This window comes from Amphiprion ocellaris, chromosome 21, assembly GCF_022539595.1.
Source record: "Amphiprion ocellaris isolate individual 3 ecotype Okinawa chromosome 21, ASM2253959v1, whole genome shotgun sequence".
Lineage (NCBI taxonomy): Eukaryota > Metazoa > Chordata > Actinopteri > Pomacentridae > Amphiprion > Amphiprion ocellaris.
Window position 1 is genome coordinate 16,000,718 of NC_072786.1, and position 60,948 is coordinate 16,061,665.

Here is a 60,948-nt window from a genome sequence, read left to right on the forward strand (position 1 = left end):
AGTGAAGTTTCAGCAGCGATTGAGTTTTGGGTTAATGCATGGTGCTCCAGTGCCCCCTGCAGACTGTGGAAAATATTTCAAGATCTCAGCAGCTCCTAGAAAGTTGCACAAGTAAGAGAAGATAATCTACTGGCACTTGATAATGTGGAGAATTTGCTCCATTAATATTTTCTGCGTTCTGTATGTTGAAAGGCTCACACAAGACTGGTTTAAGGGAAATGCAAATTACAAAAGGGATGTTGAGAATGCAAGTCACTATTAACATCTGCACAATGCCTTGACTTTAAAATGTTTCCCCTAGTGGCTATATATTTGAACAGTTGCCTGATTTAATACTGCCTTGCAGAAAAATTTTGGATAAAAAAACACCACACACGCTTTACTGTTGAGACACCCAAAAGGAAACATCCAACACCTGTTTCAGTGCATCTGTGCAACTCCCAGCAGCACAATAACATCTAAGAAATCACAAGAAAGAAAAACAGCATGCTCAAATGAAATGGCCACAGGACTTCCTATAGGTCAAAAACTGTTAAATGTGATGAGGAAAATAGTAAACAGTTGCAACTGGACTGAAAATTAACCCAAGACACTTAATGCCAGTGGAACTTTAAGTTAAATATTGAAATTAATGCAGAATGAGGCAACATCTGCAGCTCCACATGGTGGCAACCAGTTATTAAAGCTTTAAAAATAGAAATCATATAATGCAACATCTGTAAAAATGTTCACAATATGCTTGTTTGCCAGTGCAGTTGGTCCATGGAGGTGTACACCAAAATCACTGGTGGAACAAAAGATTCTCCATCACTTGATCTAAACAAATGTATTAACTTCATGGTGTCTATGGGAAGATAACCACTTTGTTGTTGGAGCTGTTGATAAATCTGTGTATTTTTGCTTAAAATATTCAAGCCTTAAAAGTATCAAGCCAACAAAATTCAGAGGTTGCTGCGATGTAATCCTGTATACAGTAGACAGAAAAACTAGGGTACAATGGGAGTCATTTCCCATCCCCACCACCTTGACCTCTCTTCACGGCTTGTGACAGTCCACACAATTACCTTCAATTATCCTCACTTCCAGCTCACCAATTACATCCATTATTGATTCCAGACCCCCAGGCGGCAAGCCTTATCTATACCCAACCACAGCCCATGGAAGAAAAAGCAGAATAGGACCAAATAATAGGACACTGGTTCATTAACACTCTCCAACTTTTCACTCCATCTATGTCACACCATCACGTGGCTAACAGAATCTGTTTTACACTGCAGTGCCCTTGAGAAACAAATTAAATGTAGAACACACAGTACCCTCTAACAAGTTATAATTCAGATAAGATAATCTGTAAGTCTGAATACAAGTTAATCAAAAAATGCAATACTTAAATGTTTCCAAAACTGAATAAAGAGCAGAACTAACGATACATCCAAAAGCTGGATTGTTGCAAACAACTCATCAATTTCACCTTAAACTCTCAAAACAGCTCTGTCAGCAACAGTGTAAAGTATAGCCATCTGTTTCTATAGTTTGTCTACTGTGTTGCATTAAGAGACAATGATAGCATACTGTCTGCGCAAGTTCAAAGCAAAGGCAGACAGACAGAGGGATGACAGTGAGACGGAGTGGATTGAAGGTCACTTCCACAGTATGGAAGCTGTAAAATGCAGAATCACACTCTATAGCTCTCCTGCCAGATTTTTGAATATGATACTTGCTGACATTTAGTGAGACACAAACATAAGCTGCTGTCATCACACACTAATGTAAAACATCCATCATCTTGAATAGAAGCCAGGGCACCTGCAGAGAGCCGCATCAATGATGCCCTACTGCCATCTCCTGTTACAACAAACTTGAGACCTGGAGCTTCAAGTGTGATTCGTAATGCAACGCTGCCCCCCTGAGGACTCATTGTGAAGCTTAGAAAGTGGGAGAAATGCATTACACAGACAGGTGACAAATTAAAGGAAAAGCCTGAACCCTTGACCCCTACAATGAAGGTATCTAGAGGCTGTGTTGTGCTGTTGAAGGCATTTTGCTGGCGTGGTTTAGGTCCACTTGTCCCTTTACAAGGAAGGAAGGAAGTCACTGCAAATCAATATGCTGCGTGATCACCTTTATCCTGTGATTGGGCTCTCAAAAGATGATAATGCTCCCATCTACAGGGCACAAGGCTCAGTGAATGGATCAGTGATAATAATGTGAAACATCTATGGCCTTCCCACTCACCAGATCTCCACACAATTGAACACCTGGGAGATTTCGGGCCAACATGTCAGACAGCACTCCCCGTGTTGATCATTAAAACACCAAATAAAGGAATATCCTTCAGAAGAATTGTGCTCATCTGTCCGGTTCAGCTCCAGGGAGTTGGGGAATCAATGTCAAGGTGCACTGAAGATGTGCTGGCCCAACACCTTACTAAGACACTTTATATTGGTTTCTTCTTTAATCTATCACCTGTTTGTATGTCTTCCTTACAACTGTATAGGAAAGAATCGTCAGAAGTTTACCTCATTACCTCTTCAGTCACGTGACCATGGAGTCTGTGCCATATCAGATCACCAGACGTGGCACACCAAATCTTGTCTTTCAAACCTGTTTGGAGTATCAGATTTGCGTCATCAGGAGGGCTCAGTTAATTTAAAATTAATACGACTACTGTCACTAATTTAATTTAGGCAAAAGTGGCCATAATCTGGTGGCATCTAACAAGTTGTAAGAGGCAGAGCAGCACTTCCTTTTAATTCATTACAGTAAATGCTGACTTTTAACTTTACTTCCTTTCCTGGCATGGTTTACTTACACTTTGGTCTAAAAATCTGCTGTATCCGTGAAGAAACTCAGGGCAGTTGGAAAATGCAGCTAAATATTCGACATGTTGGTTGTCGAAAAAAAAGTTTGTCGCATAAAACGACTAATTACCTTTACAAGTCCAGCTTTGCCTCGTGAATGCAGAATACCATCAATAAAAAATAAATCCAAGTGCTAGTATGTAATTAAAAGTTGGTAAAAACAGAACTTGTTTGAGGAATCAACACGTTCACGTGGTAAGCAGCCAAATATAAATGAGACACAGGTGTTGCTAAGTGGAGGACCTTAGAAAGCATGTTTTGGTCTGAAGTAACTTGTTTATTCTTGGCAGTAATAAAATTATTTTCTTAAAACTATATAATTACCTTTTTGGCCTTTTTTGGCTTCGTATTTTGTTTTTAAATTTGTAAATAATATTAAAACCACAGTCACTGAGGGTCTGGAAGCGTTTGCAAGTAGAAGGGGGCGTGGTTTGTCAGGTCGTATGTAGCGTTCACAGACTATAGGAAATGTTGCTACGATTATAAGCGATTGATAGCCACTCTGAATTCCATGAAGAAAGAACAATCTGACATTTAGTGTAAAAGTCAGTAGATTTTGTTTGTGTATAAAATACAAGCTATGCAAATAAGCTTCCTTTGCAAGTTATGCATATTCTTTTGATTTAGTAACAACCGCAAGCTTGATAGTTAGTGTTTTAGTGATTGCTGTGTCGTTGTCATATATTCTGTTGTTTTCTTTTGAGGAAAGCAATGATAAACAATACCCATATTAGCATTTTTGTGTCAGTTTCTTCTTGTAGTTTCGGCTAATAGCGCTTGTGACGTTGAGATTTCGCAGCTCAGGAGGGGCCCCTGAAGGCAGCAATAGTGCAGCTCAGTGTTGTGTGCGGTCTGTTAGTTGTGTTTGCTGTTGGCTCCCCTCTGTCCTCCATTAAAGCTCGGCTCCATCCCTGCTGTACGGCGCAGGCCCGAAGTAGCGCAGCCGCTCTGAGGTTAGTGCCCTACCGCGCAATCTCCATCTATTTCAGCCCCGGCGCAGCCGCATCATCGAACCCGGCAGCGTTAGGGTGAAAGATGCAGATTGTTTATATGTTGACTGCAGCGGGATTATTCTCCATGTTTGGCTATTTTGGGGGGAATCGTGTTGTAGGCGCGTTTCGAAAACAAGCAGGGAGAGAGTAGAATAGCCAGGGATGAGCCGCAGGCCGCTGGGCCTGTCGTAGCGCTCTGTTTTGTTTCATATTGCGCGGGTTTCATGCTAGCTGCTGAGATACCACGATTTGCGTTTCACTGCACACCGAAATCATATTTCTTCACTATCCGAACACGGAAAGCTTCTGCTTTCTTCGAGCAGAGTCAATTTTCATTTATTTGATCGACCATACACCGCCAAATGGTTAGCTAGGCAGCTAATTAGCCGAATGTAGGACATAGCTAGCTTAGCTCAGACGTTGACAAGCAGCCGGTAGATCGGCTAACATTGCACCGCTGTAACATCTGAGAAATAACACAGCCTGATAAACACGGGCTGTTATTACTACTTAGCTGGTTTTGGGAATAAATATTGCAGATGGTGGAAATGTGCACAACAGTGTTCATAGAATCAATGGGAAGTGCATCTTCTCATTGATCCTAGCAGCCGGTAGACTTCATCTGCTGTAGTTTTACTGTGGATAATATATGCAAATAAACATGTCTGGCTGCAGTAAATGACAGAATTTCGCCTCTCTTGGTTTTTTGTTTATTTGTCAATTCTGCCGTGTTAAAAAAAAATTGAATAGAAATAATGTAAAATAATACACATGAACATAATAGCAAAGCTTGCTCATAAGGGAATCCCTCTGATTTGTTGCATTTACATAAATATTACTGCAATATTTATAACTACTTCTAAATTATTTTAATCTTCATAAATAATAAACTGTAAAGTATGCCTTCATATTTAAACTAGTTAATGTAATCTGAAATAACACTGTAGAGCCTTTAATATTTATTGTCAGGCAGATTTGTATTCAATAGATTTTTTTAAAGGTTGTTAATTGTTAATATTTAAATAGCATTGATGAATTCACATCATAATTAACACTGTACTGGCTTAACCTCAATATTTAAGCTTGTTAGGTTAATTCGAGAAGCTTATTTTTCATGTGGAATGCAATTTTGCAGTGTTGCCTTAAATGGAGTTTCTAAATAATGTCAACTTGACTGGGTCTGTTTCAAAAGAAAAAACACATGTACTGGACTGACCTTCTCCACCATATATGTAATGTCAAATGTCAAGTCAAACAGGTTAGGATCTCTAAACCGTTCCCCCTTCAGTTTCACAAAATGCCACAGTCACTGTATATTGATTAAGCCATGGGATTGTAAGTTAATAAAATTAATATGTGTATAAGTATTGTTTGAGGGATTTTCATCCACTAACCACACTATAATATCAGTTCTCTCCACATACACATGTAATTCAATGATGAATGTGCACACACTGCATATCCCCAAGTAGGACCTCTTTAGTTAGTTCCTTTAATTATTGTCAGTTGTAGTTGAAACTTTGGTATTTATGTCAAAAAAGTTGCCAGGCAGTACCAATGAATGTGTTACAAATACATCACTTATAATTTAACACATAACAAACGCCCTAGAGGGCCAGTGGTGCAATAAGTGCACTAAAACAGGGGGCATAATGCTAAATGGCAAAATAAAACACTGCTTTGAGACAATAATGTTTTTCCAAATAAAACTTCCCACCAAAGCATTATGAGGCCCCCTAGAGGCCGAACAGGAATATTGCAACTGGAAGTAACTACAGTATCTTTACACTGTTATACACAAGATTTTTTGCATTATTCTGCGCTAATGTTTTAGAACCTGTACCTGGTTAAAGTTATGTTTCTTGAGGACTTCAGGGTCATAAATATATAAAAAGCATGCATTGTCTTGCAGGTACCGATAATAGTAGATTCTGAGGTCGGCTGGTACCACGTTACATCATTATTTGTATGCAATAATAAGGTTAGGTGTAAAATCTTGTCATTATCTTAGGCCACATCTTCTTTTTCTTTCCTCAGTAACTGTAGCTGTGTAGACCAGGTGGCTGACAATGGAGGAGCACGGCGTTCACCAGACAGAACACATGACCACCATCGAGGCCAGCGCCGTCAGCCAACAGGTCCAGCAGGTTCACTTATGTATATAACGAGGAGGGACTTTTTTGAATTCATAGCACAAGTCTCATTATTTGCATGTGCCTTTAATTAATTTGCCATTTACTTATGTTGTTAGAGCAGAAGCCTTAAGTCACATACAAGTACCACAAGATTTTACTCAAAATTTTATACCCATTTTACTTTTACTGTGTGCAGGTACATGTGGCCACCTTTACTGAAGCGTCCATGATGAGCGCCGAGGAAGACTCGACGTCCTCGCCAGACGATGATCCTTATGATGACACAGACATCCTCAACTCAGCTGGCACTGATGAGGTCACCGCTCACTTGGCTGCTGCAGGTAAGGAGGAGATTTTGTGTGGTTTCTCTGCAGGTGATAGTATTTGTTATCCTTTACACTGAGCTAGTGAAGTTGATTTGTCATCTCAGAACAAACCAGACCTCCTGTTTTTTTGTTTTGTGTTTTAGCCACTACTCCTGGTTTGCATCTGTGATAAATTGTACTTGTCCAGTAAACCACCCACATTTGAATTTCCCTTGGGATTAATAAAGTATCTATCTATCTATCTGTTTGTCTGTCTGTCTGTCTGTCTGTCTGTCTATCTATCTATCTATCTATCTATCTATCTATCTATCTATCTATCTATCTATCTATCTATCCATCCATCCATCCATCCATCCATCCATCCATCCATCATCTATCTATCCAGAGCCATCTGATTTTGGTGTAATGCTTTTTACTGAACAGCAGGTGGTGCTAGTAGACTGTTTGTGGAGAGAATGCCTTGCCTTTGCATTCTTTTTTGCAAATTGAAAAAGAAAACTACATAAGTTGTAAATTGAAGATAATAGTTAAAAGCTCAAATCAGGGAGGAAAAAACAGCACTTAAATACATTTTACAGATTTTGTCTGCTTTGATTACTAGCCTGTACTTTTACTAACAGTCAGACATGCTCTCTCTGTGTCTCTTTGTCTCTCAGGGCCAGTAGGCATGGCAGCTGCAGCTGCCGTGGCAACTGGTAAGAAAAGAAAAAGGCCTCATATCTTTGAATCCAACCCTTCCATCCGCAAGAGGCAGCAGACCCGCCTGCTCAGGTGAGCTTTAAGCATCAATAAGCACATTTTCCCCATACCACCACCCTCATCAGTTCCCATTACCAAAATGCATCACAGTATGTTCTTAGACAGGATTGTGGTTGAACTGATAAAAAATGGGATTTCATTCCAGGAAACTGCGAGCCACACTGGATGAATACACCACCAGAGTGGGCCAACAGGCCATAGTGCTGTGCATCTCCCCCTCCAAACCCAACCCCGTGTTCAAGGTTTTCGGTGCTGCGCCTCTGGAGAATGTGGTGAGTGTTTATAGTTATAGCAGAGTGAACACATTTGTCTGCCAAATAGGTTCCTGCTTTGAGACGATCCTCTTAATCATTACATGAATGAAAGTAAATGGATTAAACCCCATTATTTAAACCAAAAAAAAAAAACAACAGCTGACCATCCGTTAAATCATGTGTGCCAAAACCATGTTTCTATTCTATTTCCATTTATAATGTGTTGTTCAGCTGGAAACTTAACCAGTTCCAAGCTGAAAATCATATTTCATTAAAATCAATTTGTTCTATTAGACTAGAATAAATTGAAACTGTAAACTGCAGGCTGTGTTTACTAATAGCAGATAAGAGACAAGAATGGAGACACATTAAACTGTTAGTAGTAGAATATCTGTAGTGTGCAGAATCAACTTATTTTGCGGTATTGGTAACACCTGTAAACATATACATATATTAGTCAAAGAAATTCAATTTTCAGTTTTATAATTTATGGCATTATAACTGTGCAAACCGATAAACTGCAATTTATCAACTAATTCGATGAAATGTTCAGACTAAAAGACTGATGTGTTTGTCCTGGTTGCTAGGTAAGGAAGTATAAGAGTATGATGCTGGAGGACCTGGAGAACGCCCTGGCTGAGCACGCCCCTGCCGGTGGAGAGCTGGCCTCAGAACTGCCCCCTCTCACCATCGATGGCATCCCTGTCTCTGTGGATAAGATGACCCAGGTTAGCCTTGTCCGTATTGGTTTCCACTGCTCTTCTATTGAGAACCAAACTTTAAGAGTAATTAATAGCGTGTATCTAGAATTATGCAGGTGTTCTTTTGTAGAAATGGGCATATTCAAAACATGTTCCCAGCAGAGGGCACCAGCTGCCAACAAACCACAATAATGAAAATTGTGTCTTACATCTAGGATGAACAAGAGCTTAGTTAACTATATGTATCAAGGTCAAATGCTCATTTGTAGCAGCTTTGGTATGTCCACTAGGATCCCTCTGTGATTCATCCATATGCAATCAGCAATTGTTCCTCTAAAATTCAGTTTGTTCTTGTGCTGAACACCAGCATCAACATTAGAAGCGGTTGTTACATCAGGCATAACCCTGATGTAGAGGTGGTGTCTGCATTCGACAACAAGCTGAGCCTCCCGTCTTTGCTACACAGCAAGAGGAAGTTCAGAGTATGCTGCTCTTGGTAGGTCTTTGACTGCAGCATGAGCACCACCAGCAGGCTGAGTCCTCTGTTCACCCAGGGGAACCCGGCTTGTTTACTCTGCCATCCCAGTGCTGCTGATGCATACTCTGGATCATCGTCAGTGTAGGCAGCATGTCAGCGGCCCGCAGAGATGGTCCGCAGCCCTGGGACAACGGCAGCCACTCTCAGCACCAGATGAATCCTTGGGGGACAGGTGTTAGTTGGTGCTTGTTTTTCTGGAGGTAGTAGGATGAGATTATCAGGAGTAACCTGTTGCCTCACTCAGCTTGGCTAAACCAAGTGGAAAGGTGTTGGGGGTTAGTGTTTTTTAGATGTATGTGTTGGAAACGGGATGTTGTTGAGGCCCTGTGGGAAGGACTGATGAACCTGTAAAATGTCACGCATGAAAGTAAGAAAAGTAGAGGCCTATTCAAACTAAGTTCTCCTGATCCATGTCAGAAGCAACTTGACATTTTATTTGAATACATCTACAGTAGGTTTTTCACAGCTGAAGAAATCCCAAGTGAGGTTTGGAGATACAGACAGAAGGTCTCGGCCATCAGATATATGAAGCATCTGTAGCAGGTGATCCTGGGTCTAGCCTGAGCCCATAATTACCCCCGCGCCTTGTTAGGTTCAGAGACCGGCAACATGGCAGCTTTTCTAAATTCTGATTGGACCACTGCTTGGAGGATTAGGACTGGGGGTGGGGTGGTGGGTGTGAGGGCAATATGCCACTTAGCTCACTAGCCACTGTAATTAGGCCATCTGGCCTTGCACACATACATTCACATCATCTACAGGTGGAAATGCAAGAATCTATTTGTCCTTTTCCTGGTCTAGTCCAAATTTTCATCCTAGTGTTGGCTGAGCCCAGTTCTGGCTACCACCAGATGTACTGTCTGTTTTTTCAAAGCTGTTGTGATAAAACTTTGACCCTCCATTTTCTAATAAGATTCATTTCATCATAAATCTTTGTGTGGTGCAGTGAGTAACTGTGTATCGGATGTTTTGTGATTGTGAGTTGGAAAAGGGGGTCTAATGGAGAGGAGGGAGGGATTTATTTCTCCTGGAACCAAATTTAGCCTGTGATGTCAGGGCAGGCAGACGCTGCAGTGCCTCATTGTGCAATATAATCCCCCCGTGATGCTTGCATATTACCAGGACACTAAGGACATTTGCACTAAACCCCACCACTGCATGTCAGTGAATGTGAGTGTGCGCCTGTTCTGGAAGTGTTGATGTGATGGTGAGTGACTGTGCATGCCATTCACTGTGTACAGATGATCGATAGCAAGCAAGTCAGATTGGATTAGAAGCATCAACCGTTTCCTCTCCCTTCTTGGGGATACGACGCAAAGTCTGGCAGGCATCTCACGCAGCATGTTGGGCAAAGAAATAAGCGTAGGTAAAGGAAACATGCAGCAATCAAAGATAGATTTGGCTTACGATCAGCTTGCTTGAGGGTTATCTGGTTTAATTAAACCTCAACTCGGGTTTAATCAAGCAAGGTACACCTAGCTAATCTAGTTTGCTCCCATTTATTTCCATAAAACCTAAACCAAATTCAGCATCACCGCAACATGCTCTAAAATGTTCATAAAAATATTTCAACACCTTGCAAATACAGTTTCAACAACAACCAAACAGTTTGATCTTCATGAAGGCAAGCAGATTGCTTTACTTTTATGTAGGTTTAGCTACATAAATTGGCAATGCAGTGTAGCTAATATTCAGTCAGTGATCTTAAATTATGCTGTATCTACTAGTTATTAGCACAATGACATAAAAGGTTCAGATACATTTTAATCAGATGATGCAGTTCATTTTGAAATTCATTTTGTAATTCCATATAGGCAAAAATTCATTTCTGGTTTTAGAGCAAAATTTATGATTCTCATCAGTGCTGCAGTACAGAGACTTGGTTACTTCATTATTTGTAAATGGTTTGCTCATTGATACAGTCCGTCCACAATAATGAAATAATGACTTGAGTCTCTGTACAAGTTCATATAATAGCACGCAGCATGGGTGATCAAAGTTAATCTAATGTTTTCGTTTGACATTGATCTTCTTTTTAACAATATTGACCTACTTGTCCTTATTAATACCTTTGCTGAGTGTACTGGAGCCTTTGCTGGGACAGACTGACTGCTGGATCACCCCTGATGTTCTCTTGGTGTCAGTCTGACACATCAAGCTGGAGCCACAGTCATAGATTGGTCTATTAATAAACATGAGCGCATGGTTCTCCTTTTAGACCGCCTGTTTCTATTTGCAGGCCTTGACCACCTCAGCACTCGGCAGCAGGTAGCCGATCAATACACGTCTTCTGCTGCCTGTTCAAGGGCGTGTGTGGGAGGAACACCACAGCTCTCTACAGTTTGGGTGTCTGTATTATCTCTTTTACTCATGCATCTATTTTTTGTTTACTTTAGGCCCAGCTGCGAGCGTTTATCCCAGAGATGCTGAAGTACTCAACAGGCAGAGGGAAGCCTGGCTGGGGTAAAGAGAGCTGCAAGCCAGTGTGGTGGCCGGAGGACATCCCTTGGGCCAACGTCCGCAGTGATGTCCGCACAGAGGAGCAGAAACAGAGAGTAAGTGAAAACACTGGCGTTGAAATACTTAAAGACGAGGATCCTCCCTAAAATTGGAGCTTACTGATTAAGTACGTAGCTCAAGAACACAGAAAATTACATTTATTCGTGTTGAGCCTCTTTTTAAAGTAATATAAATAGGGTTATTAAAAAAAAAAAAAAAAAAAAAAGGCATTTTTTAAGAGGTGCCACATCCTTTATTGTAGATCAGGTCCCTAAGTGACACAAAACCAAACAGAGCCCTGATTTTACGGTGTTCAGAAAGTTTCTTTTAACACAGCTTTAAGATATATTTGCTGGTATCTGAAAAAGTAGATCTCTATAAAAAGTACAATGTGGAATTCAGTGACAATGTCAGTACTCCTTAGCAGCATAGTTTAGTCATTTAGTTTAGAAGATGTTTGAGGCTCTCATTCCTGCACTTATTAAAATGAAGCTACAGGCAGCAACAACAATAGGCATATGATGAGCTAATTAATGAGGTCTAGATTGGCTGGTAAGCAAAATTTTATGGCTTCTGAGCCAAAAATCCATTATTTTGCTCTCTGAAGAAGCAGGGACTTACATCAGCCTACACATTCTAAAGATGATAACTGCATAGAGTTACACTCAGTCAGTTCAAGGCATGAAGGGATTTTCATGGAAAATTTTTGACACATGGCATGAGAGAGACTTTAAGCAGAGTGTCTTGGTATTGATCTTCTAATATGACTTCAGGGCAGAGAAAGGACCAAGGTGTGTCCCCCAAAAAGACAAACCCTTCCTTTAACATATCTCTTTGATCCCATTTATTCATCTTTGTCATTTATTCATGTAAATAATCTTAAAGATTATTGCCCCCATTAACTTGTGCCTACACTTCCTCAGGTGTCGTGGACGCAGGCGTTGCGAACTATAGTGAAGAACTGCTATAAGCAGCACGGCCGTGAGGATCTATTATATGCTTTTGAAGACCAGCAGGTAACCACGGCAACCACCACCCAGCACCACCTGACCACTGCACAGAGCATCGCTCACCTTGTGCCATCACAAACTGTGGTACAGACCATCAACAACCCTGATGGAACCGTCTCGCTTATCCAGGTGCGTTGAAATTACAGTACGATCATCACAGTCTTGAATGACACTTTTGTGTTTGTTTTTTTTAATTATTTTAATTAAAAGCTCATTTGGATTTTCCCAAGTTTGATACACCGTGCGTTCATATTTCTCAGGTTGGCACAGGACACACAGTTGCCACTCTGGCAGACGCTTCAGAGCTGCCTGGTGTAACGGTGGCTCAGGTCAACTACTCAACTGTGACTGATGGAGAGGTAATACATATACTCATGTTACGTATCTCATATGTACAATAATATAATATGAAAGAGTGTACTCTTCTCCTGTTGATGTAGTAATGAACTCCAAATCAACTACTCCTTAATTTTCTGAGACACATTAAATCATAGACCTGCCAAGTATCCTGAGGAGATGAAGAAAATTGGCACCAACATCTCAGTACAAAGCGCATGTAATGGGAGCTGTCCATTCAGCACCACAAAATCACAACCAGAAGAATCCAACAACAGCAATAGTTGCTCAGTGCTTATTACCCTCTTGCTGATGGTCAGTTATTTTGTGTTTTTTGTCTAGGTGGAACAAAACTGGGCCACCCTCCAGGGCGGGGAGATGACAATCCAAACCACCCAAGCATCAGAGGCCACGCAGGCTGTGGCATCGCTGGCTGAAGCTGCTGTTGCTGCCAGTCAAGAGATCCAGCCCGGAGCAACAGTCACGATGGCTCTCAACAGGTGATCTGGAGAGAATTTGATATTGTCATGTGCAGTTTTCGCTAAAATGTTTAGCGGTGCTTTAATGCTTCAAGTAGCTCTGACACTCCAGAGGAAGGCATCAAGTGAGTTGAGGGATCAGAACATAATTTTTAACATCTTTATATTCAGGAACACTGTGTTTGTTCTCATTTGAAAAATCCTAGTGAAATTTTAAAGTGAACCACTCTCCTGATTTTTAACGTATCAGTCCTAAGAAAGACCATACTTTCATTCATGGCTTGTTTACTCAAGCTTTTATATATGTTACTAGAGAAAATGTAGTCATACTGTAGGATTTAGCTTTTACTGACCAAATTCACATGAGACTTTTAGCGGAGGAGCTAGCAAACACTGCAGAGTACAAGAAGAATACATAATTGCTCAAGCACCTCTGTCTACTGGTTGAAAATGGGACAACTGTCTGGGCAGGTCACTGGAGTCCCCTTGAGATGGGAGTCAACGAATTCTCATCCTGGTTCAGCATCTAATTAATTAGCTTGTGGTCTTTATAGCAGCAGCATCAAGGTGCAAACCCATTAAACTGATTGTTAGCGACATACTGTATGTGCTAACAGCTTTGTTTATTTAAACCAAAAATACTAGTGAAGGGGATAAATATATGATTGTACCTGTAATTAAAATATTGTGAGTAGTAATATTGTACAATGTTTTCAGTCATATTATAGACTCTGTCATAAGTATATTACCTGCCGGAGGAAGGTATGTACAGGGGTTGTTGTCAATGTAGTGTTTTTCTGGAGAGAAAACACACACCCTTGTATTCAGATGGGATCTACAGCAGGATCTTAAATGATGTCTCATATGGTGACCTGATAACAGCAAGTTAAAAATCATTTGCTGTAGTCTTCAGCTGCAATTTTAACAGGCTAAACTTTTGCTAGCAGCCTCACGATCAACATTTTTGAATTTCATGATCTTTCAGGCTGTTATCCAGAGCCTTTAAGGCATTTAACTTGCTGAATTTAACCGCCTGATAGTGAGATGCTCGCCGTTTTTTCATGGCAGCACTGTCAAGGTGATCATTTCAGATGTATGATCACGTCCCTTCGGGGCTTGTTACCTGCACCCACCTGAGTACTCCTTCCTCTCTCCTCCCCTCCTGCTGTTTACCTGTGCTGAGCTACTCTGGGCTCACTGCTCCACAGGCTCTGGAACATTTTGTCTGTTTTCCAACTCCAGAGGGGGAAGGAGAGTCTGTCTTTTCCGTTGTGTTGACAGCGTGACCAAAAATGACACCTTATCATGCACCAAAATTCATTAGCTGTGGTTGAGGGTAAATTCCTGCTAGCTTGGATGATCTCCTATCAATTGCTCTAATAAAGATTTAGTTTATGGCACAAAATGCTAACCACTAAACCAAAGAATGACTCAGCTTGTCTTTGTCTGTCAAGACTGATTACAGAAATGGTCAAAATTTAACATCTATCATGAAGGATTGATTATCTGAAGAGAGTCAATCCTGCCTACTGTCTCTGCTCTCGCAGCTCCTCCTCCTTTCTGTCCATCTGTATTTCCATCTCAGATGTGATTATCGACCAATCTGTGAATGGTTCCATTAGTTCATAACGAAACTGGTGTGGTTATAAGCTTGTGGTAATTCCACTGGATAGATCTGGTTAATAAAACTGCCTTGTTAGGCCCATAGCACCTGTCCTTTGGGAAGATGTGACAGATTCTCCATAAGTCCAGACTAGAAAAGCCTCTTACAGCTCCTGCACTCGTTCCTCTTCACCCCACATCTCTCTAATAACCCTCGCCTTTACCAGCAGACGGTGTGCGTGTGTGTCAGAGGGAGCTTTTAGGCTTTGTACCAAGACTGTATCTGGAAGCCCTAATGTCACCGTCCTTCTTGTGTGTCTGTGTATTTTAAATTGAACATGCTTTTGCATATATTGTGTGTGTTTCAGTGAGGCAGCGGCACATGCTGTAGCGACATTGGCAGAAGCCACTCTACAAGGAGGAGGGCAGATTGTCCTGGCAGAGACAGCAGCTGCTGTCGGGGCACTGGCAGGGGTTCAAGATGCCACAGGTACCTGTTCATCCCACATATTATCATAATATCACCAACACTGAGGTAACGTGCAAAATACACCGCAAATTACAGCATTTGCATGCCCATACCTTGTAGTAAAGTCACTTTTATTAGTTAGCCACCTAGCATCAGCACTGATCATCAGTCCTAATTTTCTATCAGTAGTAATCTGATTATATGATAAACACTCAACAGTTTACACTTTCATTTGCATTAAATTGTGATTTCAGAAGTAGAAATCCAAATTATTATAATGGAAAGGAACAAAACAATAATGCGTTAGATTTTGTCCACTGTGAAATATCTAGATAAAACAACAGATAACTGAATTATTTTGCCAACAAAAGTTCGCCACCACATCTTTAATAATTGTGTACGTTCCTTAGCCAGTGACATTTCTAATTAACCCTACTGAGTGTGATGAATCTTGTGAGCCCCCCGCATTCTAATCTACTCTGTGCTGATGGGACAGATGGTGTGTTTTTGTGTGTGTGTCTCGTAGCAATATAACCCTTCTTTTAAAGACACATTTTTGAAGGTCGACCCTCCCTAAATGTACAGTGCATGCACTGCTGGTGCACTGTGTCTGCTGGGACTGCTCCAGTTTGTAGTGACAGCTTTACATCCTCGTTGGAGAGCATTAACAACCATTTCTAGCATATGTTTAGGCACCATTCACGGGATCAAACATGAAGATGCTGCTTGTCAATGAGTTGGTAAAGAGGGAGAAGCTACTAAACTGAAGTTGATGACTTAAAGTAGTATGTAAATGTTAGTAGTCCCATAAATACAGATATAAAGGTGAAAATAAGCATCAAATACAAAGACATTTTGTGATTTTGAGACAATTTGATGCAATGACTGCATGTTTTATATTACTTACCACGGAAGTCATAATAATTTGATGCAGTCATTTGTTTTTGGAGCTCAGTACACTGGAACATTGTGATTTATTATCAATGCAGTGATGCAACAAATTAATTCTTACATCTAATTTCTTTCTGCTGGCACATAGTCAGTAGCATGTACAATAGCAAAGCCTATGTAGACCTGGCTACACACTAATCTTGCAAACTGTCAATCTTTTTCGCCATGTCATCTAATCAGTAGCATGCATGTAGCACACACACACACACTCACACACACACACACACAGTGCACTAGTCCAGGGGCATGAACGGGTCCCTCAGGGGCCCTCCTAAAGAGCTTTGATCCACTCCATTATCAGTCCATGGTCTATTCACTGGGCCAGCTGTCAGCACACAACCCCAACTTCTCTTGCTCATCTATATACAATATATTCACACACACAATTTCACTTTCCACAAGAATATTGGCCAAAACTCAAACAATACTGTGTGCCTCCATCTCCTCAACCTAATGTCCATAACCTGCATCAGTAGAAACATCACAGCACTGACGCTTGCATTAAAACAATAAAGCTAATTAGCTTAGCATTGCAGGTACAGTTAAAGAAATTAAGACAAAAACTATTTAACTTGTCTACATTAAAATACAAACACGTATTTTGTTTTCAAAAATCTTGAAATATCAAATCCTTCCAGATTTAGGACCCATGTTCAGATATTTGAACAAGTTGTTCTAATTGTTGGAGGCAAACCTGGGAAGCACAGCATCTTTTCCACAGCAGCAATTATAGTTAAGGGGGACAAAAACAGAAAATTAAGGTGTTAAGATTGGCAGGAATTTGATTACTAAATGGACATTTTCACTGCCTGAACCATTTTTAGAAAATGTAGTTACGATGGGTAAAAGGAAACGATGGAAACTCACACATTTACATAAAAACGACCTGACAGAAAGTATTTGGTAAAGCACTGTGTAAATACAAAAGTATATACAATATGCCAGTGTACATTTGCGCATTTGTATACACCAGTAAATTCAAGTTACTCAAATCTAACATCTGCAGCCTTTGTTGTTTGACATTTCGCTTCCTAAACCATAAGGAGTCATTTGGCTGCAATAGCTCACTTAACCAACTAATGGAGCTGCCAAAGCCAGTCCTTCTCCCCACTGTTGACCTTAGCTAATCACTGTAGTGCTACATAGGAGTGAAGAGCGCCGTTTGAAGTGCACTGGCCCAGACACACCGCTGATTGGCTTGTGTAGTCACCCTTCACTCACAAAGGCACGCAGACACACATGTACATAAACACAGTTACACCGGGGATAACCCTTAATGTCGGAGTGGCTATGTTCGAGTGGTCAAGTGAGGCACTTCAGTTAGGAGCTGTGCTGTGTCCATACTGTGCCAGCTCTAAGCCCCCCCCCCCATAATCACTGCCAGCACAATTACCTGCATCAGCACAACTTAATACTGTCACAAATCACTGGCAAGGGGGCTTAGCAAGAGCCTAAAAAGGGGGCAGACAATTGCAAACCAACTTGACAATAGGGAGTTATTTCGGGAGCTCTGAGGTTGAATAGTTATAAAAATGCATGATTTCTGTTCATGCTTTTGAAAATCTTTAAACAGTATGTGTTGTAAAATAGATTTGAATCCATCCCAGTGTTGGGATCGTCTCAGTTATGTGTTAATGTGTACTTGTTGCGTTTAATGTCCAGCGTCTAAGCTCAGCGTATTGGGAGCAGGCATGAGCTACTGCCATCCCCTGCACTGACCTTCTTGCCTGCCTGTGACACTGTGACAGCTTGTAGGGTGGGGCAGAGGCCCACGTGACTGCAGCAATAATCCCTACAGGCAGACACACACACACACACACACACACACACACACACACACACACAGCTGGGAATGGGGGAAGCAAGCTGAGGACGTTCAATCGGACCATTGTTCAGAAATGCCTTCTGTGTAACATGGCTGCCTCCTGTCACAGACACCTACCTGGACTCGACGGCTTCCTAAACACAGTGTAAAACATAAACTCTCAATGAGATTTCCTCTGGATGAAGAGCAGTGTTTGACAGTACAGTGGTGTCTAAAATATAGAGAAAAAACACAGAAGTTCAGTTAATGCTGCTTGTGTTTTGCATCCGACTCCAACAGGTCCCTCTTATATTTCCTCAGGTCTGGTCCAGATCCCCGTCAGCATGTACCAGACCGTCGTGACCAGCCTCGCCCAGGGCAACCGGCCCGTCCAGGTTGCCATGGCGCCTGTCGCCACACGCATAGATAACACTGTCACACTGGACGGCCAGGCGGTGGAGGTTGTGACCCTGGAGCAGTGACACTTGGGACCTTGGAAGGAATAGAAAAGCACTGAAAGGCCACCTTGGAGATTTGTTGATCTCTCCCGTTTTCCAAGACATCACTGTCACTGTGTACAGTGTCAAATATATTTTTAAATGTACATCTGCAGGGGAAGGAAAAGTGAGTTATTAATGCATTGTGTTTACTATGTAAAGATATTGCTTTTTTTGGTGTAATTTTTGTTTCCCATTTAGCTTCATGTTTTTTAAGCACTGTGTTGTGGAGTATTAAGTATTTATTTCTTTACAATTAACCTTTACTTAAAACAAAAGCCGAACCAAAAAGCCCAGGAGGAAAGCCACCACTGCTTCACTCAGAGTGTGTTACCTATCATTGTTCTGGATTTTTCGGTATCTTCTGTGTTCTTGACTCTTCTGTTTTTAGGATACATTAAACAAATTCAGTGCCATAGTCAGAAATCACTCCTCTCTGTTTCCCCATTTCCTCTATCACTGTTCTAAAATTCCACTCTGTCTACCTGAATCTCCTTCTCTCTCCAGAACAGCTTCTGAGCTGTAGACACTCCCCAGCATTTTTCTCACGTTAGATCATAAAAATATCACGTCTTGTCGTGTTCTTTTTCCTGTTCTGTTCCACTGTAGTCCACGCACATGCCAAAATTTGCGAAGACTCAGGATATACAGTACATCAAGGTGTTTTTTACTGCTGGATTTGCTGAGCTTGACTTCTTGAAGGAGTCTTTTTGTTTACCAAATCTTGTTTCTTTTCCAGTGCATGGATAGGAGGGGCACCCCTTGGTCTGTTTTTAACATGAATTCCTTTGTATGTCGCTAAAGACTCGGTGGTCTGCATCACGCTGTAAAATCACGGGACGTTGGTCATACTGCAGTATTTGTGATGCCAAAAAAAAAACCTTTGCGACGAAAAAAAAAACGCTTGACAAGAATCAACTTAGTTTGATGCAACTATAACAGTCAGATTAACTCTCACCAGACTTGTGTATTTGAAAAAATATTGTCCAATAAAATGGCTGCTGTTCACCATTGAAACAGTTCATGTCTGTTATTAACCATACATCCAAAAATGTAAGAAATGCTAAAGGATTTTTCATACTCACATTAAATATCTACATGTGATGAAGCTGCTCTTTAAAACCTTCTAGCATCTTTAAGCAAACATAATTTTTAATATGTTGTATGCTTTATATACATTTTATAGTTTAATCTCTCAACTTTTATTAACCCCTTTGCACAGCCATATACATAAAAAAGCTAACAATAAACATACACATAGAAACAGAAATTTAGAGAACACAATTGATTCTTTGGTGAGGTATTTCCAGACGTTTTTCTGAGATCCAGTGGAGTCCAAAACAGATTAAGGTGGCAACATTATTACATTTATCATGTAGAAACAAACATTAACATATTTTTTGTCCCATTACCTCTTCAACTTTAAATACCAGTGATACAGTGTTGGCTGTGTAGCTGTCAGCGTCTTTATATGTTTATTCTGTTCATAAACAACCTTTCTTAACACAACTTTGAAACTGTAGTGCTTCTTGAGAGTACTACGATGGCTGAGTAGTCCTTGAAAGTGTCATAAAAATGATCTTTATTCTTGACTTTTCACTTTCAATTACTTAATACAATTTCCAAAATTAAAAAAAATGTTGAGAAAATTCCAATTTTACAATATAAAAGCCTGTTTCATTTGAATATGTCACAGCATCAGTTGAAGCCATATAGAATGTTCCATTTACCATGCGTTCACCAAATAGTATATTTGAAATTCAGTAAATATAGTTACCACCTTCTGGTATCTTTGCTATTCATCTATTAGTAACTGTTCAGGTCATATGGGTTGAGAATTGACTTGTCTGTTTTGAAAAGACTCAGTATACTTAATCTAGCAACCAGTTGACCTTCTCTCACCTCTGCAAGGCCACATACAACCTTTATGTTTTACATTCGATGATGGCAACTTCACAGCCTTATTCCTTTTTTTTTGTAAAATGCCACATTATTCATTGCCACTTGACACAAAACCCAATAACCTCCACACTTTCCTCTGCAGCACCCCCATCTTTCCTGCCGTGACAGACAGGGCCTTGATTACATCATAAGCTGCCCAAACCTCCTCTGCTTTAAAGCCTGGGATTTGCTAGCAGGGCCCTTCTGTTGCAGAGCAGAACAGAGAGAGAAGCGTTCAGGCCTTAATCTATCAGGCGTCAGTGTATATCCCGCTCTTCCTCCAGATTAAAGCCGAACCAGGTTGCATTCACACAGATGAAAAGATCCCATTTTATTTTGTTTCTTCTACACCGCCTCTTGTCATCTCAGCTTGGCACCTCATGGTGAGCTCGAGTGCAAAGTGATGGTCCATACAGGAAAGAGGAAAGTTATGTTTGAACGTGTTGTCATTGTAGGTGTGTGTAGCACACATGCAAAGTGTCACTGCAGATTAGAAGCCTTATTAGCGGGCTTTCTTGGAAAAAGGTCTCCACCTCGTGCTGCCTAAGTCTCTCCCTCTGCTCCTCTCCTCACCTCCATCCTCTCAGCGACACTCACACTAAGTGCACTGAAACCTTTTTACTTTGTGATTAAAGCTGAACCTAAATGAGTTATGAAACAGAACAGGTCACAAACTAATGTTGTCTATTCCATCCACTGTGTCCTATAATTATTACTTTTTTAAAAAAAAACTAAAATACTACAATTTTCTGTTATTGCCTTTGTTTTTAATAATAATTTTACAGCGCACTAAATTTCAAGTAGCAAATGAAGCTTTGGAGAATTTTAATTTGAAAGTACAAACAACAGTATTTGACAGCATGACAGTTTTTACTTACTCTTCACTGTTTTAATGAACATTTTACACTTACTGTGTATCAATCACTTTATCAGTGTCATTTTATCTTTACTAAATGTAGGTTTTCTTATTTCTAACACATTCTTTAAAACTTATATTTTAGGAACACTTTGTTCTGTATGAATATATTTGTTACTTCAAATGCATTCCTAGCAGTTCCGCCTCATAGTTATTCTTTTTTAAGTGGTGCATTGTGTGTGACACGGTTACATCATCATGCAGCACACCGCGATGCACTCTTCCAATCATCAGATCCATCAACCGACGTTGAGTCTGATTGGAAGTCGTAATAACCATCCAATCTAGGCGGCCATACTGCAGCGTGAGTGCTCAGGCTCTGTTCTAAGGGGGCAATATATTTAGTGGTGGAAGATCACTGGGAAGAGAGAGGAGGGAAGAGGTAGCCCTATCGATCCTTCCCCCCGGCCGGCCGACTTGCCTGCAGCCGGGAGCTTCAGTGGCTCTACAGGGGGCACTGCAGGGTGAGGAGGAGGAGGGAAGGGTTGGTCATTCTTGTTGCCTGGAGTCGTGCAAGCAGACTCTGGGGCAGAGCTTTAATCTCCACTAATCGTTTCTTAATACGTGCATCCCGGGTCCAGCACGCACACATACGCACACACATATGGACAGGCTGCTTGCAGTCCAAGCCCCCTCTTGCTCTAACAAGACATAAGCTCTGCCCCTCGTCCTGAGCAAAGGGTTGGGGCACAACTTATACAAGGAAATGACCTCAGTAACCCTGAAAATTTAAGGTGTTCGTGTTTGTCCCACTGACGTCAGATGGAAACAGTGGAGAATAATGGATTCCATAATAAACTAAATCAATCTTAATATAAATCTGGAGCCGACATGCTGCTGATGAAGCGTCTTCCACCATAATGTAGTCTAATAGTCTAATAATGGCCTCCTCACCTTCCCAACTCACACCTCTGTCCACCTCCAACCCAGACACTGCGTAAGAACGATGATAATCTCATTTCACTAATGCTCTGTAGCCTGCATTAGAACACAGGCGAAGCACTGTCTCAGCTCAAAGTCTACCCACCCAGGAAACTGTGTGTGAGTGTGTGTTTGTGAGGGAGATGGAGAAAGGGGCCAGGGGGGCTGTGGGATAGAGGGGGCACTGAAAAATGCGGTGTAACCCGAGCCGTTCGGTCCATCTGGAGAAGGCCTCGCATTGACAAGGGTTATCCCACAATGCACTTTGCTGCAGAGAAGATCGTTAGAGGGAGTCTGACACAATGGATCAGTCTTTGGAAAGTATTTATTTGCATTACAGAAAAGGGAATTACTGTGTTAAAAAAAAAAGAAAGAGAAAAGCAATATGTGATTACAGAGATGAGTCAGCAGGTGCAGACGAATAATAAACTGGGAATATTCACCTGTTACATTCATGTTCATCAAGCACGGATACGTCTGGTAAATAGCAGCTTGAATTGAGATCTAGTATGTACATCGCAGCACTTACCCACTCTCTGTTCAAATGACCGATCCACACAAAAGCAAAAGAGCCTCTGCAAAGGTCCGAGGTTGGCACCCACGTAGATCAAATATAGCTAGCCTGCAGGCAAACTGGTGACAATACAAATCATATTAGCTAAAGCTGAAGTGTAGGCTATAAAGCGGGATTTATGCAAAGGCAGATAAAGAGGTTTTAATCCCCAGATCCCCCTGTCACCTACATTAGCAGACCCTGACCCAGATATATGAAGCTCAGTATGTAGCAGTTTTTTGAGCCAAACTGTCAGTGGACTGTTGCGGCAAACCAAACCGGCATCTGAGAAAAAGGCTCCCTCTCGCTCTCCACCCTTTTTGGGGAAGGGAGGAGGGGGGAAAAGGCCGCATTGAAAGAGAAGGGTAAGATGATACCGCACGGTTTGCCAATTATGCCACAGAGCTAAGAGAGGAACCCCCTGATGGTTGGCCGAAGGCGGAATAGCTGAACCTCTGTACATTCGGTCCAACCACGGCGTCCCTGCACTCACTTCATCTGACTCTGTCAAACCAGAAGACACGTCTAAGAGACGAACAGAGGAAGCCATTATTGTCATAACATTATCAGCATGGAGCTACAAGCCATTGGTTTCTTCCATTAAATGAATGCAGGGATGCAACTAATGATCGTTTCATTATTTATTACTCAGCTGATTATTTCTTTTAAATAATACATTAGTTATTGTCTACATCAGGAAACATTAGGTCGGGGTAATATACCTTTCTCAGCTTAAAGACAACAAGGTAATGTTCATAATGATTGCTTGTTGTTTTGTTTGACAAGCTGCCTAAAACCCCAAAGATTTTGAAATTACAGTGAACAAAAATCCTCACAATTTCCAAAATGGACACAGAAAAGGTTTTGCATTTTTGCTTTGTACAAAACTGTGGCAATTTAGTAGTAATATTCTCAAGTTTGAGTTCTTACTTCAGTTTGAAAAGCTGGAAGGGTAGCACATTATGAAGTCTTGATTTGGGGTGCTGTACAAGGTAATGTTTTGGGTTGTGTTGATGGACATTTTTGCATTGATTTGCACTGGATTCTCTTGTTTCAAGAAACACTTAAATTGATTTTTGGCTACAGGTCTCAAGGTCTGTTTTTGTTTTTAGAGGAGGTGCTCATCTCTACAGCCCATTTGTGCAATTGATTTAGTGAAACATTACCAACAGGTATCGTATATATCAGATTAATGCGAAATTGACTAAGTATTAGGGGCCATGTCTGGTGTTTTTTGTTGTTTTTGAAGCACAGTCTTTTTAATATTCCACACTGAAGTTTCATTAAGGGTTAAACATAATTAGCCTCCTACAGCTCAATGTATATAACTGTTGGTGGCTCAATCCCCGGCACCTCCATGTGCCTGAGTGTCCTGGGGCAAAACACTGAACCCGAACTTGCTCCTGATAGAAGGCTAGTATCTTACATGGCAGCTTTTTTGCCATTGGTGTGCGACTGCGTGAATGAGAAACACTTTGCAAACCGTTTTGCAGAACTTAACTAAGGTTTAAAAGTCCCTTTGTAAGCGCGCACTATTTATTTATACCGCTTCATGCATGTCTGCCTTTCTAAATTATACAGAATGCAAACATCTCTGGGTTTTTACCTGGATGTTCATCAGAATTATTCCTGATTATCATCCCAGACAGTTTAAATGAAATTCAACCCAGTATCCAGGACATTCTACGCTTTGACCACTATACAAACTGCCCTTCAAAGAGTCACTGGAGCTTTGAGGCCGGGGTGTGCAGGGGAGGAACTGAGTCTCACCCCACCCTTCACCACCATCAGCCACTCACTCACTGACTTAAAAGTTCTTGACGTGTCTCTCCACATTGGACTTGAAGGGAACTGGGGTTTTCGTCTTTGTCATTTCAGCCGGTGGACGCTCTCAAGCAGTAGTTGGCAAGTCTAGAACCACCGGATCCATCTACCTCACCAGTGTGAGTTCTACCATTGCCAAATACCACCAGAGAGCAGCTGGGCCGCTTCAGCTCGTGTGAGCCACAAACACGGAGGATGAGATGGCATTTATCTGAATGTGAAAATGCTTGGCAAGAAGAGTTAGCTTTAATAAACAGAGAAAGATGGACAAGTGGGAACTCAGGTGCTTGTTTCGTGGATTCTTGGTCATGGGATAGCGATAGAACTTCATTTATAAGGTGTCACACTGCAAGTCTTCAAAATGTGTGTCCGTGTCCACTAAAAATTCTCATCCACTCAGGTAATAAAAACCAAGTTACATGAAAAAAGGTGAAAGCAAGGAGAATTCAGGGTCAGATCAAGAGCAATTTTGCATGAGAGACACCAAAAGATTGCAATCCACAATTGGGCCAAAGCGATGAAAGTCTATCTTGTCCTATATTGGCACTACACATAATTGCTCAAAGTATATATACAGAAGCAAAAATGTGCTAGTGCCAAAATGGGCAAAGAAGAGGAGTGGCTGGTGCATCCAAATGCAAGCTGTTATCGAGACACATGAGGACAGAAGAAATGTTCAGGTACCCAGCAAGATATGCACAACACAGCTCATGCAACGGCACCACAGCCATTACATCACATTCACCCCACCCACGAGCAAACAGGAGAGGAGAGCCACAGAAAAGTAAAGCCGCTATGGATTGGGCATCATCAAGTGGTTCTTTCTCTGCTCTGTTTATGGCCCTATGGTAATTCACTGATAGTGAGCTCTCACAGTGAATTCTACCAGTGCCATACACAGAACAGGAGTCATTATCACCCCGACACCCAGGCCAGCCTGCAAAGACAGCCAGCCCAGCGAAGCAAAACTATGCAAACTAGACCACCAATCCACACGAGCAGAGCAGAAACAACAGCCTGGAGAGAGAGAAAGCAAAGCGAAGAAACGATGTCAAACAGGAACATCCGCAGCCTTCAGTGTATTCGCAGTGTTGCAATGACGCAGCTTAACTGAAGGACGCACCCGCACTGCAGTGGATTGATCTGTGTATTGAGTAACAGGTCAAAGACATCGGTGTCTCCGTGTGAGTGACTAAATATACGTCCAGTCAATCCTGGGAGCGAGCAAATATCCTCAACTAACTGTTCGCTGCTAATCACCTGGACTGCCGTTTTTAGATTTCAAGGAACGGAGACGTAACTTTAACAGCTGTTAACTGCGTTTAAAATGGTTCTAAATCTTCGATTAATGCATCTTGTGCAACAATACTGTTTTGTTTGAGCCATTCACAGCACAGGAAAAGGGAATTTTATAAGCGTATTGTGCAGGACAAACAAAATCTAAACCTGATTATTGTAGCCTAATTATATTGAATACAAGAGCGTTGCCTCTTCATTTTTCCACTTTTATTGCAGTTTGGGACTGAAAACGATGTAACTGTTGCGATACATCTGGAAAAAAATCTATTTTTCACTGACATACAACTAAAATTTGATGCCAGCCGTCAAGCACTGAATGCAACTGATAAAATACATGAACTTTGAACATGAGGTTGGTACAAGGAGGCCCCTTATGGTTGATGGGTAATCTCTGTACATCCTGGCTCTGCCCTCCCCATCACCCCCAGCTTGTCCCCAACTGGTGACACCTTTAGCACAGCCTCTTAATTCGCTCTATAGATTAGCGCGGTTACATTGATCCATCAATGCTCTTCTGCAAACCGGTATTGGGTCTGTTTCATCAGAAACTTAAAGGACACGTGGAATCCTTACTTTAACCTTTCAGGTCAGTTGCTGTTGTGGTCCAAAGAGCGCTCTTAAATGTAGCCAAATGATTCAAAGTATACAATATAATGCTGCGTTCAGATGTGGCTTGATGTCTCACTTGGCATGTAGTTTATCTCATCTGTATGAACCACAAATTTCAGAAAAAAGCTGCAGTCAGATGTGAACACTGAGGCAACTACGAATGGATACGCGGATTTTCTTACAAAAAGGTTAAAAAACAATTGCAATTCTTCCCTTATCGCTTTTTGCTCAGATTATTCTGAATAAAATCATTTAAATTACGATACACTACATAACCTTCAACCCACCTCCTGACCTTGTGTTGTCAAAAGCATCTCTGTGCTGCAGATAATCCGAATCGGAGAGGTTCATGGTGCTCGGCCCTGTCCTGCCGGGGCCCAGACGCCCCACCCTTTGCTCCAGCCATTAGCTCTCTCACCCTGGGCCCTGCAGTGCATGGAGCTCCCATTGATTCTAGCGATCAAACCATGTACTAAGTGATTCCTCAGACGCCCAAATGGCTCCCTGAGCAAGACTCCCATTGCCATTTCCTGGAGAAATCAATACCACTAAAAAGCCAAGTCGAAAAAAAAGAGAACCTGTGTCCTTTAAAGGTTTGTCTTGTTTTTTCATACCTTAATTAGTTAAGATCGGAGGTTCATTCGAGTTCGAGCTTAGAGTAAAAGAAAGACAGCATTTCTGAATGAAAATTTGCAGCATTTCTTATATTAGTGAATTGATATTAATCGTTAATTAATTCTAAGAGATCATGTTAATACTCCTTTGAAGTCTGGGCAAGTAACTCTTGTGTAAATATTAATTTTGCTTGTGCACTTATGTGGTCAACAAATTACATACAGAGCTGTCTTACTTTGATGTGTCATCAAGGCCAGCTGTCAAAACACAAAACTTATTACAACCTATAAACCAAACAAAAAATCTTTTATGGTAATTATAATTTGGAAACTGGTGTAATTATTATTATTATTATTGTTATGCACATTTTCTGACAAAGGACTTTACTGCTTGACATACAAAAATTAATTCAGTTTTGAAGCATTCTGTGCAAATTTTAGCTACGCAATTAAAAACACAAGTTTTCATACAATTTAATATTTATAATGAATGACTAAAAGACTGAAATGTTAGTGATGGCTATGACAAAGGCATCACAAGTCTAAAAACATGTATAGAAAGTCCTCATCATTTCCCTCCTCCATCATTAAGCAGCATGTGAATTCACCCACAGGCTTTATAATATTGAAATGTTCCTTCCCTTTGTCCCTGCCATCGCTGATTTAACCTCAGAGCTGCTCCAAAGCCCCTTCAGTTAATCGCATTTGTCTGAACAGGGAGTCTACAAGTCCTCAACTTCACGGTTATTTCAGGAGGATTTACACTCCTCTAAGTCCTGCAGCCACATCTACATTCACTATCTGTCATGCAAGCCTTAATTGTTTAACTGTATGTCCGGTTTAAAAAAAAAAAAGAAAGAAAATGCCTTTTAACAAGCTGAAAATCCAACTGGAAACTATTTACACTCACAGTTTATTAGGATTTGCGACTTTATGATCACTCTGAATTTAAAAATGCTCTTTTCTACAGCCTTTAATTTACACTTCTGGGATATTTTTACTGCTGGTCTGTTCAATATTTATTATATATTCTTTATACAGCCCCTGTGGACATTTACAAGGTACCAAATTCAGTATTAATCTGCAGGATTAGGCTGAAAAAACCTGCGTACTTCGACTATATTCTCTTGGTATTTAAAGGGAAATAAAAGCAGGTGCAACATGACTACACTACCTACTACAAACTAGCAAAATTACTGACAATGAAACATACAAAAACTGCTAAAGCCACACTAGATTTATTTTTAAAATAACGGTGGACAAGTGAATTACGTAACCCTGCAGTCGTTTTTCTGTTTTTACTCCGTTACCATTGAATTTGATCGGATTATTTTTGTTGTTTAACGCAAAAGAGGGTTAAAAATAGTCGCACTTTGCATTTGATTTAATTAAAATTGAAGGTAAATTTATTCTAATTTTGAATTTACCAAATCCCCAAAACTACAGATGCGTAGAGTATATTTCAGCTTCGAGGGTTAATCTTGGCCTTTTATTCTGGTGAAATTTCCCAGCTTTTCTTATTTTCCAACTTTTCCTGGCTCCAGTGAGTCTCTGTAAATAAGCTATATAATGTAAACGGTGCTAAACTATATAAACAATATAAAACACGGTTCGTACCTTTTCTCGGAGTCCACCGCTGTGCGTCATTTCTGAGGCCACAAAACTCTGAGAGCACATTTTAGTCCTCAACCTATCATTATCATTTAAGGAGATTTTCAGCTATCAACGCTGCGTGGAAGTGACACAAGCCTCCGGTCCGCAGCAGCAGCACTGCAGAATTACAATGAAACAAAAGAAATCCAAGCGGAGTCCTGAACTTCCTGAGTATCAAATGTCAAATTCAGCCCTGCGCTCCTCTCCTCTCCTCTCTTTCCTCTCCTCTCTCTCCAAACTCTGCCTCCTCCCTTTTACCTGCGCGTCCAAACTGCACACTGACAGAAAGAAAGGTGCTCCGTGCACCTTTTTAAAGGCGCAGACGCGTAAAGGCGCAACAACAGGTTCCAGCCTTAAACTGGAGCTCCTAAAATGTGTAAAGCTTGCAATATTCTATACTTAGATCGCTTTTAAAAAATGGAAAACAAATACAAGTAAGGCATTTTTGATTTTTACCCACAACTTCATAGATATGTGTGTGTTTGAAATGTGACACTGCGCTCCTGCCCTTTAAATGGTACATTCTGAGGCTAAACTAAAACCGAACAGGGTGCAAAATGCATCCTACCTGCGTTTCTATAACCGGGATCCATCCAGCCTCCCTCCGACAGCAAATCCACGGATTTACTCGGTAGGAAAATATATAAAACACACTATAAACCAAACCTCAAACCATTAATCCAACCCGCCTGTCTCCCCTTTGCGTTTTTTCTTTTTTTGTTTCGTACTCAGGTCCCTGGCTCTTTAAGGTGGAACTCTGGAGACCTTAAAAGTGGTGCCGATTTAACCCGGGGACTGGTGCAGTCTGAGCGGATGAGGATTGGTTTTGTCTCTCAGGATTAAACGATTTCCTGACAAATAATTTGGACCAACCCCCTCTTTTGACTGAACCAACCCGAGAAACGACAGGATTTCTTGTCCATTTTTTAAACCCTGCAGCCTGCTGGGCTTTACGAAAATAATTTATATTTGGGAAATTATTTGTCGTTAGAAAAAGAAAAGGGAATTTAAGAGACACGAGGATAAAGATGGACATTTGCAGGGCTTGGCTTTAGCTGTATGTTTCTGCAATATTAATGTACAAATCTAAAGCTCAGTGGATTTTAGTGCACTCTGTTTTTACTTTACGCATTAAACCTACAATCTAATGCTCCTGTTAAGATGTTTATTATATGTCTGAAATGTAGCACATTCTGCTGTTCAGGCTTTCAATATTTAATAAATTCCAGTGTGCCTCACAGGCCTGATGTCCGCTTGAAGGCCTGCAGGCCTGTGCTTCATGGTCAGGTCATCAAAACAAGGCTTTCTCAATTAGAAAATTGAGATTGCTGGAGAAAATAATTCATAAAGCAGCACAGTTTTATGTTTTGTTTTTAAAACGATAACTGGATTTTTAAACAGACTAATTGCCGGAGTAAAACACAAGATTAAATAGCGCATTAATGAGCAGTGCAACATGGCTTGCGATGCATTTTCTGGATATTAAGTCAAGCATGCATCAAACAGACGACCTGGCACATCTTCCCAGCCCTCCCCCTCCTATCCCGGGATTAGTTTTAGTGCTGTTGAGGTTGCAGTTCTTGGGTCGAGATGCTGCAAGATCAAATGACTCCGTCCAGATGGCTAATGATTATCAAAAACTGCATTTAAAGCCTGCACAGACTGCGTAATATTTCCTGCTCTGGAAAAATACCTTTGCTATAACACCAAAGTGGGAATATTATCAGATTCTCTATATTTAAACGTCTTTTTGTTCATTAATCTGTCACCAAAACCTTTTCTAGCCAAAACCATACGACCTGCAGGGACCTGATGGAGGCCTGGAGTCCTGACAGAACCAGATGTGGGCCCTCAGTGCGCACCGGTGCTGCTCCTCATCCTCCTGCCTGCTTTTACGCACCACCAAAGGGAGTCAGAACTGTGCGCCTGGTTCACCATTGGATGCTTAATATATGAGGGCTGCTCCTCTCTGATGGCCAGCCAGAGTCCATTTACCTGCTGTTGATAATTAGGCAGATAACTGGGAGGACAAAACTCGTCTAATATTTAGAGGTGATGCAGCTGGGTTCGGTTTCATTCCTTTTCACAGTGAATAGCGACAGTGAAATTAATCCCGGGTTGGTGTTCACTGTTGGAGAACCGGAGCCCGAAGCATCTCCGAGCCCTGACGTGGTTTCCACCTGGAAATGCTGAAACCGGAGCCAGGCAGGATCATCTGCGTGTATAAGGAGAAGAGTAGGGCCTCGATGAATATTTAAAATGCTCATTTCGGTTCTGTACGCCGTCGTGCAGCAGCCAGATGAAGCAGGTGCCAGCGGAGGGATCAGATGGACGCTGGTGCCATGGATGGATCCAGTTCATACAGGACGCTGGATGAAATAATAATGCGGCAAGACTGAGTCAGTTGCTTGAAAAGAAGAAGAGAAAAAACGAAAATATATGAGTTTAATGGCGATGTAATGCAGAAAAACGAACAGACTGGCACAAAACATCCACAACACCTAAAAAATATGATGAAAACGATAATTTAGGACTGCAAAAAAAAAAAAAAAAGTCAGTTCCATCAAGGTTCTCCGAAACAAATGACATCTGGTACAGTAATTTAAATCACGGACACCGTTCTATGGCAGAATAGATTTTTTTAAAAAGTCATATTAAATCACAAAGGTTAACAGTGGTGGAAAATCTGGACTGAAACTGATCATTTAGGCCCTTCATTACATGCAATATTGTTACTCGGGAAAATAAAACACTGGACAAAATAAGGAGGATAATAATCTAAACTGACAGCTGTTTTTTTATTTCATTTTTTGTAGGGATGCTCAATGTTTGAAAAACTAATCTGATAAGAGAAACATTAAACAGATCAAGATTTTCAGTCATATTATCCTCATTTTTTACAGTAAAAACTGCTACACATGTATGTGACATCGTTGTGTCCACACAAACCAAAAACAGACATTTTCAATATCATTAAATCCAAGAGGACAGCAAGGATGATTAGTGATTTCAGTCAGAGAAAATATGAATTCATAACTTGTAATCTTCAAATGTTGAATAGGGGATTCTTCAGCACATGCAACATAAATTACTCAGAAAGATAAAACACTATAAAAGTGGCAGTAAAAAAAATAAGGTGAACAATGAAATAAAGAGAACAGAAACCTAAAATGACAACTGTCTTTTTATAGGGATGTTCAGTGTTTAAAAACTGATCTGATAAAAGAAATACTAAGGAAGTCAAGATGTATAGTCATATTATTATAGATATTTCAAATACTAACAAGTATTACATGTCAGTGTGTCCATACCAACCAAAAAAATAATAATAATAATAATTTCAATGAAAGAGTTTTTTTTTTTTTTTTTTTTTTTAAATCCTCCATCCTGGTGCTTGAAATGAAGTGTGCAGTAAAAGACAGTCAGGTTGTCCCAGCAAATGCTTCTGAAATGCTACTCTGGCTTGTATCTCCCAAACTGTTGGTTATAAAAGTAAATACATACTAAAAGCAATGCAAAAATACTGCTGCAAAATGTCAGTTGTTAAAGGGTAACTCCACCTATTTTACACAGAAAGTTGAGTCGAATGCTGGCATGTCAGTTAAATGTCCATGACGCCACAATAAGTCATATTATTATATATTCTTTGATTTTGAAAACTGCATGTATATCCCATGTATGTCTTTCTTTGTCTCATACATTTACGCTCCTTCACCAGCTCTGTCCATGTGCTCTGGGGCAGTAAAAGAGGCTGGTTGAGGTGGTGGTGATGATGGGGGCTTGTTAATCAGTGGTTCATCCATTAGTAAAGACCCAGGTATCATTGTACCGCTTGCTGCTGTTGCACTGCCATCATCACCAATGCCTCTTTCACCCCCAACCGTGCCACTGAAACAGAGCTTGTAACTTGAGAGAGCTCATTGCCTGCCACCCAACCCCAACCTGAGATACCCAACACCAGGGTCTGGATGCTGGCAATGGTTCACCCCGATTGGTTGACAGGCTCTTGGTTCACCAGCAGATCAAAATCTAAATTGGTATTTCAACCAAAAATGTGACACAAGTAAACATTCAAAAATTTAAAAAGGACATTTCTGCATCTGTGGAGGCCTCAAAACACAAGGCATGACGAGAAGAAAACTTCTCCTTATAGATGAGTAGAACTTGAGCTGCTTCAGCCTTCATTAAAGAATGTACACACCAGGCAGATTTACAGCTAAAAGCTTTGCTACGGAAAATGCCGCAGCCAACGGTGATTGATCATAACTTGCAGCAGACAGCTCATGAGCCTAATGTGGAGCCTCAGGGCATCGTAATGCCTTAAAAGGCCACAGCGGCGCAGGACACCTGACCAACCCTGTTTCAACGTGGACCAATCACACAGCTGGTGTTTGGCTTCGGCATTACGTCATGGAGGCCCGCAGTTTGTCTTGACCAACGCACTGCGGATAAAACAGAAGCTTTAAATATTTCATTGAGCATCTCAGGTTGCTGGACTTCTGGAGGTCAGGACTGTGAAGAGACAGATAGCCTCACCCTCTCCTCCCTCCCTGCCCCCACCCACCCATCGTCTATCCTCCTCCTCTTCTGATGCAGGGTGAAAACACAGGGCTGGGCTTCTCAAGGAGTCTTTTATGAACAATAGTAGAAATAAAGTGCGCAGTGAAGGACGGTCAAATTGTTTCACACCAATTTCCAAAATGCAACACTTGTCCATCCTATAATGGTATTTATAAGGTTAAATAGTGACTAAAATGATGCAAAATATACCTCTGCTAGATGTCAGATATTACAGGAAGCATTAACACTCCTTCTGTTGCAAATTCGAGGGTGATGCATCCAATTTTTCACAAAAAGATGAGTCTAGTTGTTATTGTTACTGCTGGCTTGTGTGGCTCATGAGGAGAAAATAACCTCAGCAATGTCATCGTCGGCTTAAGTCGAGACTTTGACAGAGATCCTGCAAACTGGAGGGACAGGGAGGGTCAACTGAAAGACACTTGAAGCATATTAGTGAAAAAATATCAGGATTTCTCATCTTTTGCTTCTTTGATCTTGGTTTCTCTGACCTTCTGGGAAGTGCGTCACTAAAACTGCCTTAATTTGTCTGAGGAAGTACTGTGGCTCTGAACATTCCTGCCCTTTTAGTAGCAGTCTCTGCTGGGTAGAATCTTTTTCTTGCTTTTCAGGTCTGCTGTTGGCACACAGACACATGTCAATCACCTGACTGACATTCCTGTCCGGGATGAAGACCCTCAAGGGCTTTGATCTAGACATGCTGGAGCTTGTGGTACAGGATATACAGTACAGAGGAAGAGATATAAATACCAGAAAAGTTCAGGCTTACTAATTATCATTAATTTGAAAATGATTGGTCTTTGTCAAGTTTTTTGTTCTGTATGGCAAAGATGAAGGATCACAATGCAATGAAACAAAAAGCAACATGTCAGTCATCAGGAATATCAAACTAAGCAGTAATTTCGTGTCTCTGCACTGCTGCTGCAGTGATAAAGGCAAACACGAGGAAGAGAGAGCAGATTGCTGCGTGACAGAATACATTTTTCAGAAGAGAGAGGATTAAACAGCCTTATGTCACAGCATTTATTTTCTCCTGCTGTGATTATACAGAGGGGGGTTTCAGCTGGAGACAGAGGTTGGAGGGAGGTGGTGCCCTCATCTGGTGCACTGGTGAAGCTGCATCCAGCATTTCAATGCATGACTGCTCTCATAGCAAGATTAATCTCATTTAGTCCTGTTTTTAACGCAAATAAAACCCCAGTATCTACCTTACATGTTCAGCAGATCACTGCAGTAAATGGCAAGAAGAACACTAAGGGGTTAGGAAACTCAGTGTAACACACACTGATTAACTTCAAACAACCAGAACTAAAAATAGCATTCTTCAACCGCAAAATGTTGGCTTTGGAATAAGTCAGAGCTGTGTCTTTGGATAACTGTGGTCATTTAACACCACCATTTCAGCCTGGAAGAGTGGGGTACTAATGTGATTCTCAAGTTTCACTGTGCTCTCAGAGACCATGTCAGACACTGGCCTATATTGTACAAGCTGGCTGAGATGTGGTGGAGATTTATGGCACAGAAACATAGAGCTTACACTGACACCTTGTGGAAATGCTGCTTCTACAGGAACGCGTGACCTGCAGAGAAATAAGCAGTGATTTACAGTGCACTGAACAAAAATACATATGCAGCGTGCAAATTATCATCTTTCCAGATTTTGAGAAAAAGCTCAATATCTCATATCTATTGTTAGAAAAGGTTTAAATTTAGCCTAAAATGCTCAAATTCTCAACCATCGATTTAATCCACATCCTGGATAGGTGTGTTTTAAAGGACAATAATCAGATAGAGTGAGCAGCATACAGAAACCACCTTAAAATGCAGCTTTATTCAAATGACAAGATGCCAGAAATGACAAGAGAAAGACAAGAACGGGCTGTTACAAGCTTGACAGTCAGAACTCCATCATTTGTCATCCAAGAAATCTGTTCAGATAGCATGTTAAAAACAGACAATCTGCCACACGACCACCCGAGCTCAGGATCGTCACATCCAGCTCCTCCATCTGCAAAATCATTTGCATTCTGCTGCACAGAAAGCAGATGAAGCAGTTGGTACGAGCAACCAGAGAATATCTGCTAAAACTGAGGAATCTCCATCTCCATCCCCGACACTGAGGCCTCGATTTTAAGGCAGAACGGTGTCATGATCGACTTCAGTGGGAAACTACTGATGTTGATTGGAAACAAGCAAGATGGAGGATGGCTAGGTTCACTGATAGATTTTGTTTTCAGCTCTACGGAGAAAAATGTCGCCGTTCTGTCTGGCGTTGTACAGAAAGTGGCCGATTGAGGCAAGAGAATGATGTAATGGACAGAGATATGCCATAGACAAAGAGCACAGCTGCATTTCATTGATGGAAATCCTCCAACAAATGGTTCTGCTGTTCATTCATTTGACATTTCAACAAGACAACACACATCTACATGTTGCAAATTATACACTGTCCTCTTACAGTAGGAGATAAAAATGTTCAAATCCTACCTTGACCTGATACTCACCAAACATGTCACTGATACAACATCTGTGGCGTAGTCTGGATGGTCGTGTCTGTGATCGTGCCCCACAAAATGTCCGTCTACTTCGCCTTAATCCTTCAGGAAGAGTAGGACAACATTTCACAAGCAGTATCGACAATGTCATGAACTCTGTGTCATAGATAAGTGACTCTTCTCGAACTGAAGTGTATATTTTGTCTTGTCTTGTGTTGAACAAAAACTACTTCAAAAGAACAGATAAGAGTTCAAGAAAATATTACATGCTGCCTTCATATTTTTAGCCAGTGTATCGTGTCAACTACTTGGATGCCAATGTGGGAAGTGTTGAAATTGAGTAAAGTCATTCAGGTCAAACATTTACACCAATTATTAAATAGGTGTGTACATTTATGGAGATGAACTTGGACCTGGTGGATCTGGACAAATGTATTGTTTGGGGATATCCCAAATGTGTTTCATCTGCATTTGCATATCGTATGACGAAAATAAATAACTTCAAGAGAAAAAAGTAGATTTTAAAGAGTGTTTTGTCAAATACAGTTGTGCATGTGATGAATTTCTACAGCAAAGTCCAAATAATCTCTCAAAAGACACATAAGAACAGAATGTTTCAGGAGGTGAAACTACACAGGGTTCCCACAAACATACAATAAGCAGCCTCAGACAGACACCATCTATACACATTGAATGTTTTATTAAAAAAGAAGTTATAACAGTTTATTTTATACACAACTATTTATGAGGTTATAAGCCTATTAATAGAGAGCATTTGTCTTTTTGACAAGCATGCCCACTTCACAATGCAAAGAAAAAAAAAAAAAAAAAACAAGAGGAGGGCAAAGAAGGTGATAAAAATAAGACCAAGAATGGACTTTTTTTTCCAAAACAAAAAATAAACCTTTTGACTTTTTTAAACCCTCAAGTATCACACACTAGGTACCAAATACATAGTTTCTATTACCAAAAAAAAAAAAAAAAGAAGAAGAAAAAAGATCTGCCATTTTCCATGCTCTGTGTGCCTGCTAAATCCCCTGATGGCAGCGGTCGACCACCAGCTCGGGGCACAAATCCACACAAGCACAAGACAGAACGGAAGGTTTGCATCAAGCAGAGCCTCGACTCCACACCAGAAGCATGCAACTGCCCAGGAGACACAGTCAACACGTGGAGGGGGGAGGTGATTTTACAGGATCAGGGTGCTGCCTCTCTGCAGCTGTGCTGATCAAACAGAGAATGGGCCTTGGACGTCTTGTCTATGGATTAATGATAGACCGGTCCATTCACTTAGCTCAAGCCCTTCATCCTTATTACATCCAGCAGGGCGTGGGAGGGAGTTTGTAGTTATGGCTCTGTAATGGGCTTCCTCTGCACGTTTGCACTCAGAAATTTTGAGGCCCCATCAATCCCAACACATGAATTCATCACTGTGGGTAGTGAAAACATTATCAGAAACTCTGTGGTCTTGAAGAAGAATAGGTCAAGGGGAGAAAGTCAAAAGGAAATTAAATAAAAGCACTATAAACAAGTTTTTTCCATTCATTTTCAAAAATAATTTAGAATTCAAGTGGCGATGGGAAACAGAATCATTCACCAGCTCAAGGACATTTTCTTGTAGTTCTTGAGTTAAATATAACTCAAAATATGAAGGCAGTAATCAGTTCTGTTGACACTGAATAAGCAAATGCGGGGAGAAAAACAGAACAAGGGAGGCCACTGAAAAGATTCGATGGTTTACCGGAGCAACTCCAGGCCACAGCTGAGTATATCATGTATTTATTGCTCAGCAGAAGCAAATAATGCTGGAAACCAAACACAAGAGTCCTTTTGTTTCATCTCTATTTTTTTTTTTTTTTTGTGGAAAAAGACAAAAATATCATCAGTTCCCTGTTGCACCACTGCATCATAATGTGCTTATTTATTACAATTCTCAACTTGGATATTCTATATTTTCAGCACTCGAGTACAATACTGCACAAATGTTAAAGTAAAACAAGATTTTCTGAGTTGCTTATAACAAAGAAACTTAAACTCAAGTTGTCTTCAGTGTAATAATTTAGCTGAATTTCCAAGAGGGGTGCTTGATGAATGAGATAAAAACAAAAAAAAGGGGGCTCTCTGTGTGAATAAACACAATTTTATCTGCAGTTTAAGGGGAAAAAGGAAATACAAGCCAATCGTTAGGATGGGAAAGGCTTGTCCTGTTAGTTGATGTATATCACAAACCTCACCACAAACACATGGAAAACATTCACGTAGCTTTATACTGCCTCGAACATGCTGACGATCACAAAAGTTAGCTCTGCGACTGTTAAAACGGCTGAAAGCTACCCTGAGCTAACATTCAAAACCTCTTCAGGCCTGATGAGAGAAATTGTTATCCCAGAGCTTAAAACATTTCTTTGATAAATATCGGCAAATTAAAAACTGAGGGGTCTGTGTCTGTATTGAAATGTGGTGATGTCATGAGCACAGAACTATAAATCATGCTCATGGAGGAAATCCGTTGAAAAAAGGGGCTGAACCACACCTTTGATATCTGTACAGTTAGATCTATCAGGCTCACTACAGATCAAACATCACCCTAGTTTGAAATCACTCACACTCATCTGTACAACTCTGAATCTGAAAGAAGAGGACAAGCAGGCATGTCTATGGGGTATCTCACATATTAACCACAAAACAGACTAAAAATCTGATGAATTCTCAATCAGGTAAGTATACCAAACTACCTAACTCTATCTGTAACACAGCCATATAGTGTATGTTTAGTTGAAATCACGACCCAGTAAAAACTAACTATCCTGACATGTCAAAAACACAGTTCAACAAATAGTAGCATGATTTCCTTCCTCGCAATAACCTTCCGGGTGAAAATGTTAAATCACTATGCAAGATGCAAACAAACTGTATTTCAAACCTGAGCCATAAAAGTCTAACACTAGCTCAAACAAACCTCCTGCCACTCAGCCCTGGGTAATTCCCCCATAATCTGCAACAGTGGGAAAAATTTAGAAATCATACCACAACTTGTACAGGATCAAATCTGCAGGAAGAGGAGAGTAAAGTAGGTCAAGAGCTGAAACAATGTGCTTTTCTTAGTTATTTTTTGACCTCCATGGCTTTTTGGAAATGTGGGTTTTTTGTGGGTCAGCGGCCATGTTCCTTTTGTGATGAGGCACAGAAGAAGGGAGTTGAGATCAGAGGTGATGAGGTGACTCACCCAAAGTGCGATTCAGGCCTTGAATCCTCCACTCTGGGATCCACAATCTGCCACAGAGCAACCAGTGATTCTTTACTGCAATCTACGAAGTGAATACATTTCAAGGTTCTCTAGGTAGTTCGACTGCCACGTTAGCCTCGACAAGCAACACTAGGTCAGTGTTTTTTGGGTTCAACACTGAATTTTCATGAGGCTACACAGAGGTGTCTTATCTTACAAGATATACGCTGTACACAAAAAAATAAAATAAAATCCAAACATGTTGACCCCCCCATCGGGGAAAAAAAAAATGTGAAAGAGTACAAGAAAAGAAAGTCAAAACTCAAAGCTGCGATTGCGATTTCTTTCTACGCATCATGGATTTTACATCTTCACCTGCCACATTGAATCAACAATGAATAACGCTTTCTTTTTTCTTTTGAGTCAAATCTGTACATACGAAATCAATTCCCCTCAGCAACAACAACAAAAAATGCTACCAGTCTAAATGTCATATATTGGGGGGTCTTATTTTGAATTCCTCAAAGTAGTGATCCAAATAGAGATCCTGGTAAAGCAGACAGAGTGTGGGGAAGTCCAGTCAATGCAGTCGGGGTACATACCACAGGTCAGACCAATATGAAGGGCATGCATTGGAGCAAATTCAGAGTAACAGTGGAATGTGAGGAGGACCGATACAACACTAACCTGAATGGAGAGTCACAAATCACTCTTCAGATCCGCTCAGTAACCATATGACCATTTTGTGTTTGGACTTTGATGCTGTTTTTTTCTAAATACACCAGAAAAAGTGAGAATAATCTTTCTCTACCAATACTAATAGCATTTTTTTTGCTTCTTTTAAAAACAGGAATACAGGTGGCATCCTGCACAATGTGAGCTTCCTGACGTGAAATATGAAACCTGTATGGTCAGATGGTTAAAGGGTAGCTCTGGTTTATTTTCAGTTCCCATAATACCAAGTGAGTCTGACCAGAATGTTCATTAAAACCTTACAGTAGAGCCACTTCCGTCTTCATTGCCTAATTCTACACATACAGTTTGTGCTGCTAGCGTATACTCCACAAATCCAAACACCCAAAGCTCCCCAATCATGTCTTTATCATCACATTGTCTCACCCTTATAAGGAGACATGCATTAAAATTGTTTTCCAACACCTGACCTTGTTAAGCATGTATTTTTCAGTACACAGGCTGCTGCAGCAGGTCAACAAAGGGTAACTAAAAACTAATGTAACAGCCAAACTGAATGAGATAGAGACATATTTTGATTGTCTCGGTCAATATGTTGAAAAAGATATGCTCAGGAAGTATCTGAGGTGGATTTATGTGCGTCAGTTGGCACTACACTTTGCTTAAGGTGTGCTCAGACACCTTGTGTGTGATTGTGTGCCCTAAGAATACTGTCTTGACTACAGGATACACTGTGGTGACGTCCACCAAGGCAAGCAAGACCTAAGCAGCTCTGCAGTGGAGCGACTAACAAGGGGTCAGAATCAATTAGCATTGTGGAAAAAGAAAGGAAATTATGATTCAGGTCAAACCGAAAAGTTATACTTTTATGACGTGAAATTTGAGTAGAGAAATCAGATGTTCACTGGGAAAGTTCCTACATGACGCACCTAACAAATGCGGAGATGACAGGCAGAGAACGTGAACACAATCGCGACAAATCTGTGCAGGGAGAAACAGCTACAGAATGGGAGGGGTGTCTGTCAAACACACCAAAGGCTAGATATCCATAAAAATCCTTGTTTAGTAGTAATAATAATAAAAAAATCAACTTGTTTAAATATGAATATTATAAGTCTGCTTTTTTCATGGTTAGGAAATCAAATATAGTCTCTGTGGGGGTTAAAGGAGGGGGGCGGGATGGGGGAGCCCTCCTATTACTACAACTCCATGTCCTGGGCTTCGTCTTCTGAGAAATCAGACATGGAGCTTTCAGATGAAGAGTCGCCTGCCCCGTCTTCCTGCTCCTTCAGAGCCTCCTCTGTTGCATATTTCTGGATGTACTCTGTGGAAGGAAGAGCAGAAAAAGGATTTAAAAACAAGAGTTTTGGAAAGCAGGAAAACAGCTGGCAGAATATAGTAATCCCAGAACTTTGATCTACAAATAACATATTTTAATTAGGCTGAACCTTTGATTTTCTGCTTGTACTCCTCTGGCCGATGAAGGTACATGGCAGCTGCATCTCCATTCAGGGGATCAATGGGGTTTGGGTAAGCCAGCAGTTGGGGCAGAAATGACTCAAAGATGTTGGTCAGATCTGGGGAGGAAGAAAAAACATGATTACTCAAAGAATTATGTAGACAGGAAATGACATGAACTGGCGATCATTTATGGCAGTTACTTTCCAAATGTAACCATTAATCTCAAACAACTTGACAGGGAAATCCTCACCTAATATTTTGCCAATAAAGTGTCTAATAAAAAATGGTGGCTCTAATAATGAGCCAAATTGAAACTAATTAATCCAGACAGTGGTGACTTTACAAAAAACATGGATGGTGCATTTACTAGCTAGCAGACCACAAATTGAAAATCCTCAGCCCAAGAGCTTCATAGAGGCTATAACCACACTAATCCCTCTCACTTGCTAGCAGGCCTCAGTTTTCCCTCAGAGCTGAGGCCTAGTAGAAAACCTGCAACTCTTCTTTACCCTCCTAGGTGTCACTGTTGGGTCCGTTCAAGATGGGAAAACAAAACATTTGCCTTTTCTATTGTGTAGGATTATGATGTTTGGAAGATTAAATCAGCTGCTGTTGCTCCCTCTCCCTTTGCGGAGACTCATTACACACAATGCTCAGTTGATCGGCCTATTCCATGCAGGTTTGTCCAATCTGATTTTCTTCTTTTAAACAATTGACACAACAATCCCATCAGCACCGTACACAAGGACAAGCGAAACTAAAATAACCCAAATGTGATTTTTTAGAAAAGTTGACCTGATTGAACGAAATGAGAAGACATCAGTGTTTAGTATTTCAAAATCTAAAATCTTTAAATCAGAGCTCCTTATTAATAAAGTTACATAAATACCATTAAGGGCCATAGTCAGAAGAGCAGTTAAAATAAATAGTGAGGGATGCTGAAACATCTGCTAGGTATATTAAGTCATTTACACTCCTTAATAGCTATTTTAGCCCTGTGGAGGGGATGTAATGAGAAATTAATGAGGAAATATACTGTGAGAAGGGCACAGGGACGGAGAGGAGCACAGACACACACTGAGAAGAGCAACTTGGTGGGAAACACAGTACAAACACTAAGTATAATTGCTGCCATTGAGAGCATGTGAGCACGTCTCTTCCAGCTGACAGACAATAAATCATCCCTGTCAAAGGTGAATGTTTTCTGACCTTGCTGGGTGAGGGTATTACCTCGTTAGTGTTCACTTTTCCCCCCAGTAAGTAGATTAGGGCCAACAGTGCACCACTGTCTGATGCACCCGTGCTTACGAGCTAGTGGCTGTAGGTCATTTTTTTGGTGCTGATGGCATCGTGTCAAGTTCTTCACACATAATCACACGAGCCTCAGTGAGGGAACTTAATATGGACGCATACGCAGCGAGGCCACTCACCATAAAGGGCTGTCCATGTCTGGTTGATGACATCTAAGCACACTGTCCCTGACCTGGGAAACCGAGAAGAAAACACAGTTAGAGGGTCAAGCCTAAAGGGAGGTAAGGGAGGTGAGGGAATCTGTGTCTGTTTGTTAAACTGAATCTTTCACTGTTCAATAAGGGCTGCACCACTTCAAATGTTCTTCGAATGTATCAGAGAAATGCAAAATTAGTGGATGCAACAGGTGCAGTTGTTCCAGCTGTCAGAAAAAAATGTGTGCAGTCAAATGAACAACTCCTGCCAACTCGGAAAGTTGTGAAATATCATATGATGAGTGTTATGACTTTAAATAGACCAATGAATTACCTCAGGATGTTATGTCAGGCTTAAATAACCGAAGCCTGGCATAAACTCTTGAGTTTATTATTGTTGACATGTTATTAACCCCAGGACTCCACAGAGAAATGGAGGTTATACTATAATATTCACTATGGATCTTAGATGCTATTTGGCCATGGTCCATTATGTTTTAGGCCTTGTCCACACTAATATGAATATCTTGCAAAACATATTTCTACACATTTCAGCCTCTCATCCACATCCAAACGTTTTACGTCACTTAAACAGATCATTTGTGAATGCCTTCAAATGAAGATTTTATTAACTCCAGTTTATGTGAATTCATGTAGACATGCAAAGCACAGAGTTTGTGAAACAATCATCTCACGTTGCCCGCTCATTCTGTAGTACAAAATGGTCTGGCTGCATCATGCTATCACACTGCTATAGGGAGAGAAAACCTTAAGAAATACTGATGATTGCAACCAATGTTTGTGGCAGTATTTGAGGAGCTTCACTACACAAGACAAGGCAGCAATGCTACTATAAATAATAGTGACAATACAATGCAATTACAGTCTTAAATCCAAAACTGAGACTACACATGCTCAAATCAACTTACGCTTCATCAATGTTGGGATGAAAAATCTTGTTCATGAATCCTGAAAAAGCAAGGTAGACATGAGGACATTGTATAACCTCAAAACATGATATTATGACTACATGTAAAGGTCGCATGCCTACCTATTGATGGCGATTTGAATGGATATTTATCAGGAAGATCTACTCGAACTTTCCACACGCCCCCCTCGTACGGCGCTGTACAGAAGGAGACACAATAAATAATAACAGAACATTGCAGAGCACAGATGATAGACTTTGATTCCACAGAACATTATGTCCCATTCTTCACACACTTAAATGGATTTAGAGACCACGGAGTTATATCAATTTTCTCCACAACACGTGAGCTACACACATTACTTCTCTCTGCCATTTTATGCAGTAATGTATTTCAGCCCAGGAGGATTCTTTACTTCCAAATTGCTTCAAATAATACAACGACATCAAAGAGGAAGAAATTCTGCGAGTGTGTGGTGGCCTCCCAGAATAGCTGTGTGCAACAGGACCCTGGTGTACTGTACTGAAACTGAACGGCACATAGATGACTGCAAACCTCCTCACTAAAAAGAACAGCAGCACGTGCACACAACAATGCCATTTTTATTAGACAGTTTTGAAGCATCATAAACAGGGTCAAACACCCACTTCCTCTCTTTACTGATGCATAAGTGGCAGTGGTTTTACAGTGACAGATGTTGCGAATAGCAAACGAAAGAAGTATTTCCTGCTGATGAGGCCACTCTCCTAATCCAAATTCCCCTCGAGCCTGGCTCCTCTCTGCTGTACACATTGTGGCCTCAGGCCTGGTTTCAATCCATTTTACGTTCCTGGCCTGCAGTGAAGAACTGCTCTTTATGCTCCAAGCAAGACATTGACTTATATTCCTGCACTGGCAGCCATCAGGACAAAGGTCATCATCACTTCATGTTCTGTTTGGAGTTCACGTAAACATCATATTAGCAGTTTTTAACAGCGATGTGAATCAGCTTTTACAAACAGTTGAAAATATGTCTGGACAGAGAAAGAGGGGTTATCGAATGTGGCAGACGTGCAAATAAATGCTGTAATCTGTTTAGTATTTCTGGGAACCTGGATAAAAACAAACCGTAAATCCTGCAGCCACTTTCTGGAACAAATTAATTAGCAAGGAGCAAACTAAAAAAAAAAAAATCTGGGTTGGATCAGAAAATAGAAATACTTACTTCCTTGTGGTCCAAAAAACTTCACTACAAATTCATTGAGTCCACTGAGGATGGTGACTTCATGCTTGCTCTCGATGCTGTAAGGCTGTTAAGGAGAATGGCTCCACGACTGCACACACATGAGCAAACTCAAGAGACTAATTCTTAAAATAAATATCAGGATCACCTACAACTTAGCTTCGGTAGGAAACTTTAATAAACTGTGGTTGTTTCCAGTGTAACACATCATCACCTACTAAGCTACGAGAAGGTCATAAGACACAAGAAGAGTCTGACCTTCTTCCTCTCTCATACGCAACATCGTTTTTTATATCATACAGAATTATGAAGACTAAAGAGAGAAATGATAGCTTTTGACAGATAATGAAAACAAATCAATGCGGGAAAATTACACTCGGATTCTGTTCTGACCTCGAGTCCTGGAGACGCGCTTTCAATGACAATTGATAGCTGTGTGCCAAGTTGCTCTTCTGCACATTGAATTAATACCCTGCACTGAACGTGAAGTGTTCATCCATCCTTCAATCGGCCACCACTGCAACTCTGCTATTACCTGTCATTCTCTCATAGCCCTGTGGATTTCTACAAATTTATGTTAAAATACAGCTGGCAAAAGACCATGTCTGAGCATTAAAAAATGAGGAAAAAAGACTTATTCAAACAGCTTAGTTTGTAGTAACCAATTTCTATCCAATTTAATCTCACTCATGTGAGACTAAAGAGAACACAAGTTGAATCGGTCTCTTTCAAAAATTTATGGACAGTCTCTCCTCCATACGTTTTTGGTAGAAATAATTCATTCTTATTCCAGATGTAACTATGATTGCTCAGGTAGAGCAGAATGGCTGCAATACTTCACATCTCCAAATAATACAGTCAATCAGGAATAGCTTTCTGATCGAGTTACTTCATTAAAATGTGCTTTTGTCAAGCAGTAAAGTCACCATCCGTAAGATCACACCACCATCTAATAAGAATGAGTGACAATACTGTGTGAGGCTTTACTAAAGAACCTCATTTTCATCTTTAGTAAGCAAAAAGCTACAAATTAAATGATTTGAAATTTTACCCCATCATGTCACTGAAGAAGCTCTCAAAAGAATCTGAATCCAACCATCACCACGCAACAGACTGCAGTTAATGTACATTCTGTAAACATTCAAGTGCTTAGAAACTTGAAATGATTCATCTCCAAACCTAACAGCTGTCTACCATAAGAGAAGTTTATGCCTGTCTGTAGAGGAAATCAGTATTTTCCTCTGCTACTCCAGTTACACACATAATTACACCAATAAAAAGCGAAGGAATAGTTGCTTATTTTTGTGTAGTGTATCAGATGGCAAACCTAATATTACACTATGTGGATATAATTGATGCTGACTGTGATCATTCTTGATCCACACGATAACACAAAATCCACACAAAGAAATTATTTTTTCTTCATGTGAGCAGAGGGAACAACTACAGGAAATAAAATTGAAGCAAGAAAGAAACAGAGCAAGCAAATAAACACAAGAAGAAAATTATGAAAATGAGAGTGAAAAGCTGTAGGTGGACATTACAGAAGGTGCAAGAAACAGGATAAAAATCAGTTTTCCATGCCACATAGTAGCAGCTGGCTTGTCAGTCCTGATTGAGTGTGTATCCCATTAGCAGTAGCGTTGACCTTAAAGGGTTAAATCAAACTGGAGGTTATTTTAAGCTCCGGTTGAGTCTGCTAAGAGCAGACTGAATCCCTGGCTTCAGCAAGGAAATGTGTCATTGTCAGACAGAAGAGGAACCTCTCTGTCCTGACTCGTGTTGGAGTCGAGGAGCCATTCTGGGGCTCTTTGAGGCAAAGTCCACGACGGGAGTGAATAACCTCTGACTCAGGAGTACAATCATGTAACTCTTACTAGCAAAACAACTACTGTGCTTGAAGAAATGCTCCTCCCACTTCATGCAACATGCATTAGGTTTACATCCTGCAGCTCATCCACTTCTGCCCTTCATGTAAGGACATCTATGCACCTCACCAGTAGTGAAAGCACTGGTGTGTAGAACTACATGAGAGAGGGCAGCAATGCTGAAGAGGGGGATGGTATGGACGGTGTGTGTTATGTTATGGAAGACAGCAGTGAGGCATGGTGGGGGATAAGCTATTAATGGGGTTGAATCAGTCCTTACTATGCTGCAGGCTAATTGACACTGGCCATACTGACTGAGGAGGCAGAAGCGATGCTTATGTGTAAAATGAGCCTTTGACATTTCACTTTTGGGCATTCCGCGTCTTCTCGTGAGGTAGTCTGAGCTAAATGTGGTAGAAATTTCTCATTTACCGAAGAGTAATTTGTCTAATCTTCTCTTAGCCATGGGTCAGGTCACCAGTAAACCTGACCTTGGGATGGCAGAGATCCTCATGTCAAGGTATCCTCCTTTTCTGTGGGAAGCTCTCATCTTTTCCACTCTCACGCATTTAAATCAGAGAATCGTGATTTAGGGAGGAAGAAAAAGGAAGATAAGCAAACAGATGCAACACTGTGAAATGACAGTTGGCTTCATTAGTGGACAAAGCTGAAAGGATTCTCTGTTACAAGTTACACAAATCCCAGGAAGAGCAGGCTCCATCTGTTTTTTGCTTCTTTTTTTTTAACCACTACTGGGAGGAGTGCGAGACACAAATCTATTTTTTTTTTTTAGAGCGACTTGCTTTCTTGGACTTTGTTCAGTTTGTAGGCAAATTAGATTTGTCATATTTTAGGACAAACCATCAACAGTTATTTAGAAGTGACCAGATTGGATATGTGTGCCCAGACATCACCAGTTTATCTGCATGAGTTTCTCTAGTAATTATGTTAGATTCAGAAACTACATGGCTCTCTTAGTGATGCAGTAGTTTTCTGCCAGCTTTGCCTGAATAGAAGCCTTTCCTATAAGTGCCAGCAGACTATTTTTTTTTCTGTGTCTGTCTATGGACTGTCCAAAGTGCTCTGCTAGTCGCAGCACGGATTCTGCTCAGCACTTCCGTCACTCTGAATTTGCCATTGCGACTTGAACACCCAGAGCACCCAAACTAAGATGGAATTGTAGTTCAAACCACCTCCGATTATGGCTAGAATTTAGCTTGCGAAAACTGCATTTCACGTGTTCTTTTTTTTTTTTTTTTCCCACTGTCCAGACTTTCTAAAATAAATCTGGATATGCCCAAAAAACAGATCTGGGCTGGCATTCTCAACAAGACTTTGGCCTATATGAATACATACAATTTATTTCCAAAAATGCTCTGCAAACCAACCTTTTTTCACAAGAAATCAAAATTACAAACAAGCATAAATGCTAAGGTCGCTGTCTTTATGGCCTGTAAACATTAAAATAGTGACATCATGTTAATGAAGGAGGAGGTAAACAGAGGGAATACCTCACATTGCATCGAGCGACTTGTGACTTTTACACGCTTGTGATAATGATATGAGTCTGTTACACACAGACACACCACATCACTTGTAAGCAAATTTATGTAAAGTCGAGAGACATTCAATTTTGAACAATGAATCTGGCTGGACGGCACCTTATATCTATCACCAAACAACCTCGTCCTCAATAAAATCCCCCAAAATCACCAACATAATGACTGTGTAGTCTTTATAGATTTGCCAAGTTAACAACCAAAGCAGAAACAAACCCAAAACTATAAATTTAACTTGGTGTGACTCTTCCAAGACATCGTGACACAACGGTCTAACTCAAAAGCTCATTCCTTTCACCCAGTAAGTAACTGCAAGTCACAACTCCCTCACACCACAAAGAAATTTAGCAGGACTGTTGAAACAGAAGGTAGCTCCAGGTAGAGCTTGTAAATGCCCAAATGCTTGATGGAGTGTAAGACAGACCGATACCGCATTTGACAAACGGCCATCAAAAACTGAGAGAAGCAGATATGTAAACTGTCACCAAAACTGGACTGGCAGGACACACGGTACATACTAATTAACGATGAGCTTCACTCTGCTTGTTTGGGGGGTTTGAACAAAGGTGACATGACATGTTACAAGGGAAAGCAAATTAGGTTCTCCTTAACAGCTGACATCAAGAACATCAAGAGAAGACAGGAATTAGGTTACATAAGGTGTTTGCATGCACATTATATGCATATTTGCGGTACTAAAATGCTATTAATGTGCTGCTAAGGTAAGCAAGACTAAACAAATACTGCAATACATAAGCTGATTCAGGTTACACACATGCAAGGCGAAAAGAAAAGAAAATCGAATATAAAATATCCGTCAATAATTAACCCAGTAGATGCGCTGTAAGCATATAAAAGGGTTACAGATAAATCCACATATGTCTAGAGAGTATGTATTTTATATTATGGACACTATGTGCATATAAATCCAGTCATAGCCACCCAACCAGGATTAAATGGTCTCAACAACAGCGTATTTGATCAAGGTTAGGCATTTACTTGTTCTCCATCCCTAGTATAATGACTATCTGTCCATCCCCCCACCTTGGATTAGTATAGATAAGTCATAATCTGTGGATAGCACCGGGTCAATATCCTTTTATACACGCATATAATCTGATACACCGGGCCCATTCAATCCAGAACAGCATACACACATACACAAGCATCCTCACACGACCCTGAACTGTAACAGCAACCCAGTCTCCAGTGTCAACACCGTTTCAGCGCCAGACTTTCTTTATATAAGGACATACTCTCTTGAAAACACCGCATAGAAAGAGAAGGTCAAAAAGCTACTTCCAAACTATCAATTACCTACTTAAAGTACACTCAACGACTACGTTCAATGTTTTCCAGATTTTTTTTTACTTTATACATTAGAAAGTACATTTAAATTACTTAAGTGTAAAAGTATGCAGTAAATAGCATTTACGGTTGCGGTCTAGACATGTCTTGTTTTCTCTCTGGTCCGTTCAGGCACCTATCCCGGTCTGACCCAGGATTAAAATATCCCATACTGACCAAACTCTTTCTAAGTATGGAAAACAAACATGATGGAGAATCACAAACAGCCCTCTGTCAAACAATGCGGTGTCAAATATGCTCCAATATTTCCGTCTTGGAAACAGCGGTTGTTGATCTGGTATAAGGGAGGGACTGGCGAGTTTCAAAGCACTTTCCTGTCTCTCTCATCTTTCTTTTTGAGGAGCAGAGGGTGAGGAAGAGTCCACTTTATCTTCTGTCACAGGATGATTGGAACATTAGAAACTTTCTCTTTTTGGTATATTTACAGTTTCTAAAAACAACCTAAATGTTTCAACTTACTTTGTAGTAACATCAGAGCGAAAGGTTATTTCAAATTATACGGACATGATGTAAACAATCACAGTTAACACAATCTAGAGAATGCAGGCCTGCTTAGACCTCTTACATCTCAACATACAATACTCTGACCACCTGCTGACATCTCCAGCTTCTAGTAATCCTTTTAAGACATGGAGAGAGCACTGGGTTAATGAATAACAGAAAAGACACCATGACAAATTTAGTTATTAATAGCAATGACCAGCAAAGGAGACTGTTCAAGACAAGGCTTGTGTTTCAGAAGGAAAAAGCAAAGTTGACAAGTCTGCTTGAAAGACCCTGATATCCCATAACCTCCAAAATCCAGCAGAGAAGTCAAACATAAAAAGAAGACCAGGCAGCAAAGCAAAGGGCTAAAACACAGGACAAAGGGGTATGAGAAGACGATCAAGAGTTGTTGAAAAGTGAACTGCAAAGTAAGGTGCCAAAAAATAAGCACAGAAAAAGTAATGCAAAGAAAATGACAGTTAATCTTGGCGAACACTGATTTAACCTTGAAGGCAGATCTGTGGATGTAAGTGGCATGTTGCTGTAGACTGTATGGTGACAACAATAATTTTGCCTATATGCATACTTGGGCTGTGGTCCCCAGGTCGATCTGGTCTTATTCGATGAAATTCTCATTAAGTCGACAACAACCAGTGTTACTTTCATTAGGAGAAAAGCTCAGCATCAACAGCATTCCAGGAATAAACCAGCAATTTCAGTGGTGGGAGGAACAGACTACCTGTGAACGCACCTCTTTTCACAATTTTGATCCAATCTGAAGGAGACTGCTACGTTCAGTTCATTTGTCATTTACTCAGAGTTGCGTCCAAACTAATAAAGGAGTTGTTTACACATTTTGTTAAAACGGGGGGCCAAAAACTGGAGCGTAAACTCTGGAAACAGCAGTTTGCACATCACAGCTCAACTGCCCACGTCATATCATCTAAAAACAGTAGGCTACCTTGTGTGTGTTATATTCTTTAATAGCTCTATTGCTGGAATCACGAGTTGATGTTGTTCTTTTTTCAGAAATCATATGAATATAGGTTGGTGCTCCCTGGTCTGCTTCAAGTCTGCTTCAAGTTGGCGGTTATCATTTCAGTACAAAATAACCAAGTGAAAACTATTAAGTATGCTGCTAATACTAGCTTTTTATGTTTAGATCATAATCATGTCAATTAATAAGGCTAGCAGGTAGAGTGGCTCTGGTCAATGTAGATAATCTAAAGATAACATGCAGACGTTGTTACCCCATGACCTACTGACTAATTGAAAAACAAGTATGATGTCACTCACCCAAACAGACAAAACAGATTTCTGAATTTAACTTTACTGAGAGGATTTCTGCTACAACACTTCATAGATCAAACCAGACTCAAACAGGACTGACAGGGCAATGTCAGCAGGAAGTCTTGTTTCTATTTGCGACATCAGACGAAATCAGAGATAGGTTGTACAGCATAGAGGTGAGAAATAACAAACTACACAAGCTTGGATGAAGTTAATTTGTCAGTTTAGAAGAAACACTATAACTTCCACATTGACCAACTTTTTTAAGGGTACATTGTTGTTTAGAGACGAGGAACTTTGAGGCAGCGACCGCTCTTTCGCTTTCTCTGCCTCACAGACAAATTCTAGTAACAATGTAAAATCAAAGGCCTTGCAGATGAAAGGCAGGAAATATAGCAGCTGTCCTCAGGGTGTAAGCAACAGTTAGGCTTCCTCCACCAACAGACACAAATATAAACTACCAACAGAAATGCACTTGCTAATATTCATTACCTAGAAAAGATAGAGACAGCTCGTTACTATGACTTCAAGCTACATTTTGCAAAAAGAACAGAACTCAGCCATGTGCAGCTGGACAATAACAAAATCAAAAGCAACACAACACCAACAGCAAAACTGTGCTTTCTCCCAATATGGACTGAGATACAAGGCCATACTGAAAGATGGCCTGAGGAAAATTAATTATCAAGCTCACGTGTGAGACTGAGCTGAAGAAGGACACTTGTTTGAAATCTCTGTGAGCATACAACTTTATCTTCACATATTCCTTCTAAAGTTCAATCCTGTGCATAAATGCGGTTGTGTTTGTGCATTCAACTCTTTCTGTATTAGTGCACAGCCCTGAGCCAAGCAGGATTACTGTGTAACCTCCACTACTCTCTGCTGCCTGAAAACAGAGGCAGCTAGTGTAGCACAGCAACCATCCCGCCACAGCCGCAGAGAGTGATAGGCAGGGTGTTGCTGTGAGAGTGTGATTTAATCAGCTCAATGCAAAACAAACACCATTCTCCCCTGCAGTTGTCACCAGACAATCTTACTGACCCACTACTCCACGCCTCTCCATCTCATACTGCAGTTAACTTTTACCCCAAGCTGGTTCCTTTTCTTTTATTGCTTATTAAGAAAAGCTCTCGCTCAATGGTAATGCAGATTTGGAGCCCGACTGAACCATTTTCTACCCTAAAATCCCAGCTCATTGACTCCGCGGACACATAATCCTGTGAATACACGGCGAACTAAAGGGGAACAAAAATGAGAATGAACCAGACGAGAAGCAGCAGCTGCTATTCATCCAGTGTACAGTTGGTTCAATACAACTGTTGGATCTTTAATTTTCCCCATTTTACATCTACAAAGCTGTAAATCATACATTAATATGCAATTTGCCTGCTGCTGGCTGTTTTCAATATCCCATGTATTAGATTTAGAATAATTCCTTTGGGCTTCTACAAACTGAAGCAAAATAAATCTACCACTTAAATAAATTTAGCTAGTTATATTTGGCAAAATGCTAGAAAGCTATACCACGGGGCCATAACGTTGTTGTAAAATACTACAATGCTAGCTCAGATATTCTTAAAGGTTTTCAAAGTGGGAAGCCTTGATCAACTTGTAGCTGAAAAGTAGCTCAATCATCATGAAATGCCATTTTAGTGTTCTTCACATATGGATGTTGGTCAATGATAGAACAAAGGCACACCTTAACAGGGTCTTGCTGGTAGCTTGACCTATTTGAAAACTGTGGTACCCTTCACTGCAATGGTTCCAAGTAACACTATGCTTACTTTCAGTTAGGTCTCACAAATTATCACAGGAAATGAGAATAATAAATAGCATTTAAATAAATAGGAAAAAAATGTTGGATGTCCAGTTCAAAAATTTCCACAGTCATAAGGCTTGGTTAATAGTGAGAACTTGTTTTGCAAAAAAGATTATTTTGATGTCAGTTACCCTCAAATTATTGGGTCATAAAGACTGCCGTTATGTGTGAAAGAGCTTGGGTTTTGATGTTACTGATGACTCATTCTCCATACCAGTCATTCACAGATTACAGTATGGGCTACTGTTGTTGCTAAGTTCATGGCACGACTTATTCACAACACAAGTAATAATGAATAAAGAAGGTTACTCTCTTGCTTATATCACATCTCCTTATCTGGCGCTTTCCCAATATTCTTTCACGGTTGGAGAACAAAACGCTGTTTAATGTTAACAGGTTAAGAGGATGGCTCGCAGGTTCCGTTGTGTTTCAGAAAAACAAAGAAACATTCTTTTCTACGCCACTGAAAACTAGGACATGTTCAAAACGTTAAATTACTATCCCTTCAACATCTCAAGTGTGGTGTTATTCAGCAAAGCTGGGCTTAAACTGTTTGTTCTCGAAGCATCCAGCTCCTTCTGACACATTAAGTGTCTGAATACTGATGGAGGACCAGCGTGTGCGGTCTGTGCAAAAGAAAACCTCACAGCAGGTTTTACATATCAATGGACATATGGCCCCAAAGGCCTGACTCACTGAAATCCACGTATAAATGTCTGGTAGATGTTAGGATCTGCACTCACTGGAAGGTGAATGGGAAGTAAATTAACTCTATGAATAACTCTGCTTAATTTCTGCTTTGAAAATTAAAAGGTCAACATCCAGAATTTTTACATGTTTGAGATATAATATGACAAAAAGTTACGTCACCAACTGCAATTCCAGCAGTTGTTTCATAGAAGCTAAAATAGCCCATGTAAAACCTCAATTGTATAACAGGCCTTCTATCGTGTTAAAACTGTGCACATTTTACCTGGTGTTAAAAAGACTGTGTTCTCAGCTCCAAGATGTGCCAGTACAGATGTATAACCATTCATTCCACAGGATAAAACACGCTGGGATGAAGCTTTTCAACCAACATCACAGTAACAGTTTTAAAATTTCACCAAAATATAAAAGCAGTTATTGCAATCCACAATTTGTGCAACCTAAAAAAACATGCTACCTTAAAAAAAAAAAAAAAAAAAAAAAAAAAAAAGCCAGCTCAATGATCAACAGTTAGCCTAAAATATTAATCACTTTGCAATGCAGATTTGCTTTCAGTTAGATGCCAGCCTCAGTACGCTGATGGCTACCTCCCAGTGTGAGAGCTGAAGCAGCACAGAATTGAACAGGCTAAGTTCTTTGTCTTCGCTGGTGAGAGATGAGAGCCCACCCACTGCAATCAAATGTGAATCCTTCAGCTGCTCCCCTCTCAGCCCTTCACTAAATCAACAGTCTATTTACAGCAATACCACCGAGTCTGTGTGTGTATGCACAAGCGTCTGAGCCGCGTGTGTGTACATACCAAATGATATGATCATTAATGAACACAAAACTGAGCCAGGACAGGAGAAACAATAGCCTGAATCTGAGGCAAAAGTCTAATGAGCAAACCTAACAGACATGACGAGATTTGAGGCATGTCCTATAGAGTAAAATAAAACTTGATTTCATCAGACATGCTGAAGAAACTGCTAACCTGTAATTCAGTGTCATCCAAGAGAATTTTATCAACTGGACACAGACAAGAAACACACAGTGGTAGAGTCGCAGATAGAGTCAAGTATAGGGTGTGGATGGTGGAGGTTGCACTTTTGTGATAAAGCACTTTTACTGTATACATAAGTTATTTTAACAGGAAACAAAGCATTAAGTCATTTTCATGTCAACATTTAGACAAGTGAATTCAGTGTCACTGGCTCATAAGAGCAAACATGTAGTCACCCCACGGTCACTCCTTCGATTTTCCACTTTAAAGCACCAGTGCATGTGTGTGGCAGAGGCAGGCTGAGCTCCTCAGTGCTAGAAAAAAAAATCATGCGAAACAAAGAGAGGAACTTCAGTCCATCTGTTTTTCTAAGGGAACTCAGCCATGCGGAGAGGAAGCTTCACTGTTTGCACTATGGGATTAACAGTGAGGGCCTCAAATCTCAGACTGTCAGAGAAGCTTCGGTCCTGGACCCCCAAAGCAGGACTGTCAATCAAAGGCGGTGGGGTCCCCCTGGACTAGAGGGGGCCTCATCCACAAATTACTAGGTTACTTTTATGTTTACTCCTGAATAACCAAAAAGGATAGAGAACAGGAGTTTGGTTGGGTCATTTATTATTTTAAAAGACACCTGCCTAGCCACAGACAAAGAAACTGTAGCACATTTAGGTTTTCAGACTGACAGTAAAACATCCTTGAGACTGTGATTGCACAAAAGAGGCACTGACTCTACATCAGTAGGCTATACAAAAGATCTTGAAACACCACAGTGACTGTCAAAGTTTTCTTTTTTCATAGAATACTGGTTGGTTGGAGAGGAGAAATGTTTTAATCCTACAATCACATTCTTTTCATGAATATCAGCACACACAGAGCCCAAGAACCACCACATATAACTCTTGAGACGTGTACTATATTTTGCTACATACAAGTTTTCTGTTTTCATCAGACTTGATCTTGTCCTTAGTTCCACAAAATCACTGGTTGAGTTTTAGCTTTGTCCTGCAGATTAAATATTAACCTTGATTCAAAATGAACATGGACTACAAAATGATAACTGGGTTTTAGGCTTAGCGACACAGTCAACGCCTGAAGCAAGCAGAGTAAAAAACATGGCTACATGAACTTCTATCATCAGACATAATGGAGATTTCCACCCAAACAACCTATAATTTGACAGTAAATAAACTGCCACTGCAACATGCTTTTGTTAGTTGTGCTCCTTTACACCTGCAGTATATCCCATTCTGGATGTCAGCATAATACAAAGTAGTACCGTGGCTTGGAAGTTTTTGCAACCTTCTTAGCTCCTTTGTGTCCATGACTGTAGAGTTACTATACTACAATAGCAAAGCATGCTGTTAGTTTACGCAACTTCATCACCAGACCAGGGCTTTCCCCATTCTTGTCATGGGTTCATCATGGCCCTATTCATGTAATCAATCAGGTCAGTCAGGAAAAGGCAGAACACCACTGGCTCCTTCCCTACAGTAAACTGCATCTAGTTGGTTCAGTCCTGCTATAATAGTGCCAAGTGCAGTGCGGCTGTCCATGACTTTGTGACATGGTCTGACACAGCAGCAGGAGGTGGAGGTCACAGGGGCTTCTGTAAATGAGAAACACAAAAGGCTCCACTGCTGATGCTGTCCGGATGTCATGTTGCAAGGGCACAATGGGGCCGCAACACTAAGCGGAGAGCAGATAAAGCTCAGGATTGGTATTCCACTTCGGGAGGGTGGAGGGATGTAGTGGGCAGGGCGGTCAAAAAAAGCAGGGAGGAGGTGACTCCAACCCCGACAAGCCTGTTCTCGGATTGTGGACAACTGAATAAATTAGGATTACTAAAGAACAAGTGCTGCCTCAACAGTCACTTTAGGTAAAAAGGACCCTTGAGAAGTGAATGATGAAGCACAAACACGTCACATGACAAACCTTTAACATCTGCTTCGGCTGATTTGGGGGTAAACTGATAAAGAAAAGCAAACACTGATGTTGGTGTCAGGTATCAGGATGAAGACTGGGCCAGATTAAGCAAACAACTCCCAACAGTAGTCAACGTAGATTAAAAGTGGCCATGCATGCTAAATTTGTTATCCAGTCACTGTCAGACATTCCAGCAGTAACTAAAAGCTTATTTAAAAAAAAAAAAAACAGCTGAGATTGTTCAAATATCTCAACATTTTCATCAACCTTTCTGATTAAATAAGATTTCATATATAAACAAACTCCTCAAGTCTTCAGCCTCAAGCTATTATACACATAAATACTTCATGAGACCTATGACCTCAACAGAGACCAGAGAAGAGAAGTTACAAAGGGAGCTTTGTTGATTTAAGAGAAGAAACCTTTACTTCTTGATGTTAAAAATCCATTAGCTTGCCTAACTCCTGAAGAAAAGTGCATATACATTTATACTTCCGAAGGATAGTGGCTTTCGTAACACGAAGTGCACAGTATGTTTACTGAAAGCCATTTCTTCCAAGTACCATCCCCATTGTTATCTAACCTACAAATTGAAATTAATGGCACTGAAAGTTTAAAAATCATTTTGTGAAAATATATTTCAATGAAAAAAAAAATCAATTTATAGCACTTTTGTGAAAACACATATTTAGAAGATGATTTCTTCATTTTCTCTTGACTGTATTGTACAAATTAATCTATAGGTATCTTCTCTGTCCCATTCACTGCATTAAAATCCATAGGTCAGATACCACCAGAGCTTGTGTTAGCATTCACAATAGGCTCAGTGCTTTGTAATTTACCTGTGCTCAAATTCCAGCAGCTTACTGCTTGAAAGCGTTTGTAAAGCGCGTAGACCAATGATGAATGCATGCAAATAATAGCACAACTTCCTACACAGTACGTGCAGTCAACCCCACACAAGCTGAATGTAAAGCTCTTTGAAACGCCACACTCAGCTAAGATCTTTATTCAAGAACATCATGTTCCAAAACGGAAGCAGCATGTCCAAGAACAAGTGAGAAGACCAAAAGGTCAAAAGTTACAGAGGTCACTGGAAATAATTCTAGTTTATGGTTTAGGAATTCGGTCTGTTAGAAACTGGATTATAAACGCTGTCTCTTTCCGCACAAGGGGATAAGTTTATACAAGAGGTGGGAGTGAAAGAACAAGAACATACAGAAACATGCAGTGCAAAGTGAGAGTAAACCAACACTTAATGCCTTCTCCATGACTAGAGCACTAGATTGTACAAAGAGTTAAGGCTACTGGCATGTAAACACAAAGACTGCACATTCACAACTGAAAGCAGGCTGCAATCCATCGGCTGCCTTAGGACAAAGCTTACACCCAGTGATACTACATGTTGAGGTCATTCTGACATTCATTTTCACAAATTCCCTCATGGCCTCTCTGCTCTAGATTCTCAGCTCTCCAGTGACCCCAGCAAATTAATGTGTGAGGCCTCTCAGAAGCTGCTCCCGTCTGGAAGGCGGTGTGAGTTTCAGGTTTTGGTTACACCAGGGGGAGACGCAGGGATAGGGAGCACAGAAAGAGGTTTCTTCCTGCTAGTTTTGCTTTGAGGATGTAAACAGAAGAAAGAAGACCCCCTGGAGTGTGGAGACCTCCTTACTTCAGCCGCAAAAAACAGCCTAGTCAGCAGTGAACTCATGTTCTTCGTAACCCAACTCTGAAGACCTACATTTAAACACACATAGCTGTCCTCCACAACACTTGCTGACCAATGGTCTTACATGGTAGGGTACAGCACACACGTCATTGTACAGAACTGAGCAGGTGGCCTACAGAGAACCTGCTCTTGCTTGTCAGTTAAGAAGCTCAAGGATAGGGAGTGTACTACTACTGCAAGTCAGCGTGCACGTGTGTGTGGGAATCCTTAGAAACACTTGCTCTGTCTGCCTCATCACTCCGTCATGGCTGCCATACCTTACATATAAGTGGTGTTGACAGGGGGAAGCATAAACTTGCTCAAACAAGCACTGTTTCTAGCTAGCAAACGTAACAAAATGCCTTAGGCATAGGGCCAAAACAACAAGAGAAATGTAGCTTGAAAAGAACGTTGCTGATGTGTATCTACATATTGCAGCCACATGCAGTTTCAAGTGTACCGACCTGTGATATTCAACTCTAATCGGATGAAGAGAGGCAGGATGTAGTATGAAATGCAGAATCAGTGTTGCAGGTCAGATACAATAACAAAACTAACTCAGAAACCAACAATTTTTCCATAAGATGAAAAAACTACCAAGACTTTCCAACTTTTCCTTTTTAACAATCATGCTGAACCTGTTGGGGCAACTTCCCCTTCTTTATAGTTTAATTTTCACCAGCCCTCCTCTAACCCCATATTTGACTAAGCTTTACTGCCGTCCCATCAGCTGTTCTAAGTCCCTCCCTCTTGTGGTTTCCGGCTAGTAACAGGCTACCCAATCATTAAGCTGGGTTCCACTGTGCTGGGACAAAAACAAAACTACTTGTTCATACTGTTCTCCTAGAACACTGCATGCACTGGAAATGTATTGTTATGTTTTACAACTCCCTGTGTCAGCTCTAAGTGAAGCTAAACGAATAAACCTGCAGTACAAAAGTAAACGTGGTGACAAGGACTTGAAAAAGAGAGAACTCACTAGATGCTGCTTAAAAGTTAAAGCATTCCTCAGTGGAAAACGACTGCAGCCACATGACACCTGCTGTAGCAGTTAAAAAACAGCTGCCACACTCACGTCTACATCCAATATCTCCAAAACAACAAATTAGCACCACTATAAAATGATACAAGTTGGCCTTGCATATATTTGGCTGCAAACACTGGAGTACAGTGAGACACACTGATCAGGTGGCCATTTTGATGTTGAAATTAACCAAGAGACTAGCCAGCCAGCCAGCTCAGCAGCGTTACAAGGCAACATTTCAAGTGGCAGATACAACACCATCACAATACCCTTGGTGGGGTTACAAAGCAAAGCTAGGTAGATCCAGAACGCTATACACGCTGCAATAACGCCAGCGTTTTCACGAGTAGAACAAAAGACAGCAGCATTTTCAGTTAACGTTAGCCTTACGTTATGTAAACAAGCTCCAGTGTCAACGTGTGAAGGGGCAGTTTGACTTAACTCAGCTCCAAAAAAACAGCACGCTGGACAAAGAAACCAAATTGCCACAAGGTGTTTTATACGGTCTACCGCTGTCACATCTATTGGTGGTGCAACAAGATGAAAGACATTCCTGTAAAAGGAGGAATAACGTTAGCGTCTCTTCGGGATGTTGCAGTATTTTTCAAAAACAGACAACAAGCTAGACAGCTAACGTTCATGTTATGTTGGCAAAATACTGTGCAGCAAAAATGCTGAAAGGACCTGTGCCCGATCAGATTAGCTAATACAGCTGTCCCGATAAGCGACTGGAGGTTCGCAGGACAGAAATAGCTAACACTTGGCTTTGCTAGCAAAATGTTGTTTACACAAAACACCAGTCATTCACAGTGAAAGCTCTTTCTGCTTTGGGTTACCGAGACAAACAAGCAGCACCGTTAAACACTTTGCTCATATCACATTTCCACACAGAGCAGGACATAGCTGACTAGACTGCGACTGAGAGACTGTTGTTTATGTTCAGAAAGGATACAGTTTCACCACATCGGTATCCATTCGCCTTTTACCCGGACTTGGAGACGACATTTTTGCTATTTCCACCGCAGAACGCCAGTAAGTACGCTGAAAGCTAGCCTCCGAAACGCTAGACAGTCTAGCAAGCGGTACTATCCGAAAGTTAACATTTGCTTCCAGAAATGTTCACAGCAAAACGTCCTCACAGTTGAATGTGTCTCTATCGTAATGAGTTGCTGAGCTAACGTTAGACCTCTGCCGTTCACTGCCTCTCAGCGTTCTGACCATGGTTCTGACAAGCAGGGATCCCTCCGCGGCTACGTCACATATATGCGACCGGACGTCACCAGCAATGGCCATATTTGTAGTTTTATTTGGAACACCTTTGTTTTTTGTAACTTTACTTTGCAAAAATAATTTTTCAGTTTTAGTTGATTCTTGTTGAGTTTATTCTGTCTTGCTTTGTTTGTGTGTTTGTTTGACCTTATTTTGTCAGCTGTATTTATTGAAAGCACTGATTCAGAATATCGTTATCAATACTTTTGTGCTTCTGCCAAAACAATGTGGAATATCCCTGTGTAAACATAAAAATACAAATCTGCAACAATGTATTATCCTATGTACAGACTATTAAATAAAAATTTGTCATACATTTTAAAGAAAAATAGAAATACATGCGAGACCACCT

The 60,948-nt window shown here is 40.7% G+C and overlaps 2 protein-coding genes across 3 annotated transcripts; one reads left to right on the forward strand and one right to left on the reverse strand.

Annotated features, from left to right (window-relative positions):
- The first annotated feature begins 3,657 nt into the window (after window positions 1-3,657).
- Window positions 3,658-19,230, forward strand: nrf1 (nuclear respiratory factor 1). 2 transcript variants are annotated; one of them, XM_023274595.3, is made up of 12 exons: window positions 3,658-3,814; window positions 5,891-5,991; window positions 6,185-6,329; window positions 6,971-7,085; window positions 7,219-7,345; window positions 7,915-8,055; window positions 10,963-11,121; window positions 11,989-12,204; window positions 12,336-12,434; window positions 12,754-12,911; window positions 14,861-14,982; window positions 18,017-19,230. In XM_023274595.3, the coding sequence occupies exons 2-12, from the start codon at window positions 5,923-5,925 to the stop codon at window positions 18,196-18,198; spliced, it is 1,533 nt and encodes a 510-aa protein (XP_023130363.1). In that variant the 5' UTR covers window positions 3,658-3,814; window positions 5,891-5,922; the 3' UTR covers window positions 18,199-19,230. The 2 variants fall into 2 exon arrangements, with proteins under 2 accessions (XP_023130363.1, XP_023130364.1); XM_023274596.3 differs by having other exon boundaries at window positions 18,038-19,230.
- A 17,067-nt stretch (window positions 19,231-36,297) lies between these two features.
- ube2h (ubiquitin-conjugating enzyme E2H (UBC8 homolog, yeast)) lies at window positions 36,298-60,553 on the reverse strand. Its single transcript, XM_023274597.3, has 7 exons — window positions 60,280-60,553; window positions 44,575-44,651; window positions 43,493-43,567; window positions 43,371-43,410; window positions 42,427-42,479; window positions 40,984-41,112; window positions 36,298-40,859 (listed from the first exon to the last, which is right to left on the reverse strand). Exons 1-7 carry the CDS (start codon window positions 60,330-60,332, stop codon window positions 40,735-40,737), a joined length of 552 nt encoding a protein of 183 aa, XP_023130365.1. The 5' UTR covers window positions 60,333-60,553; the 3' UTR covers window positions 36,298-40,734.
- Between the last annotated feature and the right edge of the window lie 395 nt (window positions 60,554-60,948).

Bases quoted from the DNA above. Each gene is read 5' to 3' on its own strand.
- nrf1 (XM_023274595.3), top strand. From the start codon at position 5,923: ATGGAGGAGCACGGCGTTCACCAGACAGAACACATGACCACCATCGAG. The intron at 12,205-12,335 runs GTGCGTTGAAAT...CATATTTCTCAG, and splicing joins GAACCGTCTCGCTTATCCAG to GTTGGCACAGGACACACAGT. The intron at 14,983-18,016 runs GTACCTGTTCAT...CGACTCCAACAG, and splicing joins AGGGGTTCAAGATGCCACAG to GTCCCTCTTATATTTCCTCA.
- ube2h (XM_023274597.3), bottom strand. From the start codon at position 60,332: ATGTCGTCTCCAAGTCCGGGTAAAAGGCGAATGGATACCGATGTGGTG. The intron at 44,652-60,279 runs GTATCCTTTCTG...ACAGCCTTACAG, and splicing joins GATACCGATGTGGTGAAACT to CATCGAGAGCAAGCATGAAG. The intron at 41,113-42,426 runs GTGAGTGGCCTC...CTTCCTCCCCAG, and splicing joins GACATGGACAGCCCTTTATG to ATCTGACCAACATCTTTGAG.